At 41.9% G+C, this 70,370-nt stretch overlaps 4 protein-coding genes and 1 long non-coding RNA gene across 8 annotated transcripts; 3 read left to right on the top strand and 2 right to left on the bottom strand.

The window, feature by feature from the left end:
* Positions 1-2,558: 2,558 nt before the first annotated feature.
* Positions 2,559-3,843, bottom strand: FOXD1 (forkhead box D1). The gene has a single exon (XM_027883908.1). It carries the CDS (start codon positions 3,822-3,824, stop codon positions 2,559-2,561), a length of 1,266 nt encoding a protein of 421 aa, XP_027739709.1. The 5' UTR covers positions 3,825-3,843.
* An 11,761-nt stretch (positions 3,844-15,604) lies between these two features.
* BTF3 (basic transcription factor 3) lies at positions 15,605-23,040 on the top strand. 2 transcript variants are annotated; one of them, XM_027883340.1, is made up of 6 exons: positions 15,605-15,657; positions 15,998-16,066; positions 19,172-19,285; positions 19,483-19,684; positions 22,093-22,149; positions 22,681-23,040. In XM_027883340.1, exons 2-6 carry the CDS (start codon positions 15,998-16,000, stop codon positions 22,725-22,727), a joined length of 489 nt encoding a protein of 162 aa, XP_027739141.1. In that variant the 5' UTR covers positions 15,605-15,657; the 3' UTR covers positions 22,728-23,040. The 2 variants fall into 2 exon arrangements, with proteins under 2 accessions (XP_027739141.1, XP_027739149.1); XM_027883348.1 differs by lacking the exon at positions 15,605-15,657 and adding an exon at positions 15,689-15,706.
* A 7,908-nt stretch (positions 23,041-30,948) lies between these two features.
* Positions 30,949-37,011, top strand: LOC114057287. 3 transcript variants are annotated; one of them, XR_003571176.1, is made up of 3 exons: positions 30,949-31,053; positions 35,587-35,741; positions 36,516-37,011. It is a non-coding gene; the product is annotated as an uncharacterized LOC114057287 (long non-coding RNA). The 3 variants fall into 3 exon arrangements; XR_003571179.1 differs by having other exon boundaries at positions 30,987-31,130; positions 35,644-35,741; XR_003571178.1 differs by having other exon boundaries at positions 30,987-31,130.
* Positions 37,012-39,084: 2,073 nt separating this feature from the next.
* ANKRA2 (ankyrin repeat family A member 2) lies at positions 39,085-46,626 on the bottom strand. The gene is made up of 8 exons (XM_027883328.1): positions 46,238-46,626; positions 44,115-44,273; positions 42,678-42,743; positions 41,373-41,470; positions 41,098-41,223; positions 40,634-40,700; positions 40,458-40,538; positions 39,085-39,419 (listed from the first exon to the last, which is right to left on the bottom strand). Exons 1-8 carry the CDS (start codon positions 46,524-46,526, stop codon positions 39,364-39,366), a joined length of 942 nt encoding a protein of 313 aa, XP_027739129.1. The 5' UTR covers positions 46,527-46,626; the 3' UTR covers positions 39,085-39,363.
* Positions 46,627-47,518: 892 nt separating this feature from the next.
* UTP15 (UTP15 small subunit processome component) lies at positions 47,519-56,012 on the top strand. Its single transcript, XM_027883314.1, has 12 exons — positions 47,519-47,674; positions 48,023-48,115; positions 48,200-48,384; positions 49,553-49,731; positions 50,508-50,633; positions 51,252-51,387; positions 52,485-52,569; positions 53,619-53,768; positions 53,946-54,047; positions 54,242-54,375; positions 54,847-54,905; positions 55,398-56,012. Exons 1-12 carry the CDS (start codon positions 47,585-47,587, stop codon positions 55,619-55,621), a joined length of 1,563 nt encoding a protein of 520 aa, XP_027739115.1. The 5' UTR covers positions 47,519-47,584; the 3' UTR covers positions 55,622-56,012.
* The last annotated feature ends 14,358 nt before the right edge of the window (positions 56,013-70,370 follow it).

The raw sequence follows: 70,370 nt of genomic DNA, 5'->3' as shown, positions 1-70,370 counted from the left end.
CCTATCAGCTCCCAGGGAAAGGCCATGTCAGCACGGGATGCCGGCAATCGGCGAAAAGAGTGGAAGAAACAAGTGGCCAAGCAGTTTCCTTGCCATGTACCTCTGAGAAGACCTGAGGGACAGGCGGCGGGCAAGCTCGGACCTCGCCGCCCGCCGGGCCAGGCTCTGCGCAGAGGAGGTCACTGGGTTCCCCAGAGTCTGCTGAGGGGAAGCCAACAGAAACCAACACAGAGTGGGTCACCAGAACCTGCTCTTCCCATGTGAATGCTCGTGGAGAGCTCGAGGACTCGAAAAGCCAGAATCCAGACCAATGGCCGGCAGCGTCCCTCCTCGGGGAGCCTGGCACCGCCGCGCTCGTTTGCTACAGCTGCCTTCACCCCGGCAAAACCCTTCCCTGCTTGATTTTATCTGACTGTGCGAGGGGGGCCTCTGCCAAGCTCGGTACCCCGCGCTGGACCGGTCCTAGGCCCGGCGCATCCCCGTGGCCAGTCCCGGGGAAAGCGAGTTAATTGTTCTCTCGTGAAAAAAACACGCTATCACCGGTATGTACACGGTGCCTCTGGGGTATTTTCCCTTTAGTTTTAAAAATGAAAAGGGACTCTACTGCTTTGTCGCCTAAGGGACTCGGGACACCCAAAGGAGCCTTCCAGTTGCAGACTGCAAATGGAGCCCAGCAGAGATCTTACGTCCAGTCTTTCTGCTTTTAGAAAGCTACTAATTTAACACTGCATTGCTAGAAACAAAACAGGAAAGCATCACTTTTCTAAGAAAATACTTAAAACCAAGGCGACGAAGTATTTCGATGTGTAAATGCATGTATTTATCCCACCTTTCTCTCCTCACCTCAAAGAGCACTAAAAGGCATCCCTACCTTTTATAATTTTTTTTATTAAGAAAATTCACATAATTGATCCCCGAGTCTCCTAAATTGTTATAAATACAGTCGTACTTGAAAAGAGCCTCCCTGGTTGGAAAAACGTGTGTTCTTAGTCCACAACAAGTAACCACATGCCTACTGCTAAAATATGTGTTTCTCTTTTCCGTGCCCAAGTTCTGAATATTTGAGGCCAACTTTGTGATTAAAAAATTTTTAGTCCATAAAATAGATATCTATCAACCTTACGCTGTTAAAAACAAGTGTTTGGAATCAGAAAAACTGCTTTCATGGTTTGTTCCATATACTTATATATCCTTACTTCAACAGTGTATACACTTAGGCAACTCGTCACACAAGAATATTCCAAAGCTCATTTTATATTATATGTATTGAGAAGTAGAATCACAGGCCACTATTATCATCACAGAAACATAAGTCTCTAGGGCAAATCTGTCTTAAGTTCAGGACATGCCTCTTATTATTAGTATTTTCCTTTGGGTCTCTTGGAAACCAAACTGTGATGCAGTTGTGATTTAAAACACACCCAAAAGTATAAAAATAGTTTTAAACCGGTTTTTTAATCAATCCCCTGATAGGTGCCTTACAGAGAGACTTAGTTCTATTTATCCCCTCTTTCGTCCCTGATGTTTTTTGCAATCTTTTGTTAATTTTTGTTTTGTTTTGTTTTGTGTTGGGGTGGGGGTTTTGTTTGTGTTCTTTTTTTTTTTTTTTTTTTTTGGGGGGGGGGGGGTTTTTTTTTTTTTTTTTTTTTTTTTTTTTTTTTTGGGGGGAGGAGTGTCTATCATTATCTGCTAGGGTTAACAATGCACTGACTGCAAAGATCAGACTCTGATCTTCTTTGTGGTCAAATCCAGACATAATAAATTTCAAGCTATAATATTCTTTGACTATTGTACTATTAATCCCGAAGAAAAAATTATCAATGTCTCAGAGAAATGAGAAGTATTAAGGAGGGAAGGATCCAAAGCCAATTATTTAGCTGGACTCCTTTGGTCTTTGAGTTTGGTTTTGATTTTTTTTTTTTTCAAAATTAAATTTTTTATTTTTGAAAATGTGTAAAAATTTTACATTAAAATGGTACAATAATACTTGCCAGTAATTTTTAACAATATTCCTTGTAAAGAATACGCATAAAGTACAAAATAAAAAACTCCGTAAGTCTATTATAATACAAAACACAGGTTAAAATAAGAAATGATAATCTTGACTTTCTTCTGTGTAAACACGTTAATCTTTTCTTTTATAAAAGTACATGAGACAAGTGTACTAAAATGAAAAAGTATTGCTCTGATGTCCTCCCTCAAGCCTTTTTTTTTCCTGTACATTACTGTTTTCAAGCTCCTAGACCTGAGAATCTCTGAACTTTTACGGTTTAGAGATATTATTTATCTTTTTTTTTTTTTTTTTTTTTTTTTTTTTTTTTTTTTTAAAGGAGTAAGGAATAACTTTCCGATGTAGTTACCGCCTGCCCGTGCACTATCTAGATCTAGACCTGGCTTTGCACTCGTGCAGGTCCCGGGGGGTCCGCCGCTCGCGGCGGACGCCCTCCGAGCCCCGTCACAATATCCCCACGCAAAGACAGGCAGCCCCTGCGGGCGGCGTCCGAGCGGTAGAGAAAGGAGATACCCCAGATCCTACCTTCGGAAAGACTCTCAAACACTTAACAGTTAGAGATCCGTGCCGCGAAGCCGGGGACGGCGGGCAGGGCGGCGGCGGGGGGCAGGCCGCCCCCGGCGCTCCCCAGCGAGCGGGCCAGCCCCGGCGCCGCGGCAGACTGCGAGGCGCAGCTGCTGCCCGCGCCGGGGCCGGGCCCCCCCCCGATGATGCTCTCGATGGAGAAGGGCGAGCGGGCCAGCGCTGCGCCGCTGCCGGGCTTGGCGGAGTGCAGCGAGGCCTCCAGCGCCGGGCCCAGCGGGTGCGCGTAGCCGAAGGGCGTCCGTACCAGCTCCGCCGCCGGCAGCAAGGGGCCCGGCGGCGCGGCGGCGGGGGGCAGCGCCGCACCAGGGGCGCTGCCAGGGGCGGCGGGGGGCTGGCGGGGCGGCGGGGAGGGGTGGTGGAAGGCGAAGAGAGTGGAGTGGGGAAGGTAGGGCTGGAGCTGGAGACCGTAGCCGCAGCCGTAGGGTCCGTAGGTGCAGGGTGGCTGCTGCGGAGGCTGTGGCGGGGGCTGCGGGAGGAAGGCGGCGGGGTCCACGGCGCGCAGCAGAAGCTCGGGCGCCGGGAGCTGCTGCCGCTTGAAGCGCTTTCGGCGGCGCAAGAAGCTCCCGTTGTCGAACATGTCGGCAGATTCGGGGTCCAGCGTCCAGTAGTTGCCCTTGCCAGGATTGCCGGGCTCCCGGGGAATCTTGACGAAGCAGTCGTTTAGGGAGAGGTTGTGGCGGATGCTGTTCTGCCAGGCGGGGAACTTCTCTCGGTAGTAGGGGAAGCGCCCGCTGATGAACTCGCAGATCTCACTGAGCGTCAGCCTCTTCTTGGGGCTCTGCAGGATGGCCATGGTGATGAGGGCGATGTAGGAGTAGGGCGGCTTCACCAGGCTGTTCTTGCCGCCGCCACCCGCCCCGCCGCCGCTGCCGCCGCTGCCCGCCCCACCGCCGCTCGCCGTCGCCTTCTGGGGGCCACCCCGCGAGGGGGACCAAGAGCCGCCAGCACCGTCCCCGCCGCCCGCCTCGCCGCCGCCGCCGCCACCACCACCTCCGCCTCCGTCGCACACGGACGACCGCGGCAGCAGGGCGGCGTCGTGGAGGTCGCCCACATCCTCCTCGTCTTCTTCCTCCTCCTCCTCCTCCTCCTCCTCCTCGGCGTAGGAGCGGCGGCGACTGCGGGTCTGCGGCTCCTCGTCGTCCTCCTCGTCGTCCTCCTCGCCCACCACATCGATGTCGGTCTCCTCAGCCAGCGCCGACGCCTCGGACATCTCCGAGCTCAGGGTCATGGCGCGGCGGCGGGGGAGCGCATTGGTGGCGGCCGGCGCGGCGCGGCGGGCGGGCGGGCGTGCTCCCCGCCGCCGCCAGGCCTCCGCGCCGCTCCGCGGAGAGCCGCCCCGCCGCCGCCACTGGCAGGCGGGCCGCTCCGAGCTGCGGCGGCCCCCAGCGCCGCTGCCGCGTCTCGGGAGCGCTCCCGCCGTTCGCTCACAGGCAGCGGCTGGCTTGGGTTTTGTTTCGGGGTATTTTTCGCTGCTGTTTGGATTTCTCTGTCTGTCTGTCTCTCTTTTCCCTCCCCTCCCCCTTTTTGGGGATCCTTCTCGTTTTTTTTTTTTTTTTTCCGTTGGGGTCGGGGTTTGTGGGCGCAGGGGGGCTGTGCCGCCGCTCCTGGAAGTCAGTTCCCCCTTCTTTCTCCTCACCTCAGACCCCAGACATTAATGGATGCGGGGCAGGAGGGAGTGCGCCTAGTCCTGGGAGGAGGAGAGGGGAGGAGGCTGGCGAGGAGGGAGGGCGTAGGGGACGGCTTGCCGGGCCTTAGGAAAGACAGTGAAAAGGCTGGGGCTTAGTCCCAGAGAGGGCAGCCTTCCTCCCCGCCTTATAGCGGGGGGGCCATCACATGGCTCCCAGCGTCAAAGCGCTGCGGGGCGAGCGGCGCCGTTTCCCCCCACCAAGAGGAGCGCCTTGCGACCATCCTGGCCCCCCGTCCTCACCCACTCCAGGAGGGGCTCTGGGGGGCCGCGGGGCGACCGGGGCCATCTTTAGTGGAAAAGGGGGGAAATAAAGATAACACATGATCCCTGCGGGGAAAAAAAAAAAAAAAAAAAAGCGCGTAAGTTTGTCTCAAAGAGCTGAAGCATCTTCCCAAGAACCGTTCGGAGTGGTCTAGGAGCTTCGCGTCTTCCAAGGCTGCTTCCCGAGATGGGGTGTCGCTTCCCGTGGGAAGAAGGAGAAAAAAAAAAAAAAAACTCAGGCCGGAGAGGGAGGTGGTGAGTTAATAAACTTCTGTCCGCGGAATGGTTTAGAGACACCTCTCTCCCCTCCTCTCCCCCTTCCCCCATCCAGAGTTAAACTTATTTGAGAATGAAATAAAATATCTCTCCAAGTGGACCTCACAAGCTCTCAAAGAACAGCCTCCAAATCACACCGCTACTCTCAGTTTATTTGTAAGGCTATTGTTTTTAAAGGGAGAGAAGCAGCTTCCTCCATTATGGAAAACACTAACAGAGACATAGAGTTACCGCTTTAGTCTGCAAAGGAAAACAATTCGCCGGCCTTTAAAATGCGAATTTTGCTCAAAGTAGGAGCAACATCCCTGAGAAACCGACACAGAGGATTGCTAGCTAATTAAGTCGCACCATTCCTCGTTTCAGGTGTTCCATGAGACGACAGAAAAGCGGCCCTCCCGTTATGTGAGGGGAAAAAAACAACCAAAACCCCACCAAAGAACCCAAATAAAACAAAACCCCACAAACTTGGAGAGAAATGCAATTACTGTGATCTTCAAAAGCAGAGCTTTGAAAAATCCCATCGTTCCCAGGATGTTCTGGCCGGTTAAACCACAATGGGATTCGACTGGGATAAAAGTAGAGGAGCATTTCGTTCTTCTGCATAAATCATCCTGAGAAGGGTGGGCTGATGCATAGATTCTAACTGATCAAATATCACTTTTCAAACAAATTACACACTCCACTTCTTGAAATACGTTCTCGATATGTTGTCTTAACCCGAAACTACAAGCCACTCTGTTTCAAACCCATTTCCATGGATTTACAACATAATCCTTTCTACTATTTCCAAATAATCCTATTTACATTTTGTTCACTACTAAGACGCCTACAGGAGAACCACCAAATGTTACAAAACAGGAAAAAAAAAAAAAAAGTAAAAGGGAAAAAAAAAGTACCCCCAGACCTAATAATTTAATATTTTTTTTCTGTAGAAATATTGATGCCACTCGAGATTTACAGTTCATACAGTTCACAAAATGCTTCTTCGAATTAGTTTTGAGGTCTTAGGGCAAACTACTAAAAGAAAGGCAGATAGGATTTTTTCTCTTCAAGAGGTTACTCGTCTTGACGAAGAATTAGTGTTTTTCGGTTTTACTCCCCCCCCTCCCCCTTTTATTCTTCATCTTCTCCCAGAAATTTAAAAAAAAATCTTTAAAACAAAAACCAGCCTCTAGAGTATGAAAAACAGTGGAGTTTAAATATTACATGGGAAAGAACCGCTGTAGAGACAAACCAAAAGAACTGGGTCTGCCCTCGATCTGCTACTATCACTCACGCAGGATGCACGGGTGTTTCACTGAGCGAGTGACAGCAGTGGCTCTTCGGTAGCACCGGGGGCCCGGGGCCCCGGCTGGATGTGGCTCCTCCTCAATGTGGCCGACGGGGGTGGTCTCGGAGGGTGACGGTGGGTAACCCCCCCGGAAGACCTGGGCAGTATTCCCAAGCCCCCGCCTGTTGATGCAAGGTGTGTGGTGTGTGTGTGTGTGTGTGCGTGTGTGTGTGCGAGGGCTGCTCAAGGGATTCCTTTCTGGGGGTCAGTTGAACCAGCATCCAGTGCGGACAATTAAGATCTCGTGTTAGTACAGCTCCTGGTGGCGACTTGTCTCTGAGCATCTTCCAGTCGCTCCCGTCCCAACCCGGCAGGTGCCGTCTTACAAGGGCAAGAAAGAAAAGACAAACGAGCAGCGGCGGCAGAACCACGAGTGGCATTTCCCGTGGTAAGACCTCGCCGTCCCGTGGGCTTTGCCCTGCCCCCCACCTCGCGGCCGATCCCGCTCCGCGCCGCTCCGCGCTCCTCCGGCCCCGGCGCTTCTCTGCGCGGACGGGGGATGCCATCTACCGGCAAGGAGCGCCGGCTCTGGTATGGTGTGTGCCGGGCAGGGACGTGTGCCAAAAGGAGCCCGCAGGAAGGGCAGGGCCGGGCAGAAACCCCGCATTTAGGGACTGAATGGGACCCCGAGAATTCTAAGGAAAAGAAGCGTTTTGGAGGTGCCCTGAGAACACTCCCCTTCATGGAATGGCTGGAATGTCCATGACCACGTTCCCACCTCTGCCCCGGGGCTCTCTGTCCACACACCCAGCCTTGAAAGGACCACCCTTGGCCCAGGACCTCAGCGGTTGCCTTCCGTGGCTTCCTGCTGGTTGTGAATGATGTGACATAACATGCACTTAAAACCACAGTAGCACAGTAGCCAGACCAGGAGTATTCTGGTTCACATGGTATGTCCAGGGACACCGGGCAGAAGCCAGGCTGGGTGGACCTGCCATGACTTCCCCTTGATTTCTCCATTATTATGGGAGGCAGTATCCCTTGGGAGCTCCATAGCACCCCAGGCCACACATCTTTCTGCAGCTAGGGAGCCTATGTCCAAGAAGGGCACACAAGAGCCCATGCAGGGAAAAAGGAATAGATGACCCCACATACCTTCCCTGGTCATTTATTCAAAATCAAAGAGCACCCTGGGCACCATTTAGGGCATTTGCAAACAGCCACACTTGCACAGTGGCTGAGGTCCCTCAAGTTTTCTGGAACTGCCCCTGACCATGCAGAGGGATGCCAAAGGCTTCCTCATCACCATATGGGTCAGATGTCTCGTGGTGATGTGCACCCCTGGGTGTTGAGTGCTTGTCTAAGTGCAGCCAGTGGAAATCAAGGCAGAGCCTGGCATTACTGACATATGCTGGAGCTGAAGAGCCTTTCCTGGGCCTTCTCAGCCTTGAAAGTCTCCAACACCAAAGGCTGCAGTTCTCCACATCGAGATCCATGTCTTACCTGCAGGACCAGACTTCATGTTATTATATAAATAATAATTTATTGAATAATTTACATTTTCTATGTCGTGCCTTAGGCCAAAGATTGGACTGAATTCTGAGCTGCTTGTGCCACGGAAAGAATAAATCTCCAGTGATGACCTTGCAACAGGATGGTTTTGTCTGTGACAAGGACAATGGCAGTGACAGTTGTGGTTTTCTTTGCCCAGTATAACAGTGACTACCATTTTAGCTCCACTTTTTTATGGGTTTATCCTCCTCTTCCCTTGCCATAGAGCTTTGAGGAAGGTAACACTTTCTTTAAGGCTTCTGCAGAGGCTGGGATTAGAATGTCTGTGTGACCACAATGCATTGTGAGGGTTGGCAGCAGTCACCTGAAAAACAAAAGAAAAATCTGTGGCTTCCAGTCATGCCTACTACTGAAAAAGAGTTTGTCACCCTTGGAGATGACCCCCTACTCCTCTTTTCAAACATATTTTTCTTCTTGGTCAAGTTTGTTTGCTTGCTTGCTTGGTTGTTTGGTTGGTTTTTTTGTTTGAGTTTGGTTTTTGGTTTTTGTTTTCCCTCCTCAGATTCTTGTAGGTCAGTACATTTGCTCTGACAAGTGAAAATCACTTCTTTTAAGGTGCTTTGCGTTTTTAATTTCTGTAAAATGTGATTTTATGTTCTCACAACCCTTCTGAATTTAAGACAGCTTTTACCAGTTTAGACCAAGACTACTCTAGCAGCATAAGCTGACTTCAACATGAGCCAAGACCATATGTCTAGGGAAGAATATAGGAACAGAGCAAGTGTGTAAAATTGATTTGTACTGCCCCAAATCTAGTTTTCAGGTTTGGGGTTGTTTTTTAAGTCAGAGATAATATCTGAATTTAATAGCCTCCTATGGGAGTTTCTTCTGTGAATTTGTCCAGTCACCTTTTATGACTGGACATGAAATCACGTACTTTTACACAACTAAACATATTCTGTGGTAGAATGTTCCCCAGCTCTAACCATGTGTGGTATGAAGTGTCTCCTTTCATTTGCTTTAAGCAAGTCACCTGCTCATTTATTCTGATGTGCTCTCATTTTTTGTACTAGAAGAGAGAAGGAATAACTGTTGTAAAACACCTTCTCCCTGCTGTTCATGGCTTTGTACATTCTGTGACAATTTTTTTTTTCACTGGTTATCTCTTTTTCGGGCTGAGGGATTCTGCTTTGGAATCAATGGATTAGCACAGAAGTAATTCTGTACTCCTGACAATCCTCATAATTCTCTCTACCTTTTCTTGTTCAGCTCAGGCCTATTATTTTTGCAATAATCCTCCTGAACAGCATGAGATGCCTAAATTTGCTTTTCCTTTTTTTATTTCACTTCATTATTTCTACTCTTTTAAGCCAGTGCCTATGCCCAATGCTAATGGAAGGATATTAGATTTTTAAAACAAATCATGTTTGTTTAGGTTACCTTTGATTTCTTCACCGACTACTGAAAGTCTTTCAAATTTTTTCCACATAAGCCCTAAGTTCTTTGTTGTAGACAAAGTTGTTGTTGTTGCTGTAGCTTTAGCAAACTAAGAGGGAGAGTCCATAATTATTATCTCAAATATTTGAGATATTTTCCGTTTCATTTTGTAGAGATGGAAGTAAGCCCCAAAGGAGTACAAACCCATTCATAAATGCAGTGAATATTGGCAGGTATGGTCTTTTTTCACTTAGAAACCCTTGGGGATAAGCTATACTGTGAATGAAGATAGAGAAGATAATTTTCCCATCTAGAACTAAGTGGGTGGTTATCGCAGTTGAGGCGGGATAGTGACATGGTTTCAAGATACCAGCTCTTTATTACAACAGTGTAGCTACCTTTATACAGTTCTAGATGACACACATACACGCACCATTGGTTTACCACTAACATAACAACTCATGATTGGACATAGCCACACGTGTCCGAACACAATAGGTCAGCATTCCTGACAGGAAACCCATTTTGTGTTACAGTCCTTACTGATCGTGGCCGAACCTCTGCCAGGTGTAGATGTTCCATCTTCGGTATCTCAGCTTACAGAGAGCCCAGAACCAGCTGGGCTTCCCCACAGGTGGTGGGTTCTGCCAGGACTTGAGCAGAAATAACAGCTAGCTGCTGCAGAAGGAGGAAGGCCCTTGCCTTGTCCAGCCTTCCCGCCTCTGGCCACTTGTACTCACCACTTACCTCCTGTTGAGAACCAGCTGGACTAGAAACTCAAAGAAGTCAACTCCAGAATGAATCACAACTTTGCAGCTGCCAAGGCATTAGTCAAAGGTAGCACACTGACACCTGTACTTCTAAAGCGGACCAAATTTAGTCCTTATTCACCCTGGGGTAAATGTGCTATGCCTAGATGGAACTATGCGGATTTTGGGTTACGTCTCAACAATGTTTCTGATTTGTAAGTATTGATGGTTTAAAGACAATCCAAAGACCACTGTCTTAGCAGCAGTCAAAACATTTCTGTGATCATGGCTTAAAAGATCAAGTCCTCTTGAATCCCGTGTATAGGATACCTACAGGAATAAACTGTTTGTTTGACATCTGTGCATAAATTTAAGGTACCAGCCTTTTCACAGTGAGGAATACGCTGACTTCTGGGTCTTACCTATTTTCTAGCAAGATCTTTGTTATTGTCAAAGACTAACATGTAAGCCTTTCTTAGCAAATTTTTACCAATTCTATTAACATGAACTCCCAAGCATTCTGCAAAACCTGTCTGAGTCATGCACAGTAAAGGTAGGGGATTCTTGATATAGCACTTCCCTGACTGGTTTTCAGGCAGCCTCTGCGGGGTGTTACAAACAGAGAGAGGCATTCACAGGTCATGAAAGGCTTGTGATGTGGCTTGAAGCCCAGTTGTTTCGGTTGCTGAGTTTAAGAGCTACAGGCACGGTGAGAAAAAGACACTGCTGAGGAGCACTCTCTTGACACTGAATTCTACTACAGATCACTCCATACAACTCAGCAGCACATGGTACAACATATGAAATGAAAACAGCACTGGACTCGAGTTCAATCTTCCTGGGCTCCTATTCAATGTTTATATATTTAGTATCCATTAGAAAGTTATGATTCTGTCAGTGAATCTTAAGTCTAGATATCTGGAGATGGTTTCTTTTTAATTTGCTTCTCTCTGAATACTTTTGCTCCTCTACTCCATAATGCAGCTATTTTCCTCCATTAAATTACTGATATATACAGATATTTTCCCAAATAACTTAGTGCTTCTTCCCCCTTATGTCTTGTTGTTAAAAATAGTATTCTTCTGAACAAATGTTTCCCAATGAGATTTTGACTACCAGACACGGATAGTCTCTCACTGCCTGAAAACACATTTTTTATTTTTTTTGTCACTGGCAATCAGGACACTATCAGGACACTATCACTATAGCTTGATCACTTTCATTTATGACCTGTGATTAGATACTGTGATGGTTCGGATTTGGCTCCCTGCCAAATGCCCAACCCCCCAGTAGCAGCCCCTCTCTTCCCCCCTTTCTACTTCCCCCAGGGCAAAGGAAAAACCCGAAAATCGAGCTAGTTATATAAAAAATATATTTTATGTATATTACAGTTAAGATGCTATGTACACAGCAAATGGGAATCCAAACACCCCCCGAAGGGATAGGGAAAGGGGAAAAAGGGACAAAAGGAAACAAAAAGGGACACCGAATAGATACGCACAATCAAACCCAAGAACTAGTAAAATAGCTAGTAAAACAAATCTCACCACATCCCTTAGAAAGCAGGATTGGCAGACACTGCCAGCACTCTCCAAGCTTCCACGTGGCAGGCCAGCGGATGCTGCAGGCCTCAGCCTTAGATAAACGAGACCGATGCAGGGACCCACTGTTCCTGAACTTCGGCGGAAGAGAAGAAGAACGAAGGCCGCTTCTCCCCTCTTATTTATACCACGATTTACGTAAAAATCGTATGGAATACTGGGAACACTGCCCCTTCCTTGGTTACAAACTGGTAACCAGGGAAGGCCTAGATTAAAACCACCACAGACACTAACTTAACACTTCTCCTCAACAAACCCTGTTATTACTTATGCAATAGCCATGGCTTTCAGAAGAGCTTTACCACTGGCATTTTGATAGCAAATGTTGTCATTATTCTGCCTTTAAAATTCCACATAATTTAGGAGAAAGTTTCCCAAGTAACCAGTTTAGTTCTCCCACTCCTATGCTACTTTTCTGCAGTTAATGAGTTTTGCTTTAGCAATGTATATTCTTTGATAGGTTTGAGATCATAACTCTCATTCTTACAGAACTGAAAAGATGTTTACTGAGCTCAGGCTCCATTTCAGTGCTACAGCTTTTGGATCTGTTTAATTTCTCAGTAGAAGTTCTGCTACAACTAAATCCAGGTTTAGGTTTATGCTTTCCATTATGCAATTACACAAAAACAATTCAAGAAAACAAGACAATACTGTTTAGCATTCTAAAATAACTTTTTCTCTGATGCAAAGTTTGTTTTTTGAAGGTCTGCTGTTTGAGATCCACAAAATGTAACCAAATCTTGGAGCCCCTTGAACTGTCATTCTTGAGCTGCTTTAGTAGATTGATTATACAACTCAGTGATGTGGTTTTCAACATAATTTACCTTCAAAATCTCACATGAGGGAATATGAGATCATACCTCTAGATCAGTTAACCCAAGATGACAGCTGAAACAGCATTTTCTACAACATCTCTCTTGGAATAGTCTTCCTGTGACTCATTTTCACTTCAGTATTTCAGCCTATTAAATAATTTTGCATATTTGCAATTATCATTTAGCCTAGTAACTCTAAAATCTTTCTCGTACATTGATGGCAGACTGTGATAAAGCTGATTGAATTTTACTTTCAATACCTTGCAGTGATTCAGGTTAAGTTTGTTTTTTTGTTTTTGTTTTTGTTTTTTTTCATTGTGGTTCTCTTCCCTTCTACTGCAGGTACATTGCTACAGGCACATTGCCAGTTTCACACTGCAATAAATTTATAAGCTTTCTTTTTAGTTCATAACAAACTCTCTGTTCCCCAAACTAACCCCAAATACTCCCTTCTCTTGAATCTGTGTTTTGTTTTTTTTTTCTTTCTGAATTAGATACTGGGTTTGCTAGTTCAGATACAGTAATATGGGCTTCTCCTCCCATCTCTTCTGCTCAAACTGAGTCACTGCTCCAATTTTGCACATATGCTAGACCAAATTTTTAGAGGTGACCAACCATCCTTTACAGTTGTTTGATCATCCCCTAATTTTCATCTGTGATGTGTCTGCTGGGAGGCACAAGTTGCTCTTCAGCAGCACCTTTTGAATCATCACTTCCTTGAGATCTGTCACCACCAGATGGAGTAACTTCAGGGTTATCACAAATTTTCACTAATTACAAGTCTCAGTTTTAAGAAACCAAAATCTTTTGTACAAATTAACATTCAGCTCTGGAGCATTGAAAAGATAACATAAGAACAAATAAAATCTACAGACATATAAAAATCACTGCCTTGGCAAAGCCTTGGCTCTGAGGATTACTAACAAGGGAGACTTAACATTAATCAACAAAAAAGTATAAATTATTAACATAGTTTTACAGAAACAAGAACAGAGAAATAGTTTATTGAGGATATTTCAGAGAAGAACCAGTATAAAAGGCATTAAAATACAGGATGAGATCGCAAGGTCAGTAGTACTTCCTGATGACAGTGGGCACTTTGGTTTCAGATGCGATGGTGATTAGAGCAGGGTCACAGAGCAGCAGAGCTACTTCTCTGGCATCACTCTGTGAGCACATGTAGCACTGATGGGAATGCCAGGCTTCTTCCCCCATAAATCTACTCCTTCAGTCTATATGCAACAAAGGTCCAGACCCTGCAAAGATTGCATAGCTTTCTGTTGGAGCCAAACATGTGCATTTCTGATGACCATGAGATTAGTCCCATAAGACTCATGAGGGGGACCAAACTCGAACACATTGGCAAACCTGGGGAGGATTGAAGTTTTAGGCTGTGAATAACTGGTGTACTGAGGAACGGAACATAGGCTGGGAACAGGATTTACAGGATTCAAATGCAATAGTAACTGCTTGAGTAAGGGCCTGGGAGGTGTGTGTTTGGCTCTCAGAGTAGTATTTGGATAACATAAACAGTACCAGAAAAGAGCACACTAAGGCCTCAGTGATGGAAAACAAGGTTATAGGAGAATAGCTCTGAGAGGTCCAGCAGGGGCACGCAGAGGGTGTCCGGTGACCGGCAGCAAGCAGCCTGGTAACAAAACAGATAAGGCAAAGCCGGGGGGAAAACACCTGAGGTGGAAGGAACATGAAAGAGGACAAGGACTGACACGTAGGTATGGTGACAGAAAAAGCCTTGGCAGTTTGGTTGGACAGGGCAATCGGGGTGTCAGGGGGTTGGTTCACTTAAGAGGTCCCACTGTGGATCTTTGCAATGACCCACTGGAAGGAAGGAGGCAAAACTCTAGGGGCAGTGGGGAAAGCACAGACATGGGTTTGGGGAGGGGGCCTGCACTGCACAGGTGAGAAACACAACAATTACATGTTTTCTAGGAAGTAAAATATTAGTGAGGCCACATCTGGAGTACCATGTCCAGTTCTGGGCTCCTCAGTACAAGACAACAAACTACTGTGGAGGATTCAGATGTATAAAAAAATGATCACTGGAGCATCTCTCTTATGAGATACTGAGGGAGCTGGGCCTGTTTATCTAGTGAAGACTGGGACAGGATCTCATTAATGTGTATAAATATCTCATAGGTAGGTGCCTAAAGGATGATTCCAGACTCTTTTCAGTGGTGTTCAGCAACAGGATAAGGAGCAATGGCCATAAACTTAAACACAAGAAACTTCAACTTAACATGAGGGAGAACTTCTTTACAAGGCAGGGGGCAGAGTACTGGAACAGGCTGTCTGGGGAAGTCACGGAGCCTCCCTCTCCGGAGACATTAGAAGTCCACCTGGACATGCTCCTGTGCAATCTGCTCTAGATGACCTTGCCTTAGCAGGGGGGTTGGACTTCACAGGTCTTCTTCATAGGTCCCTTCCAACCCTAATGATTCTGTAATGCCAAACTGGGGCTGGTCACACCTGTGGCAGGGAACTTCTCTGGCGAGGCTGCAGGTGGCAGGGTAAGGTAAGAGAGCCATGAAGTACGTGAGGCGTGGCATGGCAAGGCATGGTGAGTGGTGGGTCCTGCCTTTGGCCACAATAACCCCATGCAGGCTGGGGCAGAGTGGCTGCAGTGGAAATGGATCCAGGAGTGATGGTGGACAGCTGACTGAACAAGAGCCAGCCGTGTGCCCAGGTGCCCAAGAAGGCCAATGGCACCTGGTTTGTATCAGAAATAGTGTGAGCAGCAAGACTAGGGAAGCGATTGTTTTCCTCTATACTTGGCACTGGAGAGGCCACAACTTAAGTACTGTGTTCAGTTCTGGGTCCCTATTACAGGAAAGATATGGAGGTGCTGCAGGACATTCAGAAAAGGGCAACAAAGCTGGTGAAAGGTCTGGAGCCACTCAGGGATGGCTGAGGGACCTGGGGGAACTCATCCTGGAAAAAAGGAGGCTCAGGAAAGACCCTATCGCTCTCTACAACTACCTGAAAGGAGGCTAAAGCAAGGTGGGAATCGGTAAGTAGCCGACAGGAGGAGAGGACACGGTCTGAAGCTGCACCGGGGGAGGTGGACATTAGCAGGAACGTGTTCACAGAAAGGGCGATTGGCCGTCGGAATGGGGTGCCCAGGGAGGTGGTGGAGTCCTCATCACTAGAAGCGTTTAGGAGAAGACTTGACGCGGCATAAAGTGCCGTGGCTTAGCTGACACGGTGCTGTTTGCCCACAGGCTGGACTCGGTGACCTTTCCCGCTCCCTCATCCTTGGCTCGCCTGCCCCGCCCCGCCGGGCGGAGGGCGCCCCCTGTCGGCACCGCCGGCTGCGCACGCGCGCCCCGGGGCACCGCTCCTTCCTTCCGGTCGCCATCTCGCTGCGGCCGCGTGTGGATCCCCGCGCCCTGCCCGCCGCTCCGGCCCCGCTCCGGCGCCGCCTCCCTCGCCGAGGTACGGTGAGGGCGGCCCGGAGGGGCGTGTGGTGCGGCCGGGACTGCGGGGCGGTGGGCGGCGGTACGGCGGCAGCGGCGGAGGTGGAGGTGGTGGGTAGAGGGAGGGAAGGCGGTTACGGGCTGGGCCTGAAGGGAGGCGAGGCGAGGCGAGGCTCGGCCGGGCCGGGCCGGGCCGGGCCGGGCCTGGCTGGGCGGCGCAGCCCGGGATCTGAGCCCGCTTCCGACCCCGTGGCGGGGCGTGTAGGTGTGCGGGCAGGGGTGGCCGGGGGGCCCCGGTGCCCGCTTGCCCCACCTGCGTTCCACAGCCGCCTGTGCCGGCGCTCTCGTTGCTTTCGCAGATGAAGGAGACTATCATGAACCAGGAGAAGCTGGCCAAGCTGCAGGCCCAAGTGCGCATCGGTGGCAAGGTAGGAGCGGTCGCCCCGCCCTTCCCTCGGGCTTGCGCGTCCTGCACCTACGCCGGGCCTGGCACGAGGCGTTCTGGAACTGGGGTGGGAGCAGACCTGAGCACGCCTAGCCTGGCTGGACTGTCCGTAGGGGTAGCGACGGTGTTGCAGGGCGCTCTGGAGTCACATCCCTAGGAGCTGGATGTAGTAGCTGAATCTCCAGCTATTTGGCTTTGGTTTTGTTATGTTACAGCAATTTAGTATCCGATATTAGGGCGCACGGGAATCTCATGCGGTTTAACAAGACCAAGTGCACGGTGCTGGACCTGGGTCGGGGCAAGCCCCTGTATCAGTACAAGCTGGGGGATGAACAGATGGAGAGCAGCCCTGCTGAGAAGGACTCAGAGGTACTGATGCATGAGAAGCTGGACATGACCCAGCAATGTGCACTCACAGCCCAGAAACCCAATTATGTCCTGGGCTGCATCAAAAGCAGTGTGGGCAGCAGGTCAAGAGAGGGGATTCTGCCCCTCTACTCTGCTCTCATGAGACCCCACCTGGAGCATTGGATCCAGCTCTGGGGTCCCTTTTGGAGTGAATTCAGAGGAACACTGAGTTGATCAGAGGGATGGAGCACCTCTCCTGTGGGAAAAGGCTGAGAGAACTGGGATTGTTTAGCCTGGAAAAGAGAAGGTGTCAGGGTGACCTCGTTTCAGTGTTTCAGTATTTGAAGGGAGTCTACAAGAAAGGTGGGGCAGGACTATTTACAAGAGCATGTAGTGACAGGACAAGGGGGAATGGGTTTAAATTGAAAGAGGGTAGGTCTAGATAAGATATTAGAAAAAAGCACTGTGGGGGTGGTGAGACACTGGAGACCCAGGTTTGCCCTGGGAAGTAGTGGATACCCTGTCTCTGGGGGTGCTCAAGGCCAGGTGGGATGGGGCTTTGAACAACGTAGTCTAGCTGAAGGTGTCCCTGCCCACAGCAGGGAGTTGGAACCAGATGATCTTTGTGGTCCAACCCAAACACTTTGTAGAGGGTTTTGTTACAGACTCGTCAGAAATATTAAGGTTGCTTAAAGCTGTTTTTCAGTCTTTCAGCACAAGTTGGAAATTCTGCACTTGTTACATGCCTGTAGTTGTAGACTAACAAGCTCAGAAGACCTTTTCATTTTGTTAAGACATCTGAATATGCGTACCTGTGTGTTTACTTATAATCTGAAAAGACAAAAAGTATATTTAGTATAGTCATAGGGCAGTATATATTTTAATTACAGAGTGAGTCTTAATTCAGGAATTTTTCAGTAATGTTTTTATATGTGGGAGCATACACAATGTTCTAGAATACAAATTACTCAACAGAACTCTTGCAAAGGAGTTTCCAGGAGCTTTCATTCCTGTGGTGTTTGGTTCTGTGGGTTTGTTTTTTTTTTTTTTTTTGGCTGATTGCTTGAGATTTAGACAGCCTTAAATCAGGATTAGTGAAGTAATTCGTTGCCTTGGTGATTTTGGATATTCTTTGTACGAGTTACTGGTTAATAAGAGTACTCCTGTATTATGTTGCTGATTCTGTGCATGTTAACCGGTGCATGTTTGTTGACTGTAGAGGCTTTTAATATTTGTCACATAAGAGCATGGCACGCATTCAGATTACAGCTCTCACAGCTCTCTGGTCAATATCAAAAAAAAAAAAAAAAAAAAAAGTCTTTTAGAGACATTAAGCAAAGCTTAGAATGATGGTGCTGTAATTTATTTTTAAAATTTGCCTGTGAATTATTTGGAATGCCTGAACTTGAGTTTTAATTTTATTTTTTTTTCATAGTTCGAAATGATTTCTGGGATTCTTCATGGCATTGTTGCCATGTAAGTTGAGATAGGTGTGGAAGAAGTACATGCTTCTACATAGTCCTTGAATGTTGTGAAATTTACTGAGATCTTTGGTCCAGAGAGACTTAGAAAATACCTTATCTGTCTCAATTTCTGGGTACACAAGGCACTACAATCAAGCCATTTCTGCTATTTTTAATTATTTCCAAATCACTCTAAATGCTTAACTAACAGTAGCAGGGAGTGTATATCAAGCTGTCTAGACAAAAATGTAAACTTCTGAGGTGTAGTCTTCCAAATATTGGTTTCATAGGAATTTGTCATTCACACTCCTTGTTGCTGGTAACTGAGTTACTTTAAAGTTGTTAGTGTCCAGCCAGTTTTCCAGCTTCTGGCAGTTAACTGAAAAGGTATTCCAGCTATTTGTATGGCTGGGCAGCAACACATTCTCTTACTGCTGTGTGTGGCAAATGAGCAGCTAGAGTAGGAGGACTTAAATTTATAGTTACAGTATGTAAAAAAGAGCTTAGTTTCACTTATTCCTAGATATATTTTATGTCATATTTTACTGAACCCTTATGATTTTACAAGGGAGTATAGAATGACATTTTCTGCTTTTTCATGGCTATAGTTGTCTCCTAATGTGGGACAGTTATTTCCCTGGAGAAATCTAGAGCTCTGGATCTGCAGGGAACTTAAACTTTTCTTGTTTGATTTCTACATAGGGTTGGTCTGGAACATTTTTGACAAATGAATTTATAAAATATTTTAGAAAAAGATGCATTCTTCAAATATGTAAGTCCGTCAAATGGGAGATGGCTATCTGGAATAAAAATTTAGTATTTTGAATTTCCTCATATTCATTTATTAATCACGTTTTCATAACTTTATGGCTTCTGACTACTACTAAAATTTGACTATAATTTAAGAAAGATGATCTAAGGAAAAAGTAGTAAGCTTTGGAAACTACCTAAAGCTGTTCATTCTTTAGTTTTGTGTCTGTGATAGCTTGGGTTAACAATGCGAAACCTGCAATTTCTCTTTTCTAAGATGTTGCAGAATACCATAAGGTTTGTGGAATAAATGCTTCTCACAGACTGTGCAAATATTGCCTTTTAGGAAGGGAAGGACTGCTGCAGTGCAGCTGGGGGGTGGGGTTGCATGCACTGTAACACAGAAACACAGCAGTCGAACTTTGTATGTTAAGTTGATTTGTTGATGTTGCAAAGTACTGACACAGCCCTGAGGATTAGAGTTTATGAAGAGCTACTTAAGTTTTTTTTTTTTCTTTTTTGCAAAGGGTACTGCCCGCAGAAAGAAGAAGGTTGTTCACAGAACAGCTACAGCAGATGACAAGAAACTTCAGTTTTCATTGAAGAAACTGGGAGTCAACAATATTTCTGGAATTGAAGAGGTAATTGATTTAAAGGAGAAAACATTGTATATGTAAATAGAAAAGGTATTAAAATTGATTTTCTGGTAAGTAACATAGCTCCCAAACTTGTCTCTAAAATACCAATAGGACTTCATGGAGCTTTAAGAACTTCAATTTCCTGTTAAATTGAAAGATCTTGCTAAACTGCTTCAAGTACTGGATTTTTTTTCTTGCAGGTAAACATGTTTACCAATCAAGGAACAGTCATTCACTTCAATAACCCAAAAGTTCAGGCATCTCTGGCTGCTAACACTTTCACTATCACTGGCCATGCTGAGACAAAGCAGCTGACAGAAATGCTTCCTAGCATCCTAAACCAGCTTGGAGCTGACAGTCTGACCAGCCTGAGAAGATTGGCAGAAGCCCTACCCAAGCAATGTAAGTTGAAACCTGAATGTGTTTCATGCTGGCAGCTGATGTGAGGCAGTGCACTCTTGCTGCCTGCTTATAAACGCTTATAAAGAAATGGAACTCCTTAGATCTTATTTATAGCTCAAATCCAATGACAAGTATAACTCAGTAAAGTCGTGTCACCTGTTGGCATGTCTTGCAGCTGGTCTAGCACTGGAAAGTTGTAGCCAGACTTGATATTGTAGTAGTTTCCTTCTTGATGTAGCTACCATATTTTGACATACCTTGTTCATTAAAGCTAGGTGGATGAATTACTTTTGAACAATTAGGTTTTCTAAAGGGACACTTTGAATGGAAGTATAAGTAATGGGGAAAGGGACTTAAAAAACGTCTTCGGTTGCTTTTCTGCCTCGCAGGTGTGGTGAAGGTATTTCTTGTGTGAGCTTTTTAATAGGTAGGAGGGAATTACACAGTATTTGTAAGGAAGCACATCATAATTTCAGTATGCATAGAACAGTGCAGGGAACAGGGCTGGCATGAGCATCAAACTAGGTACACCAGCTTCCTCTTCCATCCTTACATTAGTAAAACAACTGGAACATTTGTTCTTTCTAAAACTGTGTGGGAATAGTAGAGGGGGGACTTGAGTAAGTGGTGTTTGGAAAAGATGCTGCCACAACAGGATGAGAATTAGGAGTGAAAGACAGGCTTGTTGACACAGGGAACATTCCTTGTGTTGTGCATATACAGTCTTCCTACTTTCTGAAATACCTTAAGCCTATTCCTTTCAAGATATGGAACATCCTAAATATGGGAAAAATGGAAGAATATCATTGTGTTCAGTTTTTGGTGTTTCTGACTTGATTGTAATTTTTTTCTTACTCTATTGCCAATGAAAGAGCCTGTATTTCCATTCCTAAAGTTTATGATAGTACCCTCCTGTCAACTTCCCACTGTTTTTCCTTCTTCCTGCTAGAAGTAGTCTTCAGGATGTGGGGTAAAATGCTTCTTTCCCCATCCATGATTCTTGGGTCTCTTCTTCCTAATATCATCTGTGTGGCTTCCTTGTTATAGTAGTAGGTTTGAAAGAAAAAAGTACTTGAAAGATTGAAAATGATCCTTGAAGTTCTGTCTTATAACAAGGCGGTTATATTTTAAGATAAATTGTGTAGTTATAATAAGAGGAGGTTTTTTTGAAGTGATTGCTTTGTATGACTTAGTAAATAGCTGGTTTTTTTCAGTTAGGGTGGATGCCAGAGTATGCACAAAACTTTCTTTTCAGTATTGTCAGCTAGATTTGGAAGCCTAACATCAATGAGTGAGGCATTTGTGATGATTGCAGGTGCTAAAGTAAACATGGGGATGAGAGACAATGCAAGCAACTTAGGAGGACATAACATCATTTCCTTTTAAAATGTCCCATTTGACAGTAAGATGCACTTGAGATTTAAGAGCTTTCTGCTGTTAAAAAAGCAAATGAAGGTTAGTGGTGTCCCTATCCCAAGCCCTTTCAAACTAAAGTGTATGCATTCACTGGTTCTGATTCTCTAGAAATTATTGTACAGGTCTAGTATAAACCCATCTTACTCCTCATGCTTTTTTTGAAAACTGAGAAGGATGAATCAGAACAAAACTTAAGTGCTAGAGAGTATGAGACAGCTTACCCTTGGTAGTACAGCTAAGAATAGCAGTAAAAGTAGTGGCTCAGGCACCTGAGATATCTATTCTTAACATTACACTGCTGCAGTTCAGCAAATGCTTGTTGGTCTGCTGCCATGGGTATGGTTAACTTTCTATATCTTGTGAAAGACATTGGGAATGGTTAAAGAAATTACTGAGCAAACATGGGGAACAGAACACTTGCTCACCTCAACCACCTAAGAAGTGTATAAAATTGTGCATCCAGTCCCCTAATTCTCTGACTTTGCCAGGGAACAATAGTGTCTTTTAAATACCTCTCAGTCATGTGTGTCTGCTTGCAACTTCCCAACTGCACCTCAGTTTTCTTTTGAGTGTCTAGGATCATAAGATCATTTCTTTTCCTTTAAAATTTATCATAAATCTTGAGTAACATGCAATAGTCAATAAACCAACTTACTTTTAAGAGAAATTGGTATAATCAGTCTCTGCATTGTATTTGAAAATTATTACCATGAAGAGCACTCAGTATGGTTAGATACAAAATGGGGACTAGTAAACTGGTTTACCACACATCATCTGACTTCCCTGCTAGACTGTTTGAGCACTATCATTAACAAAGGGAGTGTGAACTTCCTAGGTTAGTTGAAAATTTTTGTTCAGCAGGGGAACTGGATAAAGCATTGTATCTTACCTCAGAATCTTACATAATGCTTTCAGAAAACACAAAGCAAAACAGCTAATCAAGATGCCTATGGTGAGTTTGAGTGACACTTTTGAACTTCTTGCTCTTGTAGCTGTGGATGGAAAAGCACCTCTTGCTACTGGTGAAGATGATGATGATGAAGTTCCAGGTAAGAACAAGCATGCAGTGGAGGAAAAGGAAGTGAATTATTCTGAGAGATTTCAGCATAAGCAGAGCATATAAGATCAGGCCGGGAGTGGTAAGAGTATTGGCTAGTCACTTGCTGCCACAGAATTTCTGCAGGCAGATGATCTCCTTGATTTCAGATACCATGAGAGACTTAGTAGTTTGAGCTAGCATTTTGATCCTGTGTAGAAGTAGTAACTATGGCTAAGATAATTATTTAATATTCCATAAGAAGGGCCTGAAGATAGTACCTTCTCAGTATGATTTTGCCCAGTTGTGAGTATAGTGAAGTTAAATGCTTTTAAAATTGTGCTAATAATGAATCATCCAAAACTTCTGTGGCTGAGCAAAGAGAATGAATCATGAAGCTCATTTGGTCTGTATTTTATAAGCTGAAAGTTTTTATGTTGTAAAAACTTGTGATGAAGTGGAACTTTGGAAAAAATCCAAACCCAAAATGTTTGGAAAAGGGAAAGTGGGTCAAACTTTAATTCTAACAATCTTCTTTTTCTAGATCTGGTTGAAAACTTTGATGAAGCTTCGAAGAATGAGGCAAACTGAACTAAGTTTTACTTTCTGAATAAAACTGAAACTTGAAAAAGCTACATAGAGCTGCTATTTTATATTGTGACTGCTTTGATCTAATTTCCTGATGAGATCTCAAGATCTATCATATTTGGAAACTCCTTGAATCTGCAGCTCCTTAGTTACTGCTTGTATACCATATTATTTCTGTGGCCCGAACAAACATATGCTTTGAAATAAGTCAGATTGCTAACAAATTTCTGCCTACACGCATTTTTTGAGTACCTTGTATACAAGCAAAACCCTATCTTTTAATGAACTTTGACATACAATAAAAATATTAAAAAAAGTTTCTGGTGTGGCTTTTTGTCAGAAAAGCAGAAAGAAAAATGGCTGTAAATATTTATCTTAAAAAGTTTTGCTTTTCTGCAGGGCATCTTCCTTTTGCTATGTTAAAAAGCTGGCCTCCCTAAAAAAAAGGCATTATAAAGCATTTTGTATTTAATCATTGATTCCCAGTGTGTGCGGGTCAGAGCTACATATGCTGTAAGTCACTTTGTAACCTACAGAATTTGAGAAATAAATTAGTATTCTAGCCACAGTTACTGGTGGCATAATATAACATAGAACATGCAAGTTGAGAAAGAAATTTACTTGGCCGTGAAGAACAGCAGCAAGCAATTGGCATCTCGGGGAACTTAGAGTGTTAAATTTTTATCTTCAGTATTTACTAGGTTTAATAGGTATTTAATAGTTTAGTAGGTATTTGCAGGACATAACTGTTAAATGGGTTAAACAATACATTCCCATTATTTTAATTTTACTTATCTGAAAATATCAGTTATGTGGGGGAATGAATTATAGGAAGGGGGAAAAGCCTTAATAAAATTGTTAATGGCTCTTTATTAAGTCTGTATATATCAGCTCCAGATCTATTAACTAACAATTTTGTTTGAATGTTTCAGTAATATGTTATTGCTTTTTTGTGTTACAGAGAAAAAAATAACTTGGTTTTAGGGCACAAGAAAGACTTTTCAAATTCCATTCTGACCATTGTATAGCTGGAGCTTCCAGGGGCAAGGGCTAAAACTTCATGTCTGTGAGTCACTGATGTTAATGATAGATCATATCACTTGCATAACAGAAGGTAAGCTAGGATGGAAGAGCACTCAGCTGCCAGCCGTCTTAACTTGTTTCTAGAACAAGTACTTTTGGAAGTCGAAATTCACCCTGACTTGTCCAGGATAAAATCCAGGTAAGACTTTGCTATAGCCATAACAAAGTTCTACTCGTGTTTGGGAAAAGGTGGGTCTGTGTCTAACTTGCCGAGCACGTTTTTCATGGTGTAAGTCATTACTGTTGGGAAACTGGAGGAACTTATTCAAGCCATAAAACTCTTGTGGTTTGAGGTAAGACACAGTCTGATGTGAGCATGACATGGCTGAAGTCAAGTGCAAGAACTTAAAGTAATGATATGAGTACACTTGTCTCAGTTTGCAAGTACTTTGGAGCTTGTTAGCCCATAAGGCAATCCATCTACGTCCTGAGGACCTCGCTGCCACCGTCCAAGCGTGCTTGGCCCCGGCAGATAAACCTCAGGATTAAAGGGTGGGCTCAGTTCCGCGCACACTGTGTCTCACCTAAAAAATCCAATGCGCAGGCTGGAAGGTGTAAAGACCTTCCCCGATTCTTCGTTTGCGAAGACTGGCCATTACATATTTCTACCATTGAATTAGTTAAAAGAGTATGTTCCTTGAATTGTGGAAGTACAGTAGAAAAACTACAGACTGTGTGAATTTGTGTTTTGAAATGAGGATGGTGAATGTAATTGCCCTCTAAAAGGTAACCAAATTCTACAGAGTAGTTTACCAGACTTCCTGTGACCTGTCAAATCAGTAAATGACATGCTGGGTTTTTCTTAGAAGTCAATAAATGTGTTACCTGTTTTGTGATTCAGATATATAAGTCCTCATAAATACTTAAAGCCACTGTAGCTGCTGTTAATGAAATACTTCATACTGGTTTCCTATGAAGTGACTTAAATGTCTTGCTTAGGTGTTCCAGACAGTTTTTTGCCACTAACAGACATACTTGGTGCTTAAAAAATAAGATTGTTACTAAAGCAGTGTCTTTGAAATGCAAAGAAAGGCTAATCTAGTGATAAACAGCTATGTGACATGTCTGGAAGTCTGTGTGCAAAAGTACACTCCCAACACTCTCAGTCAGGAAATACTGGCATATCTGCATTCCCAGACTCTTGACTGAGGACAAAGATATGAGCAAAATGTGTTCTTCATTATTGCAGATTCGAATTGGAAGTGTATAATAGTCTTCATGGCTAACTTAAATGCTCAGTCCTGGACTCAGTGCTGTGATGATTTCCTCTTGCTAAGGAGAGTTTGGTTATGCTCTTCTTAGTCTGTCATTAACTGCTGGAAACTGAGATTAGTTGTCACGATGTTTCTTATCAGGTTGAACTTCTATGTAACCATAATGTAATTATGTCATTATGGATTCACATCTGTAGTTTTACTCTGGCTTTGTATTTCCATTCCAAATATTTTGAACAATGGAGAAATGAAAACAGATGCCTGTGTTTCTGTTGAAACAAAGGTTTATTTGAGCTTGTTATTTTTTCTGTCACATGAAGTTCTGAAACAGCTTGATTCAATGTAGTAGTGGGTCCTAGAGATTTTTTTCATAGTGTTTGTGACAAGTTTTTGGAAATATTTTCAAAATAGTTAATCTGCTTCAATGGCTTTGCACTGGTTTATAATTAGTATATGCTGATACTAAAAAACCAAAACCCTCTTGGAAGATGGTGAAACTATGTATTTTATTAAGCTAGTGTGTTGCATATATAAAAATAAAAAGCTTCCTACTGTTGTTTTAAAATGACCTTGTTTTTAAAGCTCTTGAGGGCACCTTGTGTTATTACAGGTTGGTTTGTCACATTATTAAAGCCTTGTGAGTCTATGGTTGTGTCTCTTAGAAAATGTAACCAGTGAGAATTTCACATAATTAGTAGTGCAAGTTTACCGTAGTGACCAAGGAAGAACACTTGGTTTAAAATGTTCCCAGCTCAGTACCTCAAATGCCAGATCAGTACTTTTGTATCTGATTATATTGATTTGCTAGGGGTGTGAGGGAAGCTCAATGTAGTTGCCACCTTTGACATTTTTTGTGTTGATACTGTTTTGTGGGTGACACATCATGTAGACACTTTACTTTTCCTCAAGTGTTTTGCTGCATCTGCTGAAGTCTAAGTGTCATGTGATGGTACAGATAAAGTAATAACAATTCTTTTCTTGGAACAGAGTAGGTTGTATTTGTTATCAGAGGCAGTGGAAGAATATAAGGAGAAACGAGATGCAGTCAGAGCAGTGGCTAAGGAAAAGGTTTCTGTGGTGGGAGGCGAGTGGGAAAAGTTAGTATTTTTCAAGGATGGCAGAAGAAGTGATGAGAAGGCAGAGGAAGTGATGAGAAGCCAGAATATGGAAGCTTTTTGATCATCCTGTTTGTGAGAATGGATTCAAGTAAGTTAGGAAACTAGACAGTTAATATTCAGCACAGATAGGAAAGCCTATAGGGAAGTCCATGTTGATGATCACTAAATTACAGCCTTAAGTTACCAGCAAGATAGTGGTGTATGTAAAAAGGAGGGATTTCTAGGCTAGATTCTTTAAAATATTAAAAAATACTCAACATGTCTTGCCCTTACCTAATACATGCAATGTGGCTTCTGATTTTTCTAAGCTTTTCTTTGTTCCTTTTCAGATCTGTCATTTTAGCTGCATCCAGAAATTTGTGAGAACTGCTGAAAACACTTTTTACTGGATATGATAATTGAAAGATGCTGACTAATAACAGAGATTGAATTCTGGAAAGATGTGTGTTTTACGGAAAAGGGGCTGACAGTGCAGCTGAGCCAAGTTTACTAAGCTAAGGTGAACAGTCTATAGCATGAGATGATTAGTTTGACTGTGAGTTGAACTCAGTATCCATTAAAAATGGATAAAAAGTGGATATACATAAAAGCTCTGAGAATCAGATGTACAGCTTTCTGTGTATTGTAATTGACTTCAAGCTATGGTTCCGTGGTAACATACGGTCTCACATGCAGTCTCATAATGAAAGTTTTGACTGTTCTGTTAATATTCTGCCTTAAAGCATGGATTTTTGTTAGAATATTATTGAACAGAATAGAATGTTATTGAATAGAAGGAAGACAGCTTATGTGATACTGTTACTGTACTGTCTTGCTGTAATTTTTTTTTTTTTTTGCAATAAGGAGATTTAACAAATATAACTTATTGCCTTTATGTTGCACTGAAAGTATTCTGGGAATAAAAAAGGCAGAATTCTAGGTATCTTACTGCTATTCAGTTACTGGTTGAAGGTCAGTTTGATCTAGCAGTGCAGTGCTTTTGCACATTTCACACAGTCAGGGATTTGATGTGCACTGCAGGATACAGGCAGATAAATGTGGAAGTATCTGCTGCACTTGAAATCCTTATTCTGCATTTCTATTGAGCAGTGCTTGTTTGTTTCTGAGTACTGGAAAAATGTAGTTGTGGGTTGTATCCTACTCCAAATTTTTAGGACTACCTGAAGTTAAAAGTGCTTACATGCTCTATGTAAGCTGCACCTGAGTTAATAAGGTCTTTTGGGCTTATGCTGGAATCTCAGAAATTTCAGCCCACTTACAGCTGATTAGTCTTGCTTCACAACCAACATGTAAGTTGTGGCAAGTGTTTGCACCTCTGTGTTATAGCATCATTTTAAACTCAACAATAAGATTAAGCAAGGTTTGGAGTTGGAAGTATACTGAAAGGAGGAGCTCTGGGTTTAGGCCGCAAGTCCAGGAACTGTGGCTAGTCTTGCTATTCTTTTATTTCCAGCAACAGGCAATTACATAGGTAACCGAGTGTCACTTGACAGATCTCTCAACAGTAGCATTTTGTGGGCTTCTGTTTTGTGATGCAGTCCTAATAACTGTATAAGCAAGACTCCAGCCATCTTTAAGGGCCCAGCTGAGATGCAGGAGGGCTTCTTGCACTCTTAACTTGTGACTGTGCAGGACAAAGATAATATTAAGATCATTGTGGGGGCCAAAATCTATGCTAGATAGGTGACATTTGTGTTTCATCTGTGGTGTTAAATACTCAGTGTGACTGTGAGTCCCAGCAGAATGATGTTAAAATGCATGTGGTGATGAAGATCTTCCTTATCTCTTCAGTATTGTTGAATGTGGAGAACTAGCAGAAATTAAAAGTGGTAATGCCTCACTAGAGCCAAGTAGGTGACTAATATAGCAGTCAGCAGACTTGAGTGGGCAGGAACCATTTTTATAATACTTAATATGATCAACTACGTCTTAAGGACTTCTGCATTTGTGTTGGTTTCTAATGTTATTTGGCTTCACCTGTACAGGTCAGTCAACTCATTTGGTTGTGTTATAGCTGGGGAAGGAAGTTCATCTGCCCCCACCAGGCATTAGTCTCACCTAAACATATGGTGAGAGACAGCTACTGCCTCAAGGCTCCTGATGCTATAAAGGTAATGTGAACATGAGTGTTTGTAGGATTCAAATTTAAACTAAAAATGAGATACAGTGAAAAAATCAAACAGTTGTGTCAGCACAGTGGTAAACTTACTGATTTGAGGTGTCCATTAAAAGTTTTTGTTCCTGGTACAGTTGGTATCCAGAGAACCAGGGAGGAGTTAATTATGTAATAATTTATTTTCCTTCTGGCTGCTTTGCACCAGTTAAGTGTTAGGAATCAGGAGATGGTACATTTCTTTCTGGTTTAGGGAGGTTCCTAAACAGTGTGAAACCAGCATAGCCAGCTCATGCAGCTAGGGTTTGCCTTTACCTTGGGGACAGCATTTGGATGAACAATCCCCATGCAGATCTGCAGCATTTCATGCTCCAGTACTTACTACCCAGAGGTGGTGATCTTTTAAGATTTGTGTGTTTATGTGTGTGTAGTTCTTACTGTGTAGAAGCTAGAATAGCCTACAGGTCTCAGAATTCACTGACTCATCATCTTCCACCAGCATACAAAATTCAGACTTGCTTAGATGTGAACTTGTGCACGTATACACTGGTGTGTAGGCTGACCTCTGTCAGGAACTGTAGTCTAGATGGATTGTCATCTTGCTTTAGTGTGTCATTTCAGCCCTTGCGTTTGTAGAACAGACCCTTTACTCCCATTATATTTGTTCCTCATATTTTAGCATTGCCCTATTTTAATCATTTGTACCTTGAAAATTAGGTGAATATTTCAAAATGTGGAGTTGTTTTTATTTTCCACTTTTCAGTTATGTCCCACGTTGGGTGCGCTCTGGTTTCATGAGGAAATATAGTGTATTTGACAGACAAACTATCTCAGCAGGCTGTAAATGAAATTCCAAGGGAGATGCAAGCCTTAAAGGATGCACCAGTATATTTTTCATGTAGGCTGTGGACCTTCTTGAAACCTTTGCATTTTTATGTGAACAGAAAACCATAACACTTCCAAACAAAAGCACTTTTGGAGACAATGGCAGTGTTGTTACACCTGTGATCTTACCCTGTATTTGGGATAGATATGATACCACAAGTGCAGAGTAGATAAGCAAGCTGCTTTTGCAATGCATTTTCAGAAAGAACTGTGTGTTGAGTCTTATAGGTTGTAACATTTAAGACAGTCTAGATGTAACCTAATGGCTTACAAAGGCAAGGTGCTGGGATTTATAGGGTTTAGGCAGAACTTGCCCATATTTCCATTGTTCTAGAAGCCTGAGTAAGTTCTGGCACATCAAATTTCCCTGCAGATTGCATACCATTCAGTATTCTCTAGCTGACACCACCATACAAAGGTTGAGTCCAGCCTATGATAGGTCCTCCTAAAATGCTTGCAAGTGATCCATACTAGAATTTGTATGAAAATGATGCTGTCCTGTAAGCTCTATTTTTATTTATGAAACAGAAGTGCTGATGTGCTAGAAAATTTTGTAGGCTGTGAAAAGCATGTGATGGCTCTGTATTTGCTATGTTTTGATTTCAGTGCTAAAAAAAGAGCACATACAGTTGATTTGCATAATGAATCAAAACAGTATCTCCCACAATGCAGGTCAGGATTTTTTTTCAGAGGATTATTCAGGGATTACTTAGGTTTATTCTTGCAGTAAAAGGATGAGCTAGACAGTGCAGTCCACAGTGCAGCTGTAATCCACCTTGTTGCTGTGTCCAGTTTCCCTTTCTGGTGGGGTCTTCAACTTTCCCTGCTGATTTCTGTGTACATGGTTGGCCTCATCACTGCTCATCTGCTGAAGACTGACTGATGTGCTTTACAGTCCTGTATGCCTGGAGAGTTGCTAGCTTAATTTGGTGACAAATAACCCTCAACAGAAAGATCTATTCAGGCGTCATTCCTAGGACTAACCCCTAACAATATCTTTGATCTTGAAAGTTCCAAGTGACTGGATTCCTAATTCACCCAGATATACATTCATTGCCAGATGGAGCAGTGTACTTCCTGAAAGCATTATGTGCTGCACAGCAGGAGGTGCATGCAAGCGGAACTGCTATAACAATACTAATGATGATCATTCTAGTGATGGGCAGTGTCTGCACTCCAGTGATTTATACTGTCGTTGTTGAGGAAAAAAGTCTGGTCCACAGTGTTCAGGAAAAACTCTGCTGGAATGTCCCTAACAATCAGCTTACTAGTGAAAAATGCAGAAGGTATTTGAGTCTATCATCCCAGTAAATACAGTAATTTTTTTTTTCTATCCCATATTCTTTTCAGTTTCTTGAGAATACGGAGTTGCATCTGATTGGTGGTAGGGGTGGGCTAGAGCTGTGAATATGAACTGCTTAGGCAAAACAAGTTACCTAGAATTTGGATAAACTTTCATGTTTGCTCTGTTTCTAACATTTTTTGTTCCAAGTAGTGTTATAAAACAGTTGTGGAAAAGAAGTAATAGTTCTGGCTTTAGTTTACAGCTGTCTTTTCAGGCTGAGAACTAAGCAGCATCATCAGGGTTTAGAGAAGCAAGCTTCAAGATTGCTTAAAGATAGATTGTAGGACCAAGGCACAGTGAAGTTGCTTTGGAAATACTAAGTTCGTGCATGCCATAAGTAGAAGTTTGTCTCATGTTGTTTCTCAGCTGAGTAAGGTTCAGTGGCTGATTTTCATCTTGGAGTTGTGTAACATTATTTCTTTCTGCAGGAATACCATGGGGATACCATCTGCTCAATTCTTTTGGGGAAAAAAAGAGTGCCATGGGGCACTTCCCTTGTGACAATGGGACAGAGTTTATGTCTGGTACCACAGTGGGGAGCTGTGATCACCTTGCCTGGATCATGCAAAAGGTGAAGAGCAGAGGCCCTGTCTTCCATCACTTGGTTCCCTGCTGTGGGCACCTGCTCCCTGTGTGGCATAAGGAGGTGTAAGATCCTGATTTTCTTCTTTTTTTTTTTTTTTTTCTTTTTAATACCAAGGAAAAACCCACAGGAGGGCTGAAGGGAGATTAGGCTCTGCCCTGGGAAGGTCTGGCAGGAGGTTGCTGCTTTCTGTAACTGTCTCAGAAATACAAGTGGGGAATTCAAAGTACAAGACAGATGAACAAAGAAGGCAACAGAGTGGAACTAGTAACAGCCTCGGGGAAAACCAGAGCAGACAGGGAAGAGTGTTACAAAGTGCTCATCAAATTTACATGCAAATAGTAATGCTAACATTGTACATGATTAACCAGAATCCCCTGCAAAGTCAAACAGGAATGAATCAAACAAAGACTTTGTGCAGCTCTGAAGCATTTGGCTGTTACTGCTACATGAAACTGCTGGCAATCTGCTTTGTGAGCAGAGTTCATGGCATCTGTGATTACATGCTGCACATCGAATTTGGCAAAAATAATGTAATCAGGTAAAGCAGCTTGTTTACTAACACTCTGAAAGTATATTGTCATTCAAGTTCACATGTAAAAGATTAACGTTAATATAAGAAATTAGATTGGCCTGAGCTTTTGGTAAAATGTTTGAAGAGAATCATTTGGAATTAAGATTTTGACTGCAGAATTTTCAAACTCCTGGTCTTGTGGCAAGGAAACACTGCTGCCTTTAGACTCATTGGTGTGGTTCAAAGGTAAGTCCTAATGTCTCCTCACTGCCATCAGAGGTTACAGAAATACTTCACTAAAGCAAAATCAGCAGACTGACATTTCACAACACTTAACAATGCTGAATCAGAGGCTTTACAAATTTTACCTCTATAAACAAGAGTGAATACCGAGAAGTATTTACACCAGGAGAAACGATCAGTGTTGTGCATCCGAGAAACACGAAGTATGTGAAGTATGCTGTTAGTATTGCATAATCAACAGCTGTCTCTGCTCTTTTGACAGGGATTTTTTTCCTGTGAGTAAAGCTGCTTCTTTGCACAGATCTTTTTTCCCCCCTTCCCAGTTGCTAACTCTTCACTAAGTTTTCCTCAGGGTGTCTGAATCATAGCTTATGAAATAGTGCTGGCTGATCCCTGCAGGGCCCTCACAAGAGACACAGAAACCTTCCATTCCATATTAGCAGCATAAGGGTAAACTATACAAAAGGGCCCATCATGCAAGAAACACCTTCTGAAAGATTACTATTTTCATCTTTGTGTTCACTCTTGTGGGATGTGTGGTGATGACTACCTGACAATTGCTTGAAATTTTACAGCAAAACAGTGGAATAAATTTTACCTTTTGTTGTGTTAATCTAGAATTTCTCTATTCCAATGTCTTTGCATATAATTGAAAAAAGTAATTTCTAGGGTATGTTTTCAGGCAATAGTTAAGAAGTAGTTAGTTTTATTTCCTATATATTAACTCATTGCTGACTGAAATTCAAGACAAAATACAAAGCATATATTGAAGGTTTACTTAGAACAAGTGCTTTCCTGTAACACAAATAATTCAGAAAAAGGGAATTTTGTTCCTTATGCATGCTTTTGTAGGTTGTCTATATATGAGATGTCTTTAAGAAGAAATGGCTCAGGTTATGGTATTTGAAGAAAAGGCAATTTGCATTTTATTTGCATTGCTTTTCCACATACATGGAATTTCAGCATTTGTTTTTACAAAGGATATTAAATCTCAGTATTTTTAATATGCAACTTTATGGTAAGTGCCATTTCATGTTATTTTATTTTAAAATTACAAGACTATGTATTTTTCTGGATTTTGATTATGAAACATTTTTCCTCTTGCTTTCAAGGCATGCCAGATTTGCTGGTTTTTTTCATCTGATTTAATCATATGTGATACAGTAAAAGTGGTGTAAATGCTACCTAAGAATGCAGGTGTGAAAGCCTGGGAGACACATAATACTCAATGCAGCAGGGATTTCACCAACACCTGCAAGACCAGTTACATTTTCTTGCTTCATCTCTGTTAAAGTTTATTCCATGTCAGATTTCAGGTTCATGAAAGAAATGGATCTCTGGACTGGCTCTCACACAACCTTTCAGAGGTTAATTCTGACCTGATGTAAACTTTCCATGCGCCACAGATATATCAGTACAGAGTCAGAGAGAAATGTAGCCAGAAATGTAGGTTTGGATAATTTTTTCCACATTTTCCCCTATTATATATTCAGTCACTCTGTTATTTCAGAGTTGGCATTTTTAATTTATTATTTCTCTGGCTCTGACCCAGAGAACCTGGCTGGATTGTTCTCCAGCCTTCAGTATCTTTGGTCAGGATCACAGTGCATGTACTTTAAATAGTATTAATTTGAGTATGGAATGCTTTTCAAATACAAAAACAAGCATGGCAGAGACACTATAATAGGAATATAGTAATGTACTTGGGTTCAGTCATGTGTTGTGAACTCTAGGTGAGAGCAAACTGGAGATTGGGCTCACTACCCATGAACTGGGGAAGAACGCAGGGATTAGGGGTGTATGGATGTCAATAGATTCCCGGCCTCTAGTGGACACAATGGAGAAATGCTCATGGGAACGTGAATACTGCATAGGGAAACCCATGCAGTATTTTTGGGCAAAAGCTCCTGAAAAGTCTTTCTTTCAAAGGCTTATCTATTATTTGTGTAAAACTATCACATCCCCATCATTCACTGTAGCTTTAAATGCAGAGGTTCCAGAAAATCAGTTAACATTGCCTGATTTTTTACAACTAATTTCAAAATCCTAATTGCTGTTTTAACTAAACAGTTACAATGAGACATTCCTGAAACTGGAGGACAAGAGGCTGGAGAATGGCCTTGCAGAAAGAGATCTGAGGGTGTGGGCTGGGGGCAAGTTGAATCTGAGTCAGCAGTGCCCTGGCAGCCAAGAGGCCAACTGTGTCCTGGGGGGCATCAGGCAAAGCATCTCCAGGCCCGTCGAGGGAGGGGATTGTGCCGCTCTGCTCTGCACTGGGGCAGCCTCACCTTGGATATTGTGGGCAGTTTTGGGCACCACAATGTAAGAAAGATACTGAGCTCTTGTAGAGTGTCCAAAGGAGGGCAACAAAAACGGTGAAGGGCCTTGAGGGGAAGCCATATGAGGAGGGGCTGAGGTCACTTGGGCTGTTCAGCCTGGTGGAGACTGAGGTGACCTCGTGGCAGCCTACGGCTTCCTCATGAGGGGAAGTGGAGGGGCAGACACTGGTCTCTCTGGTGACCAGTCATAGGACATAAGGACATGAAATGAAACTGCATCAGTTAAAGTTTTGGGACATTCGGGAAAGGCTCTATGCTGAGAGGGTGGTTGATCACTGGAACAGGCTCCCCAGGAAAGTAGTCTCCAAGCCTGTCAAGTTAAGGGAGCATCTGGATCATGCTTAGTCATATGGTGGTAGTCATAGAATATCTCAAGTTGGAAGGGACCCATAAGGATCATCCTACAAGGAGCAGGGAGTGTGACTCAGTGATCCTTATGGGCCCCATAACCATATTCTATGAACCAAAGGACTACACTGTGGGTGAAGAAGGCTGGAATGCAGTAGGCTGTGGCTTCTCTTCCCATACAGCTGATGCCTGCTTTCAGCCACTGCATGAAAGATATTTAGGAGCTAAAAATTTCTGTACTTGCAATAAGGCTTTCTTATACCAAGAAAATTTCTACCCAGGATGCAAATGGTGGCTTCACTTTTCTGCCTTGGCCTCCAGCTCATACTGAAGTGTTATATGTCGGGCACAGCAGCACTCAGTGGTGGTGGACTTTTGTTCAGGCCACGATAGTTTATTGTCAGCCCCCACTCTCCACTGGACTTAACACACCAGCCATATGACTGTTAATTGGTGAGCGAGGCTTGTTGACCACCCCCTGGCTCTCCAGCTCATGAATCGTCTTGTGGATGGGGGTCACAGAGCCCTGGTTGGTGCAGGATGGGGGTCACAGAGCCCTGGTTGGTGCAGTATTGCTGATGGGGCACTGATGTGGTAGTGATCGGTACCTGTTGTTCTTCCACCCTCAGCAGTCCCACACCAGAAGGGTCCTCAGAGACACCAGGCAAGGTATTCAGCTGCCTAATTGTCTCCACAACAGCTATCTCAAAAGCCCAACAATGCCCTTTTGGGCCTAAGAAATAGCCTCTCCTGAAGTAATCTTTGCCAAAGATGCACAGGGCCTCTAGGTCAGTCACAATGAGGTGTTGCCATTCACTTCCAGTCAAGCTCACTTCAGTTTCCGATACAGTCAGCTGTTGGGATCCTACTGACACCTCAGAAATAGAGATGGATTCTGCTCCTGCATATCTTGATGGCGTCAGGGTACACTGTGTGCCAGTGTCAGCTAGAGTCTTATACCCTTGTGGGTCTAATGTGCCAGGCCACATAAATCCAACTGTCCCTTTTCAGTACCGGGCTGGAGGCATGGCCTCTAGCTCTGGTTTATAGTACTTGTTTCTCACTTCTTGTAAGTAGGAACTGCACGTTCTTTCAAGAGGACTGCAAGTAACATCAGTCCTTCAATTCTGTCAGAGGACTTGCCCACTGGAAACTGGAGCAGCATTTATGCTTGAAGAATTTCCTGTGGTGGTTGTTCTCTCAACCCACCTACCTGTTCTGCTAGGGCAGAGGTAAAGTAAACCCCCTTCCTCTTGTCCTCTCTGTGGTCATGCAGATAAAAACACAGGTTACCTCATGGCGTGTATCCCTCCTCTTTCAAGCAGGAGGGTGCTTGCTCCCAATAGCAGAAACTCTGATCCACACTGGTGGGACATGGGACATTTCCTCTCTAGCTTGCGCAAGTCTTTCAAATCTGTCCAGTCTTGGACAGTCTTTCCACAGCCGAGGTGCAGGTAGGTAGGGAGGAAAACAGATGATCATCATATTGCTGGAGTCAGTCACTGGAGCACTGTTTTCCTTCTTTCACTATATTATGGAAGACTTAAATGTTAATGCTTAATAACTCAAAACAGCCATTTGTGGAGGTGGCAGGGTGCTTTGCTGGGCCTGGGTTTGTAACCCCCTGCTGAGGGGGAGAGTTTTGGGTGTGTGGTGGTGAAACCTCTGATGCAGAGGGCATGAGCACCAGGGGATAATGATGACAAATCAGCCTCTGTTTAGCAAGAAATTGAGTTTTGAGCCAGATGAGGGAAGAGGCTGATCCCTCAAGGTGGGATGGTGCTTTTTATTATGCCAGTGTCCTCCCTTCCACAACCGGCTCAGTTGTAAAACTCTCGAGGGGAGATATTGGGGCATTCATATATAGGTGTCCATCCCTTCTGATGGGGCATAACTGGCTCAACTACACTGACATGAGGGACAACTGTCACGTCTTAGAAGGTGTCATAAACCATCAAAGATCCCCAAAGCACCCCCAGATTCATTGATGGAGCTTTCCACCACAGGACTGCACATGATCTACACTGCTGAATCAGTGTAAAGCTCCAGCCCTAGGGGACTTATGAGACATTCCTAAGTAAACCTAAATATATATTAACCCACTGAACTTTGTGTTTTGTGGGCTTTCTCCCACCCTTGATGGATCAAGACTGCAACCATCACTTTGACCAGCGGACACTGAAATAGCAACAATCAGGTCTCGTCGCTGGATCCACAGGTGGTGTTATCTTTCTGCTCTTATCATTCCTTTCTTTTCCTTTTATTTTCTTAAGTGATATTTTTATGCTTTTATATTGTTATATTACTTTAGATAATAATAACCAAAATGGCTCCATACCTGCTTTCCATTGCAACCAGATTGTTCTAAAATAAACCCTACACACACATATATACATACATATTTATAAACACTGGTCACTCAGTGTCTTTTTGCTCTAATCTGCCCAAAGGGATCTATTAACAAGAACTTGAATTACCCTTGTCCTCAGGGGTGGGTTGTAACAGACATGAATGCAAATGAGTTGGTGTATGACAATGGTGTGCTCCAATATAAACTTCCGCCACATGGATTGTGTACACCTCTGAATCTACAGGGGACTGCTCACTATTTGAACCTCTATAGATTACCACCAGCACAGCTGATTCTCTCAGGTACTGGATACCTTTCTCTATGGTCTTCCACCTGCTTCGATGCACTATTAGACCATTCTTGAGAAAATACCTTTCCCTCCTTGACAGGAGTTGCCTCTTCCAGTCCCCTTTTAATTCCCGTATCTCAGGACAGGAATCCCAATTTCTTGGCTTCACTACCATCTAATGTCATATTGTAGGCTGCAATATCCCAGCATTGCAGCAGACAGGTCACCAGGGGGTCACCCAACTGGTGACTGAAATATTTCTGCATACCTCACAGCTTACCCAGGGATAGGGATCAGATAGAAATCTCTAGCCCTGGCTCTTCCTCCTGTTGTGAGGTTCCTGCTTCCTCTTCATCCCTCACTAGACTTCATCTAGTCTTGGATTTCTTCTGTATAGGTGGGATTGCTATTGGCCCGAATTGTTCCTGAGGTTCAGCTGCAGTCTGAGTGGCCACAATGCCTGTTCTGCTTTCCTCCTCCTCCCCCTGAGGATGCCATCTGGTGACCATCAGTGTCTGATAAACAGTAGCCAGGGCCCAGCACACTGCATAACTTTGCACCTCTTTCAAGTTGCCACAACATTTTTCCTTCACATATTCTACCACTTTATCAGGGTTCTATAGTTGTTCAGGGGTGAACTTCCAAACCATTGGAGCAGAATAATCCTTCAAAAGGTGGCCGTTTTATCCTGCATTTCATGTCACTCATGACTTATTGACCCTCAGGGCAGATCTCTGAATGACCTTCCTAGAAATTCCTTTCTTGACTCTAAACATGGTGTGGACTGCACTGAGAAGACCTGGCAGACTTAGCAACTAAACCATGCCTTCCTTAATATCCAGAGGGAGTTCACAATTCTTAAAAGCTGTTGTAACAGGCCTGAAGGAGAAAAAGGGGGTTAAAAGCTGGGGAAAATCATCCTTCCCTGTTCTATCCCCAGACTGGGTACAGTTATTAATGGGCTCCCACAACTAGTGCCCAAGGTAAGGATAAGAGAGCAGCACTGAATATGCATCCCAAATAACCCTCACTGCCCTTGATGTTATCATGCCATAAACTGATATCCCACAGTACATCATCAAAGCAATCCTGATCCCTCTTCCTACTCTGAAAGGTATCATCATGAGGGGCACAAATGAGAATATATAGAGGGTTAGGCACCACAGCCACATGAAAAGACTAAGCAACATTGTGACCAGTGGCTCCACACCCACAACAACAGACGCTTAGATCCATTTTATTTCCAACCTGTTCTGGCCAGATCTGCTGTTATCTCAACCCTTTGTGCCCCACACTGGGTGCCAAATAAGGCTGTCCTGGTTTAGGAATGGTACTCCCAATTTAGTGCTCCTGATGAGACCCTCCAAACCATGCTGCTGCTCGCTCAGTCCCCCACTCCCTCTCCCCTCCCCCTGAGGCCAGAAGGAAAGGGGAATTGGAGGCACAAAAGGTAAAGATGACAGATTGAGAAAAAGAACAATTTACTGGAAACAGCAATGAGATACGAAAACGAACAGTAACAGCAACAATATTAATAACAAAAGTATACAAAGAGAGAGTGATTCACATGCAAAAATGCTCACTGCAGAGTTTGACCCAACTCCACTGCAGCCACACCACTCCAAGTGGAAGGAACCTCTTCTTTCTGAAAAAGACTCCCTCCCCCGCACCCCTGGTAATGACAAAATATCCCAGCCATGCCCCCTCCTGCCTATTGCAAAAATTAAACCTGTCCTGGCCAGAGCCAGGACAAATATGAACTGTGGATATCAAAAACTATCACACACAGTGCACATTTTAGTATTATTAACAATAAAGAAATCTGTCTTGTGGTGATATACGTCAATACCTAAACACATTTCTTCATGTGACTATCAGTGATGGGTCGAAGTAGGACACTTGGCACAGTGCCGCCCACTGCACTCAGTGTAAACACTTAGATGGTCAAAACTGGATTTTATTTACAAAGATTTTCATGCATGACAGTTTTTTTCTTCTAAAATTATATAAAATACATTTAAGAAAAGAATGACATTGCATATTTGCATGAACAACAAGGAAAGAAGAGGAAGAATACTAAATAGCTTAACTAAAATCAGCAAATAGTTGAACTGAGATAAAGTTACAAAACAACCAACCTTTGTCACCAATTACAGGGCCAAAAAGCAGTTCAAGTCTCCAAGCCAAGAACTGACACCCGAAGAAGAGCCAAGCTTTATTCCTTGATATTTTGAAGTAGCCTTAATAAATGAGACTCAATAACCTGTTGAACTAGATCAGAGAAAAAAGATGAGCTTAATCAGTGTTCCTTTTTTTTTTCATATTTTTAGGGTTGTATTGTTTTTTCTGCCAGATGCCTGCTTGTCCTGTACAATGATTTATTAAAAGCCAGATGGGAATAAATTCACTTTGTGAAGAGAATTTGCATCCCTTCAGAAAATAAAAGCCTTATATAATGCAACAACAATACATCCAGTAAGGCAGATGATGGGTTTTGGGGGTCCTCATCTGTTCTGTGGTTTGAATAGGTTGGTAGCATACAGAAAGCAAATTTTTAGCCTAAAAAGTAGGGGAAAAATTATTAGGAATTTCTTCTGTGGAACATTCTGAGATTAAGGTTTTGAAGCAGTCCTGCATCTAGACATCTGTGAAGTTACTGGCTCATTCATAAGCAGAGGGCTCTGCTTGGAGAAGCAGCACATGCAGTGCTGGGTGTATTTTTGGGTTCAGTTCATTTTTGTAATGGCAGACATTGCACACCTTTCAAAATGAAGGCAAGATGAGTTAAAAAAACAATGAGAGTCCCTTCTTTGCTTCTGTTTTCCATAACTAAGTGAGGTAGTATATTCACTACTGATCCTATTACTGTGTGCCTCCAAGACAAACTAGAGATAGAGCTAGTATGACAGGGGAAGAAGGTTTTTTCAAACTACATTTTTACACGCCTGTCAACCACAGTGAGTGGTTCAGGAAGGCTGCAAGCCTCTTACCATTGTCCAGTGACACACTGCTTTGTACAGGGATGGGGGAGCAGCTCGGCTCCCCATGTCTAAATCATGGCTGCATCAGCCCTAAACACCAATATTTGTTCCCACTGATGCAGATCTAGGCCAGTGACATTTTCTTACTTGGTACCTGGCTTTCTGAAAAAAGGATGGAAGCCCCTACCCATTTTGGCCTGATTAGTTTAGGTGTATTAAGACTTGTAGGACAGCTGCAAAACCTCTATCAGGTCATTAAAGCAGCTACATATACAAGGAGCTGTAAAAATTAAAATATTTTAGAAGAGTTTACATTTGCGATACTTACCACTCCGATAGCCCAAGGCTACAGCCAAATCCATGGAATTATAGCCAGCATCTGTTTCGATAGTTGGATCAGCACCACTTTCTATGTAAAACAGGAACAGAATCTTTTATTTCTGACAATGAGAACTGATAGTACATTATTACTGGCAATAATGACTGTTTGGACAGTCTGCTTACCAAGGAGAATTTTTACACATTTCACATGGTTCCCATGTACTGCATATAGTAAGGGTGTGCCTCCATTCTGCAAAAGCAGAGAAATGCCTTAAGACACTTAGTAATTAAGCAGTCTGCAATTCTAATTCCCTAAAACACCAATATGCTTCTATGTATCAGTAAGAGACTTCATACTATAATTTTATGAAAATGAGGTTGTTTTGGATCTTCACAACTTCCATCTTTTTTTGTCTGTTTTTTAAACTTTAAGCTCACACTTCTACAAGGAGCCAGCATTAATCTTGTTCTCCTTCTCCCAAGAAATCAGAACTAGTAGAACCAACTTCTCTTATCCTATGGAAGTTCTGAAACTCTCATATATTTCGGAAGAGGTAAAACAATTTTAAAATCCAAGCCAGTGTTATTTCCTGCTTCAGTTTTCTGACCAAAGCACCCTCTGACATAAATTTAAGCTAGAGTCTTACCCAGTCATACTCATTGACATCAACTCCACAGTCGAGCAGCATTTTGACAATATCTGTGTACCCTTTACTGCAGGCCAGTGAGAGAGCACTTTCTCGCCCTTTTCCCAGAATCTGAGGATCTGCACCCTGAAATAATAGTATCAATTTAAAAACAAGAAACAAGTTTGAGGTTTTACATAGAACTTAAATTTAAATCATTTAACTCTATAGCAACACTGACAAACTCAGGAAGGCAAAATGAGTAAATAAATTTAAAATTGTGTTTTTTTCCTTACATTCTGGAGGAGAAATTCCACTACTGCTATCTGCCCATGAGCTGCAGCCCACATCAGAGGGGTAAATCCTTCTTCATCCTTATGATTGATTAAATTTTCTGTTTAAAGAAAAATATATAACTTAGTAATCCCTTTCACTGATGCACTGTAAGAGCTGGTGAAATGTGTTGATGAATCCATGGTGAATACCATGTATTCACCAGGTACCAGTGTGGCCTAAAAGTCATTCTCATCTTAACTTCAAAAACAAAATTCTCTCCCAGTGGTGGTAGAAGTAAGTACCTTTGTCCCAGAAAGAAAAACACATCCAACTGACCAAACTAAGAGTTAAACTTTTCATTTAATACTTTAAAATTTAAGTTTTTAAACTTTATAAAGTATATTATACTGTAGGCAGTGGTTTTTTTCATACAGTGAGCCATACAATGTTATAAAGAATATGCCTATACAGCAATATAGATAGAACAACTCCATTCCCTTCAAAGTTCATGTAATCAATATCTATGAAAACAATTAAGGTCTACATCTAGTGCAGCTGCGGAAAAAAAAAAAAAAAGCTTTTTTTAACAATTGGCTGGCTGAAATAGTTCAGGTGGATTTTTTTAAAAAATATCTATACTTTAAAAAATTCCATGCGTATCACAGTAACAAAATAAACATTTTTAATCATTACCAACACTCCAGAATTGATCTGCTTTTCATATACATGGCTTATTACAAAGTAGATAGACTTAGTGACTCAATACTTGCTTTCCAGTAAACAGTTCAACAAGGATGCACTGAAAGCATGGCTGATTACTAGTAGTACAATAAGAATACACTATTAACTAAATAGTACAAAATTCAATATGTTATGTAAAGTTGAAATTTTTTTGTATACGTATTGTGGACAACAAAGACTGAAGACTGTCACACAACTCAGAATGTGTAGTACAATGATAGTGCAGGTGTGAGTCACGGCTTAAATTAGCAGCACTCAGGTCCTTATGCTGATTGATTGAATAGAATTGGAAAGCCATCATTGGAAGAAATGTGTTTTAAATTACAAAGAATATCTAAAAATAAAATTACTACTCCTGTTAATGCTAATGTTTTAATTTAAATGCGAATCATAGCACTAAGTGAATAATAGACTGATGTGGAACAGCGGTCCACATCTACAAAGCACAGATAAGTCAAATATCTTTCAATTTGTACCAGAACTGAGGACTTATTTTTTAATACAGCTTCAAGGAAAGGTCAAATAGAACAGCATGTAAATGGCCCAAAGGAGAAAGAAAGGCATTTAACCTCTTTCTGTCTTACCTTGTTCAATACGTGTGGCCAGATATAACATTTCTCCCTGAGCAGCCAGCTGATGGACTGATAAAGCTGCAGAAAAGGAAGCAAAAGCATGTTTTACACACACCAGTTTTCATTATACTTTAACTGGAGCAGAGTATAACACGGCCATTGGCTCGAGCAGTACAGAACTTGGATTTGAGAGGGTATATAGGTTTCACCTTATACTCTGAACTGAAATCACTCTCTTAAATACTAAAGTTTTCAAAGACTTCCACAGGTTTACATAATTTTTTAACCATTGCAGAAGTCATACTTGAAAGCAAAGATACATACTTCTCATGCTGACTTTTTACAAAGCGACATGATCTCTTCTCTACTACTTGCTCAGCAAACCAAGATCACATTAAGACCATTTATCAAATGAAATTAAACATATGTTGATAAATTAGGGATGTGTAATTTAAAAATTACACCTAAGACACTGCGTATCATCAGAAGAGCTCTCCTGCTATTCAAAAGAGAAAACCTCTAGTGTAACTCTCACTCGCTACAATGTGGAATAGATCTGACATTACAAAATTATATACAACCTGATGTACAGAGGGGAAGGAAGAAATTATGTTTTTTGTTTTTTTTTTTTAATTCCTTAATATAAGGTACCATGTCTTAAAAGCAGAATAATTCTTAAGAGATTATGAAGAAAAAATCTCCAATCCCACACTAAACGCAACTTGGAGCAGGCCTGAAAGATGCTCAGGAGGGAATATGTAATATATTATCCACACTACATAGTAATAAAATCAGCTAATGTTTACATCAGCTGTAAATGTTGACTGTCCTCAGTCACTACATGAAAGTTTCAGAAAGACATCACATTTATTCAGAGGCCTAAACTTCAGCTCCAGATTAATTCTTCCCAAGCAAGTGGCTTTTTGAAAAAAACCCCACTATAATTTATAGAGGAAATAATTTACAGATAAAGTAAATTAATGCAAATTAATTTATAAAGAAAATGGTTGAAAAATCAGAAAACCACCCACTATAAGTAACACTACTTTCTTGATTTTCAAGATCCATGACAATCGTGATATTTGCAGTTTTCTGTAGCACTTACCAATCACCTAATTTTAATAAATTTTACAAGATGCACAAATTCTGAAAATGTCTATGACGCACATTAACTTACAGCTTACAAAAAAATTAGAAAAATCTTTACCTGTATTATTTAAATCAGTAATTAGATTCTTTCTGGAAAATAAGCTTCAGTCATTAATTCAATACAAAAGGTGGATGACTTTTGTGGTTGGAACCATATGATATTAGACAAGACTAATTTCAGTGTTTTCTTCCTATGTCAAAGTTCATTGCAACACCAAAGGAAAAACGGGAAAAATCTGTCAAGCATTCAACGTACAGTTCACAAAATAATTATTAACAGTAAAGCAGAAGGATACTTACAGTTCACAAGCAGAGGTGTTGTAGAGACTTCGTTTCCCCTGTGTTTGTTAGTTAAAGTGGTTGATTGTTTTATTGGTGAGAAATGCTTAGTAGTTGATGGAGTATAAACATGTCTTACTTGGATACCAGGGGAAGGAGAAGTATGGCTGTTGCATTCAGCTACATTGAACAAAAAAACCAGACAGGATTTCAGTACTAGTAAGAGCATTAAAAGCAAGCTATAGATTCTAAGTCAAACTAGAAAGCAGCAGTATCACAAGACCTTGAAAATCCATGTTAAGAAAGCTTTTGACATGTGCTTTTCCCACTGTGTATTGTGAAAGTTGAATAAAGGGCTGCATTCATTTCTAGCATAAAACAGTGCTGCTACCACACACATTCAGTATGGCACAATGTCACCCAAAGACTCTAAATGAGGTAAGCCTATGTCTAGATTTTTCAACATGCCTGGCATGGATTTATCTGTAGGAGGGTTCCACTCAACCAGTCATATCCTTACAGACACTCTAATGCAATGACATGATGCACCTCTGGTCAGACATGCAGTCAGGTAACTGCTCAGATCATGCCTCTGCCTGCTCCCAACCAGTCCACTGCATGGGTGGAGATGACCTTCACTAACTTTCTTCACCAAGGCTTTTCCCAGTCCTGGGTAATATTTTAACAGCATTATGAATGCCTTATGAATATTTATCCACCAGGAAAAGAGACGCTCCACACTAACTTACATAAAATGCAACAGCAGGTCACCCCTTAGAATTCAGGAAGTCATTCAGTGGTAATGTGTTCCCTCATACTAACTTTCCTTTGTTTTCTCTTAGAAGCTAATGGCATTTTACCACAGAATATATTTATATATTGCCTTGGCTTCTGATTCTCAAAAGCTGCTTACGGTTTAGAGAAGTAGCTGAGAAGCCAAGTAATTTTAAAGAAGCTAACTGATTAAATACTGGAAAGACACTGAAGGATTAAACTCCCTATTGATTTTAAACCAGTGTGCAACAGTAATTAATACCTGGAAGGTAATTAACACACACGCTGAATTAACACCATAGAGAACTTTGTGATCATAAACCCAAGCGCAAATTCTGGGAAAGAACTAATTAAAAGAAGTAGAGCTTTACAGGATAAAAATTAAATTACATTTTGTTTGCCAATCAAATAGCTACAGCTGACTTCACTGAATTAAATGCCCTACCACAGATTTTGACCCGTGGTCCCTGGATCTGCAGGACTACTTCTAAGACAGCAATGTCTACTGCTGACAGATCTAAGTCTGCCTCTCAGACCTGTGGCTCTGCGGGTGAGCACTTAGGGCCTCCCAGTCAAAAAAGTCTGAAAACTGCAATGGCTGAACTGCAGCCCAGCAATACCAATCAGTGAAACCATCGAAATTCACAATAGGCATGTATTTGCATTTGTTTCAGAAAATGGATGACATTCAACCTCATGAGAAAACACACCATTAACAGTCTGAAATATGACATCAGTTAAGGGGAAATAAATGGAAGATCTAATTTTGTTCTGTATCAGTATCCCCAGCCATGAAAAACATGGATTAGTCATGATGAAGCTGCCCAGCAATGGCTGGATTAGCTGCAGGCATTCAGAATTGGAGCAGCTTTTGCTTTCAAGTAGCGTGAAGCTGAGCTGACAAGCCCTTTTCTACAACCACAGGCTCTGTACAGCCACAGTGATAAAACAGACAACCACAAGACCTACATTATTTTTTCCTCATACTAGTGAAAAGATAAAATATGCTGCTGAAAGCTAAAATTAAAATCATCGCATAGTGCTTTCAGAAGTGTTTTGTGAAGATCCATACTGTTGTAGTACATGCTACACAAATGTTTCCATGATCAGCATCAGCTCTTGTTAACTTGGACTTTTTGTGCCACTGCTTTTTCCAATGTAAAAGAAAAATTGAAATATGTTTTAAAAAATAATCTTGGTGAAAATTAATGTTACATCAATAATCCATTAATGATATAATAAATAGGGGAAGAAGTCTTAGAAAACTGATTAATACACATATAAGGTAGTGGCTTTTTTTTTTTAAGAAAACATAATAGCTTAACAGGATGACACAGTCCACAGATAACAATCTGTACCATAAATTCAACCTTTAAATAAGACAGACGCAACTTCAAGGTCAGAGTTGACTTGGTCTTGAATATTTTTACTGTCTTCCTCATTCAGAGACTTCACAAATCGCGAGCAGACATTCATATCAAATCTATTGGGCAAAATGAATTTCATCCCCATGGTGACACTCTGAGCTGGGCCTTCCTCTGTGCTGGAGTCTAGCTGATGCTCCACTTTAATGTCTGGCATGGGAGGCAGGTTGTAGCTCGTGGTACATTCTTCCACAATTAACTGGGCCCCAATATCTAAGTTTGTTGACGATGCCATGGCTTCAATCACATGAAAGTTTCATGCAAAATGTTTCTTCATGGTTTCCAGCTAAGTCCAATTCCATCTAGCCAGGTCCAGTGTTTTGAACACGCTGCAAATGAACAAACATAACACAGGTTAAGAACATTCTGGTGAAACAGTGAATAAAAATACACCAAATTTGGCTTCATTTAAGCTTGTGGCACTTAGTTTTGACAGTTAAAACATTGGTGAAATATCAATCTTATTGCTGTCACAAGCTAGTGACTGAATTCTCCACTGACATTTTATCACGTGGATGTTTAAACCAAATTCCATACTGAAGCCAGTAGGAATTTCATCTAAGTGATGCTTTAGAATATTCTACTGGTTTGAACAAAAACCCCCACACCACAACCAAGCAGGTTTATACCAAGCCAAGAACAAGCTCCAAAAAGATGATTTTATTTCCTAAAAACGTCAGACTTGAAGGAAAAGCTAAAGTGACTTTAATCCCCTTTGTACCTTTTTGCAACCTGCGTAAAATAAACGGCTTCTACCACATACGTAGGAAAAAAAAAAACAAATCCCTTTCACTTAGGCGGCAGACACCACGAGACAGCAGGAGCTTGCCCATAGGGCCGCGGGGAGCCTCCGCTTGGGCCGGGGTCCGCGGCGTCCCCGGGCACGCCTGGAGCCCTCCCCGCTGCCTGTGGAAGCGCGAAGCACTCACCACAGCCCCACAGATGGCCCCGCTCCCCCGGCCCCGCTCCCCTGTCCCAGCTCCCGCCGCCCCTCTGGCCTCACCTGAGCCCCGCTCCCTCAGCCCCGCGGGCGGGAAGTGACGCGCGATGACGCGTGACGCGATGACGCGCTGCCGGCGCGCCCGCGCTGCCTCTCCTCGCGGCGGGCGCGGGGCCGCCATCTCCCGCCATATCCCGCGGCGTGTCCCGGTCCCGTCGCGCCTCCTGAGCCTCTCCCGGACAGCCCCGCCGGACCCGACCCGCGGGCAGCGCCACTCGGCAGTGGCTGCCGTGGTCTGAGGAGGCGCGGTGGGAGGCTGGGCCGAGCCCAGAGGCCCCCGCGCCCGCAGCGCCATGGCCGCGTACAAGCCTGTGGTAGTGCAGGCGTGCCCCAAGCTCGGCGAGAAGATCACACAGGACACGCTGTACTGGCGAGGGTACAAGGTAGGAGGCGGCCCAACAGCAGCAGTTACTAGCCTGGAAATTTTGTTTACTGCTTTCCTGCAACTAATCGAAGTATTTTTTTAAATACGCGTAATTTTGTGTGTGTGTGTGTGTCCCATGAAAACACGTAGTGAATGAGTCAGTTGTAATGAGCGTTTTGGAAAAAAAAACTCTGACAGCCAGAGTCGAGCCTGGCAGAAGTGAAATTCCGTATCGTTGTTATTAAGAAACGATTTGGTTCTAAAGGCGTTTTGAACTCTCCGTAGGAAGAGTAGTTTTTATTTTTCAGTTTTCACGTTTGTTGGTGCGGTAATGTTTTTTTAATGATCTTTGCTACTGTTGTTTTAGACGCCCGTTCAGATAAAGGAGTTCGGTGCAGTAAATAAAATTGACTTCTCCCCAGTCCCGCCGTACAACTACGCTGTCACAGCCTCCTCGAGGGTAAGTGGCTTCTCTGAGGTTTTCATGGTCTTGTCCTTGTGTTGATATGATACAAGAAAATTTAACGCCTTGTTGTTTCTCCAGATACACATTTACGGCCGTTACTCCCAGGAGCCCATCAAAACGTTCTCCCGCTTCCGAGACTCTGCGTACGGTGCCACGTACAGGGATGATGGACAGCTGCTGGTGGCGGGCAGCGAGGACAGCAGCATCCGCCTCTTCGACGTCAGCGGGAGAGCACCACTGAGGCAGTTCGATGGGCACACCAAGTAAGGCAGTCTTGGCTTTCCCCTCCACAGCTTTCCCGGGCAACCCATGCTGCTGCCTCACCAGTACATAGTATTTATATGCCTGCTTCGTGTGTTGCTGAAAATCTGAGTTATACTGTTCCATGTTGCTTGAAACTGTCTCATGCAGATATTAACTGAGAAGTAGATTTTACAATTAAATTCAGACTTGGAGGGAGTTTTTTTTAAAAATTCTAAATATGCATTGAGTATAGAGAAGAGTAAATACGTTTCCTATATCCTGTAGGTGTCTGTTAATATGTTGTGTAGATACACTCTTACGACCTCCTGGCACTGATACGTACATTTTATTTGATGCTGGCAGGAAAAGAGTTCTAAAAAGGGTCTAAACAAAAACCATGAAGAAATATGCCAGGAAGAGAAGGGATCTCTTAAAAAAAACCCCTAACCAAAACATGAAAAGTTCATCATGATAGTGTGGGATGGGGAAAGATTTAGAAGTTCTGTGTATCAGTGAGAAGAAGACAATGCCTCAACATTGTCTGTTCAAGATTGCTGTGCTGTGGAAGACCAATGTGTATTTCATCTATGTAGAACAACAACCCCCCTTTCAGCAAGAAGCACCCAGGTTGATGTTGAGAGCGTTTCGGTTTGAGGTCTGTGTTTGTAGATCAGGTGTTATGTTTCACTGACAAGGTTAACTCTAGTAAGATTGTTGTGTTTTCCGTAAAAGTCGTTCTCTGTCGGGATGTTATGGTGATAATAAAGATTTAAATAGCAATTTTAAAGAATGAAAAGGTTGTCCAAACCAGTCGTACTTAAAACTTACTGTAATAAATTTTTCTTAAAATTCACTATTGTAAATGTTTTCTGAAGGACAGTGCTAGCACACAGACCTCTAAATAACAAGTGCAGAATTTAGAGCTTTCAAATGACATCTAGTAGATCTGTAAACGATTTAAGGCATACCATATTAGTGCTTAGGTAAGAATCTGTCAGCATGATCCTTTCCTGCCTGGAAATACAAAACCTAAAATATTTGAACCTCTGAAGTGAGACTTTGTAACTTCTGATGTAAAGAACCACTTTGCACTTTTAAGTTAAATTACTTTATTAAACTCTTCATACAGACTAACTTCTTGAAATATGTTGTATTTTAACTTTGACTATTGTGGACTTTGTTTTCTAGACCGGTTCATCTAGTGGGTTTCCTGTCTGATAAATACAGAATATTTTCTGGTGGTGATGATTATTCAACAAATTTGTGGGATATTCCAAGTGCCACAGAAATTGTCTCATATACTGAACATACTGACTACGTGAGATGCGGCTGTGCAAGTAAAGTGAATGCGGATGTCTTTATAACAGGTTTGATTTTATTCATTATTTATGCTTCTTATGGATTGAGTTGAAGAAAAATGCAGAAAGGAAGTTTTTCATACAGTAGGGTCCTGTTTGTTATATTTTAATAGTGGAAGATTAGTCTTCCTACACAATAGCTACTTTGTTGTTTCCTTTTTTTGCATGCTTTTAAAACTTGATGCTGACGTTTTGGGAAAACTCAGCATGAACTGAGTTTTAACATCTTTTGTTTTAGCCTGTTAGGGTTAACAGAACTATTGTAACTAGCTTTTGAAAGCTAAGAAAATACTGTGAATGAATCCTTTGACTCAGGTTGACTGAGGTGTTTTATCGGGTTTCCAGAGCAGAACAGTGGTTCTGGCTCCAAAATGAAAGGTTGGGTGAGGAGCTGTTTGAAACCAGTTCCTTTTGGTTTTCCTGGCAGTAGCTTTCTGTTAACCTGTGGTAAACTGCTTTGAAAAAACCTAATACTCCTTATATCCGGAGGCACAACAGTCTAGGTTTCATCAGGTTGCCTAATATTTATTGTTGTAAATACAGCTCATTAAGGGAAGTGAAATAAAATTAAAGCAAATTAGCCCTAGCTTCATCTTACTCCTTAAAAATAGAATTAGAAAATTTATGTTTCCTGAAGGCCATAAACTAACTAAGGTAAACCATGAGGAGTTTTTAAGGATATGGTTTAAAACATTACTATTAGCCAAGAGCTCCTTTAGGTTGTAGAACATTTTAGTTCCTGAAATAATTGAAATTTTGAAACTGAAGCTATTTATGGTTTGTAGGTTCCTATGATCACACTGTGAAACTGTTTGATGCACGAACAAAAAGTAGTGTCATGACAATAGAACATGGTCATCCTGTGGAGAGCGTGCTTCTGTTCCCTTCTGGTGGACTTCTAGTATCTGCAGGTAATTCAATAAACTGAAATAAATCAACTATCTTTTCTGTGGTCGTAATTTGAGAAATACTTCAGCTACTTATGTGTGGTGCTTCAATTTGGTAATGAAGTGGTGATGTAACAGCTAGATTTCTCAAATATCTTCTTTAGGAAGCTGCGTTTATCTGGAGGATGTGAATAGGCATCTTTTCTTTTTGTCTCTGTTTTGATATTCTTGTAGTAGACCCACCCAGAAAAAGACATTTTTAATGGCAAACTGCAGACTTTAATTAGCCCAGTATTAAAGTGAAGGAATCAACGTATTTAAGAAGTTTTGAAAAGATGGGACTCTGTCTTTTAATGTTGACAAGGTTTTAAAGTCTCTTCTTGCCATCACAAGTCCTGTGACCCAGTGGTTTACAGATTTTTGGTCTTTTTGGTAAGGAGTATGTTGAATCATTCATCTCCATTCAGAATGGCCTAAAAAGGAGCATGCTTGTAGTGTGTCTTTTCCCAGGAGATAGTCATAATGGAAGGGCATGGTGAGTAGGTACAGAAAACTGTGTTATTTATTATTCTGTGAAAACTTCTTTAGAGAAACATAAATGTGTACATATGTAAGACTGTTTTGTTTGCTTCCTTTTCACAGGAGGTCGATATGTCAAAGTTTGGGATGTACTAAAAGGTGGACAGTTACTGGTTTCACTTAAAAATCACCACAAAACTGTAACTTGTTTATGCTTGAACAGCTCTGGACAAAGGTTATTGTCAGGATCCCTGGACAGGTTAGTGCATTTTGTGGCTTTGTTGAGATTTAAATTCTTTAGAACTTTTTGTCCTTTGAAAGTAAAGAATTTGTGAACCTGTGGATGTATTTTGGGTTTTACTTGAGAACAGGTTTTGGAGCCAAGGTATGTAACTGATGTCTGTGCTTATTGCAGGAGAGTTGGTCTAGAGGACCTTTAAGAGGTTCTTTCCAGCTTGAACTGTACTATGATTCTATGATATACCTTAACCTTTTCTTCTTAATAACCTGAATGTCAGTAAGGATTGCATGTGCCATACAGGAATGCACACAGGCAACTTCTCAATAAGCATTTTGTGTTTTTTTTTAATTTCTGAACTGACCTTTGCAGTCTCTGTAAAGTAACTATTTTTTAATACAGTTTAAATAGCTGCAAGTGTATTAGTGTTCACTTTTTAAAAGCCTGAGTTTTCTGTCTCCTGCTGTTGCTTTTTGTACTCGAGATGACAGGTGAAAGATGACCTCCTGGCTTTTTTGTATGGTTGGTTTAAGTTGGTGTATACTGGTACTTGGTCTGTTGTCTCCAAGACATCAGAAATATGAAGTGGTCTGAAATGACAGTGGTCTGTTTCCCTCCTCTCTCCTGTACTTGCTAGGTTACCTCAGGCTTTATGATTACATAACACTACAATTCATCCTTGTTGTAAGATAATGTTTTATTTTCCCATTTTTTTAATATCTGATACTTTCAATGAAATCATTAAGGATGAGCTGGATACAATATCTATGGATTTACTTCCAGAAATTGTTAATAGATCTTACATTTAAAATAAAGAACAAATTTGAAATGATGCTGTTTCTTAATACGCATTTCTGAAGGCAAATAGTCACTACATCTGCCTTCAGTTTCTTCTCCTGTCCTTGCCCTATTTTCATCTTTTCTGGGGTAAGAGCAATCCTGTCGTGACTTGTTGATATTTTTTAACAGTAATAATTAAGAAGCTCGGTGGAAGTCTGAGGAATGTCAATACTCAGTTTCCTTAAGTGATCTATAGAAGTTGAGAGGGATGAAATTCCTGCAAAGTGACTATGATAAGGCACTACTAACAATACTTTTATCATTACTGTTCTGTATAGGCATGTGAAGATTTACAGTACTACATCCTACAAAGTAGTCCACAGCTTTAATTATGCAACATCCATCCTCAGTCTTGCGTTGTCGGTAAGTACAGTAGACATCTTTCTAGATAAGGTAATTATTGATACCTTTTAAGTCACTGAAGTAATTAATTTTGCTTTCATGGCTATTCGAGGTTTTTCAGAAGAGTGCTGTTGGATGCAAAGTGGGATGACTGATTATATTCCTGCTGACTGATAAATACATGAGAAATTAGCTCAGCAGAGTGATTTCTATGTGAACCTGGGCAAACTCGAAACCTTGCCTAGATTCCTTGACAAAGAGTTCCACATTTCTGATACTTGTTGTATGAAGAATTGCTTCTTATTGTTCCACTTGAATCATAGAATCATTGAATTAGCCAGGTTGGAAAGGACCTCTGAAATCATCAAGTCCAGCCCTTATTAGTTTCATTGGCTTCAGCTGATGCCCTTAAATGAGACATTGACCAGCTGATCTCCGTCATACCTGTCATAATTCTGTAGGCTATATTATATTATATTATATTATTTATTATTTCATAGTATGGTTTGGCTTGGAAGGCCAAAATCATCTTGTTCCATCCCTGCTGCCATGGGCAGGGACACATTGTAGTAGAAAAGGTTGCTCAGAGCCCCATCCAACTTGGCCTTGAACACTTCAAGGAAAGGAGCATCCTCAGCTTCTTTGAGTGAAACTTATACTTACTTTATTATGTAAGTGACCAGTGTTTTGAACAACTTTCATTTGTTTCTCAAAATCCTGCTGTTCCATGACAGCTTTGCTTTCTCCTAGGTGGTGGTCATGCCTGTTGTATGACGTGTAATAGCCAAAGGCAGTTGTCTGCCATTGAAAAAACACAAAACTCAAGCTTACAAAAGGATGTTAATGCATAGTTGAGCTTGATTCACTAGTTAGTCTGTAATATTGCTTATGAACAACATAACCTTGAAGTTGTCCCTGTTTTGAACAAAGTATTTGATCATGGGACCTCAAAGAGGTATCTATGATACTGTTATTTGAGCCTTATCACAAAGCGTAAAAATTTAAAAATCGCCATGATAGAGCACCAAATAAAACACTTGGGTCCTAGCTCTGTGTTTTCTTTGTTCTAGCCTGAAGATGAAACTATAGTTGTAGGCATGACCAACGGGGTGCTAAATGTTAAACACAGGAGACCTGAAGAAAGGAATGAAAAGTCTCAAAAGAAGAGACAACTAGGATATAGAACCTACGTGAAAGGAAGAACTTATATGCCAAAACAGGTATGAGGTGGTAAGAAAATGTGTTCTGAAGCCCTTGTCAAATTTTTTTTGAATGTGCTGGGTTGGAGAAAGGGAAGAGAGGAAGTACATAAAGACGTACAAGCTTGTTCATGGTAATACATCTAATCTACTATGTGTGTGTATTTGTCTAATTCTGAACTCATATTTGAATCCTAGGAAGACTTCTGTGTCAGTAAACCTGTAAAACGTGTTTTGAGGAAATACGACAAGCTGCTGAAGAGCTTTGAGTCTTCCAAGGCTCTTGATGCAGTCCTGGAGGTAAGGCATTGGTTTTTCTCATCAGAGTTGTATGCTGTCACCTGATGTGAATTTTTCCTGTATTTCAAACTAATTTTATCTTAGTGTATAACTAGAAAGAAATCAAACTTGGGTTTCATTTTGGTTTTGCTGATCTGATATGTGTTGTGCGTAAAGACACTGTTTTGGTGCTAAACTCTTTTATATGTGTCCAGCCACCCATCATGCTTCATACTCCTGAAGTTACAGTTGCAGTCATGCAGGAACTACATCGCAGAGGAACACTGAGGAGTGCGCTTGCAGGCCGAGATGAGAAGCAAGTTAATCTTCTCCTTACCTTTGTGGCAAGGTATTATTTTAACCTGAGTACCCTCTAACTATTTTGACACTTATTTTCTAATAACTAGTCACAGAGTTTCAACAGATCATGGGTAGAACATTGTTGCTCTTGAAATCTCACAAGCCTTTTGCATTCTGATAGCAAAATCTGGGATAGGTCTGAAACAGTTTACTTGTTAGCACAGAACAGTTTAGCTGATAGTATGAGATATTCTACTTCTTTGACAGACATTCAACCCTTGATCTATTATGTCTTCATGTACCTGAGGCTTTTTGCCAGTCCTCCAACCCCCACTGTCTTCCCAAAAGGAGGAGGTGAACACCACATACGGGATTTTTTTTTGACTTGCATTTCTGACTGCTGTTCTGTGCTATGTCTTCATGAAGAAAAAGTCTGTATGCCTGTGTGAGAAAGCTACTTGTTGATGGTAGGAATGCAGTGGATAAAAGAATAAAACTAGAATGTCTTCCAATTTTGCAGGCGTGTGATTGAGCCAAGATTTACTCCTGTGCTGGTGACTGTTGCAGATATGATCACTGGTAAGGACAACACAAAAAAGATTCTTAAAGTTAGCTACCTTGGAAATAAGGTTGAAAGTGCTACAGTTTTAAGAAAACAAACCTTTATGGGTTCGCTTATAAGTAGGAACTCAGTGTCAAGAGAATGATCCAAAAAGAGACATTGCCAGATAACTCTGACCACAGTCAGTATCTGATTTGCACTGGCTGCAGGAAGCTCCTTGTGGTCTCTAAGTATCTTTGATACTTCATGTTTCTATGCTTACATAGTACAAGTAACTTCTTCTGTGAGGTAAAAATAGTATTAGAGATCATAAAAACATGTTTTTATTAGTTTGACATACTGTTACATTGAGTACATATGACCACTGTATTTGGAACACTATTAAAGTTGTTTTGTTTGTCCACAGGGTTGGACTTGTGCCAGATTCCTTAAAAGCATCTCTAACTAACTAATGCAATTTTCACCTTTTTATACATATGTGGATTCTTAAGTGATGTTTTTCTTTACAGATATTTATCAGCCTGTGGTTGGGCAGTCAGCGATTGTTGATAAACAGTTCTTGAAACTTCAGGAAGCTATAGGAAAGGAGATTGATTATCAAGAGGAACTACTAGAAGTCTTGGGAATGATGGATACACTGTTTGCTACTTTTACTGAGAAAAGAGATGCATACCTAGAAGAGAACGAAAGGAGTGGTCTTACAGAGACCATTGAAACAAATAGGAATGACTGACAGCCATCACAGCAAATTGTCACAAAAATATTGTGGAGTTGGAATATATGATCTGTTCTCCTTGTAACTTCTTATAATAGTGACTGTCAAAATAAGCCTTTCTGTGTTGAAGATCTGTCTTCCAAACTGTGTTGCTGAATAGGCTTAATTACTAAAGACAGAGAAAGAAGGAAGTTTTCAAGATTTTTCTTGCAATATTTTTGAATGATTGAATTTTTTAAAGTTTTATTCTGAAGTTATGTAACTTTTTCAAGGTGTGTGTTGTTATTATTTGATTTTATTTACCAGAAAATAATTGAGATTTGTCTAATTTTAATGTGTCATTGTCCTTATTTAAGGTTAGTATCCTGTCTCACATCCTTGGAAATAGGAACAAAATGGCATATACATTGATAACACTTGACTACATTGAGTTTTCTCTCCCTGCTTCATCTCCATTTCAGACTTCCATGAATTCACAGGAAACCACAAAATGACTCAAGAAAAGTACTTGCTTATGTATATTGAAAAATATGAATTATATAGAAAGTAGATAATACTTCTAAAATGAAATTAATTCAAATTAAATAATGGTAATGAGGGAAATGCACAGCAGTGAGAAAATAATCAGTTAAATGTCAGAACTCAATTTTTGTGTAATTCTGTCACTTCCTGTCTACACCATTATCAGTATGTGTTTGAATGCTAGGGTAATGGATTATTTTAACATCCGGCAGTGCTGTATCACTATATACACATCGGAAACAGAGGTGTGCAAAGGCTGTTGAGTACATTTAGGATGACACTAGGCTCTTCCTAGAGCCTCCTTATTCTGTGAACCGGTATTGCTTGGAGTTGAAGGCACGCATTTCTCTTGGCAGTGTAGCATCCCACGGCTTGAAAACTACAAATCATGACATCAAATGTATTCTCAGTTCTTACTGACAATATTCATGTCTAAGGTATGTATCCACTGTAGTGTCTCAAAGTTTGGTGTGTGGCTAGCAGAAGCACAGGAAGAAGTTGGATTAAAATAGCTGGATAGTTGGATTAATTTGATCTTAATTGGAGAGAGAGAGAGAGATTTGATGGATTGACTGTTCAGTGGATGCGAAGTTGGCTAGATGGTTGCATCCAGAGGGTAGTGGTCAATGGCTCAGTGTCCAGATGGAGATGAAGGATAGATAAGTGGTGTCATTCAGGTGTCTGTACTAGGACCAGTATTGGGTGTGCCTTCATCAATTACATTGACAGTGAGATTGAGTGCACCCTCAGTGGGTTTGCAGATGACACAAAGCTGAGTGGTGCAGTTGACAGATGTGAAGGACAGGATTCCATGCAGAGGGTCCTGGACAGACTTGAGAAGTGGACCCATGTGAACCTCATGAAGTTCAACGAGGCCAAGTGCAAGGTCTTGCATCTGGGTCAGGGCAATCCTAAGCACAAGCTGGGAGCTTTGTGTCAAAAGACTTGGAAGTGTTGGTGGATGACAAGCTCAGTGTGACCCAAGCTTACATAGCCTGAGGTGTCGGATTTGCTTGCCTTCAGCCCCTGGCCTGGGTGCCCACTCTGCACATCATTAGCAAAGCACACTTGGTTGAGCCATGAGCACCAGTAGTGTCTTACAGTGCCTGGGCGGTCATTTGTATGTGGTTGAATGTTTGAGTCAGTAATCACTAGCAGTTAAGTCTCTTTAAAGAAGGAAAAACACACACAAACACAAAAGAAAAGAGAAAAGGTGGATACCAGACTCTCTGTAACCCAAGACAGGTGCTCAGTGCAGGAAGGATATGGACCTATTGAAGTGAGTCTGGAGGAGGGCCATGAAGATGATCAGAGGTTTGTAGCATTTCTTCTGTAAGGACAGGCTGAGAGACTTGGGGTTGTTCACCCTGGAGAAGAGAAGGCTCCAAGGAGACCTCATGGCCTTTCAGTACTTTAAAGGAGCTAATAAGAAAGATGAGGGCAAACTTCATCAGGGCCTGTTGTGATAGGAAAAGGTGTAATTTTTATAATCTAAAGAAGGGTAGATACAGACTAGACATAAAGTTTTTTTACAATGAGAGTGGTGAAACAACTGAAACAGGTTGCCCAGAGAGTTGGTAGTTTCTCCATCCCCGTAAACATTCAAGTAATTGCAAGAGGATTGGACTAGATGATCTTCAGAGGTCCCTTCCAACCCAAACTTCGATGATTCTCTGATCTTACAGGAATTTGATGTTATGATGTTTATCATTCATGATAGTCTTTCAAGTGAATTTGCCAAGGTAGACATGAAAACAGGTGTTAGATATTGTCTATACAAATTGGACATCTGATGAAAACATAGGGAAACAAATGCTATTTAAGATCTTGATGTCTAACAAGACGTAAAATGAAATTTGGAAGACTTACTTGACCAACCAGTTGTATAATGAATTCTACTGGATTTACTACCTCTGCATTGAAAGCTAGTATTTGTTCAGGTGACAAACTTGCCAAGCTTGTCTGATCTTTGTATCTCTGTTATTCTCTGTAACGAAAAGTAATAGTTTCTTTTTCCCATTTAATAAGATTTTTTTACATTATGCAAGCTTTTCTTCGGTACCAAGATAATCAAGTTATTGAGGAGCTTGAACAAGATACTGTTATTACCACTGTGGTGCCTGTTGCTCATGTTCTTATTTTATATAATACATAATAATTATGTAATGTAATATAAAACTTCAAATTCTGGCTTTTTTGACAGGTTGATGGTTGAATAAAATAGGAAAAAAAGTTCCAGTTTGCAGTGTGCTGATGCATGTTTAAAATGCTTTATGGCAGTGCTAAGCCTACATCTTTTTGTTCTACAAGTGAAAAAGTAATTTATTTATATGAAAATGTGGTTATTTTTCCAGCAGTCCATTACCTTATGCTCCAGAATCTAATATTTGAAAGTATTTAGATAGAATGTCATGAACTGAAATAGTTGAAATAGTTCATTGTGCATTAGATTGGAGTGTTGGGTGTCCTGTTTTGGGAAAGGATATTACTCTGCTTATATGGAAGAGTGAGCATTTACTGCACACAGCTTGTTCCTTTACTTGTAGGTCATTTGGGAATAACCAGGTTGATTTGTGTTTAAAATATAGTTAATAAATTACCTTGCCCCACATCAGACAGTTACCTACAAAAGCATGTCTGTTATTAATTATTTTAATATACTTTTCCTAGGAAGCATTTTTGCAGCTGTTTGTTGGAAAGAGGGAATACCTCCTTTTCACCGAATGTTGTGGTTCAGGAGCACAGCATGGAGGCTTCTCTAATGCACCCAGAATTAGACTGTGTTTCAAAAAGAACAGTAAACACTTCCCATTCCTGTGTTCAGGCACCTGAATTATGTGGGAGAAATGCAGAGATGAGCTGGTTGGTCACTTTGTTCATTTTATCAAGCCTTCAACTGAACATTCCTCGGGAAATGCATTGATCTCTCTTCCCTGGACTAATTCAGCTAATGAGTGAAACTTTTATTGCTAGATCACTTATATATTCTAACTTATTGAGGATAAATACATTTGTATTTCAACAGATTTGCATTATAGAAATACAAGAAGGTGGTTTCCTCGGGAACTGAGGCTTGTCAGTATCTTATAGTAATACTACATCCTGTTGGAAATTATATACATTAAATTACAACCTTTAGATAGTAATTTTTGTATCTTTTTCAGTTGTGAAAATTTGGAATTGAAATCCTGAGTCTAAAGCTTCTGCAGATGCACCTAGTCTTCTTTTCTAGGATAACATGCAGTTGGATAGCTTGTTATATTCAGTGGTGAGTGAATATGGCAACTGAAGTAAAGCAATCCTTATCTATGTTTCCAGTAAAGTATGCTGAGGCTGGATATAAAGGAAAGGTGCTCTAAGATGGTTGCAAGCCACCCTTAACCTGGCTGTACCCCATGAACCTGTATCTTTTCCTTCTGGTATATTTTAACTTTTCAAAGTCCTGACCACACCGTAACCAGCAGGTTATCTCTGCTGCTCGAAGTTCTGGACTTGTTCTGACAAGTGCAGCACAGGAAGTCCCTCTTTCTTTGTACTCTGCACAAATGTTTTTCTGTGTGATCAGCCACCCAGAGCAAAACAACAAAAAGTTTAAACTTTAGAGATGAATGCACACCTCTGTAAAGCCATGAATCTCTTGCTGAAACACTCAGGGTGGTAATGGGGTTCTACTGTCTTCTCTCTCTCCTCTAGGGAGGTATCTTTGTGGTCTGTGCTCTGTTACAACAGTCTAATATGCTTAATTTTAAAAATGCTGGTGAAACTATCATGCATTTAGCTGGTTCAAGGTAAGTAAATTAGCAGAGTTTAATTGTGTTAAGGACATCTGGTAAGAAGACAGTAACTAGAAGCTTGAAATTTTTTATTATGAAATGTGAGTCAGGTTGTGATCCTGTGCTATTAACTAGGGTCTTCCAGTGCATTTACCAGCTCGAATACAGCTTTTTTATTAGCTGAATAGGCAATATATAGGCCTTGGAATATCAGCTGTCAGATGGATTTTATTATCCTACATACAATTTTTTTAAACTATCAACACACTATTGTAATGTAATGGCCAGTCTTCGTGAACGAAGAACCGGGGAAGGTCTTTCCACCTTCCAGCCTGCACATTGGATTTTTTAGGTGAGACACAGTGTGCGTGGAACTGAGCCCACCTAAGGTTCATCTGCCGGGGCCAAGCGAGCTTGGACGGTGGCAGCGAGGTCCTCAGGACGTAGATGGATTGCCGCCTTACAGGGCTAACGAGCTCCATCTGCCCGGGGAGTGGCCCCGACCGGGAATCGAACCCAGGTCTCTGCGGTGACAGCGCAGCGCTTTTACCCTCTAGACCACCAGGGGCTCCCCAACACACTATTAATGTTCTTACTATTCTCATTGCAAGTGGTTTTCAGTTTAAAAGTCAGAAGCTGCAAGAATCCGTGCAGGTATGGGAAAAGAGTAAAGGATGGAAAAGTATGGCAATAGAGCTTTGATCTCAGATGACAGCATTGGAGGACTTGGATAACATTTTTAAGTATTGGCTTAGTCAGTTTTAAAGTGGTAGCATTGCTCAATAAACTAATACTCAGACCTTACTTAAATTCCGCTTCTGGGCTGAACAGACCCAGCATTCCTATGCTTTCTCTGGTTACCTTTAGTCTCTTGTGTTTCCCAGTATTTGGGCCAAGGAAGTACACACCTTTGTCATGTACCAGCCACTGTCTCACCGTAAAACACTAATTCTTTCATACATTGCTTACAGCACTTGGATAAACCTTTTTTCATCCCCATGACATTGTGCTAAAATGCTCCTGTTATGATGAAAGTATGCTGTCCATATACATGAATTCAATTACAGTGCACTAAGAGGGAGCTTGGGAAATCTCTACCCCCCCAATATGGTACTCACAACGCAACATCTTCAGTGCTTCACTGCCATTACCATTGAAACAGGCTGGCAGAAAAGGCTTAGGGAACCACATAAGATGATTTTAAGAACAGCTGAAGTTACGTGTTGCGTATGCTTGGCAGCCGAAAAGCCGAAATGCGGTGTGGTTTGTCTGGATCAACGCAATATGCCGCACGAAACACGCGTGGAGAGGCCGGGCAGCAGCCTGATCAGCCAGCGCCTTGCGTGGGCAGCTCCCAGCCGTCTACTGCGGACCGGAGCGGAGGGGAGGGCTCCGGCGGCCTTGCGGGAGTGCCGGGGCTGCCGCGGCCCCTGCCTCGCCGGCGGGCTCGCACCCCGCGCTCCTGCCAGGAGAGGGCAGCGCGCCCCTCCGAGAGGCGCCGGGGCTACGCCGCCCGGGGTCGGGACGCCGTCGGGGCCGCGCAGGGTTCTCCGCGGGGCTCCCGCCGTCCTTTCACTCTCCTTTCGCTCCCGGTGGGGAGCTCGGGCAGCTGCCCAGGGGTCTGCTCCTCAGGAGCCGTGCACCACCCTGCCATCGCCCGGGGCCGTCACAAAGCTCCGTTCCTTCGCCCCGCGGGCTGCCGAGGCCCGGGGGCGGTGCATTGGCGAGGCCGCCCCCCCGCCCTCTCGCAGGCGGCCCGTCAGCGCCGCCGCCTCCTCCCGCCGCGGCTGAGGCGGCCGAGCCGCTCCCGGAACGCTCGGTGAAGGTAAGGCGGCCTCTGCCTCGGGCGGAGCGGGGAGCCCGGCCTGCGGCACCTGCTACCCGGCAGCCCCGGGGTCTCTGCGCTGGTGAGGAACGCTGCCTCGTCCTGAGCCTTCGCCGAGGCGCGACGTCGAGCGCCGGGGAGCTGCGCCGATGTTCCCCAGCTGGGGCGGTGCGCAGTGCGCCCGGCCGGGCTCCGCCAGTGCCCCGGCACATCGTGTGCCTGGGCTGTCATTTGCCTTCCAAAGCCCCAAAACGGGGGAGAGGGATTCATGTGGTATGGGTTTTTTTGGTTGTTGTTGTTGTTTCTGGGTTTTTTGTTTGTTTGGTTGGTTTTTATTATTATTATTATTATTATTATTATATGTTACTTTTTTTTCTTAAGGCCATTATTTTACCATAAAAGCCGCTCATGGTTTTTTTTCCAAGTTCTTGCCCCAGTGTGGACAAGGTACTCACTTTTGATCATAAGTGTGCTTGTCTTTCTCAGAGCAAAAAAAGTTTTTAACGTATGTACTTTAACTTCTTCAACACTGGAAATGAAAACTTTTCTGACAGTAAAATAATAAGCAATTTTTTAAACAGTTCTTAGGTAGATTTTGTTGGGACACTGGTATGCAGAGCTTACAGATATGCCAGTTTTCAACCTGCACAGTGATTTTTCTATAGAAAAAAGGCTGTGAAATTCTACTTAATTTTTAAGAACTTTTTCCTGTCTCTGTATCTGGTCCTATACAAAAATGAAGATAGTTCTCCTCATAAGTCATTATAAGGCACACAAATGTGATTGAAAACCTAACAGATGTTTTCTTTTACAGAGGTAATAGCTCTTTACACACATTGTGAAAGTAGGATTTGAGTAAGAGGGATTTTTCCATGTAGGTAAAAAATTAATTGTTTTCTGTGAATTCAGTATGAAAAATTGACAGGACAAAATGGTGAAAATATTTTAGTACTAAAGTGCTTTTATTTTTTCAGAGTGGTGTTTGAATACCAACTGTAACTAAGAAAGTGTTTTGTAGATGTATCTTAATATGCTACCAGGAATCTCATTTGACTTGTAAATTAGATATTATGTCAACATTTTGTTCTGTGATATCATGGATTAATATTCCTTTTGCTTGATCTGAAACTACTGCTGTTATGCAGAAGTTCCCATTCTCTCCTCCCGAGATTAGTTCCTTTGTGGGGTTGTTTCAAAAGGGTATAGTGTGTAGTGGCTTGATGCTCTTTGGATCTGTATAATATGTTGAATGAGAGCGTGCACAAGGATATAGGAAGGATAGCTTATGACTAACGCAGTGACTCAGATTTGCCCAGATTTCGGCTTTGCCATCCAAAAAGCAGCTCTTTGCATGGGCACGTATCAGTCAGCACATGCATATCTTGATTTCCTGGTTATACATGGGGTAATCTCAGGTCGGGAATGTGTTCTGTGTACCTTCTACAAATAAGTATTTTAGTTTCCAAGGTGCTGCCTAGAAGAGGAAGCAGAATTTTTATCACAATGCATCTGTGCCCAGGTATTGAAGCTGCAAAAGTCTTTGCTTGTATGAGGAGTTTTTATATGTTTTGACTGGAGTGCTCCTTTTTATTTTTTCCTCTTCTGTATTAGCTTGAATATTACTACATCTGTAGCATCTTCTTACCACCTGTCTAGGAATGTTTGTGGAATTTTCCTAATGTTGTCTGTTGAAATTCTTCAAAAATTACAGAATTTTCAAAATTTTACAGATTTCTGTAGCAACTAGTTGAGCTCTGTGAGTTGGATCTTCCAGATCATTAAGACAAGCAGGTACCACCAAACTACAGTAATAGTTAGAAGAGGGCTATCAGGTGGAATAGTTGCCCTTCTCAATAGAAGCTGCTTCCTTGAATACAAAAATTATGTCTAATCATTTTTGGTATGAAAAATTTATTTCTAGCTCCTAATGGCTTTAGAGTTGTGGCACAGTCTCTAACTGTCCACGACAGTGGAATAGAGGTTATAAAAGGGTCATTAAACACACAGAATATCCCCTTACCCTGTTAGTTATAGGACTTTGGTGGATGACCAAGCCTGAATAATGATGAAGTGTCACAGATAGCACCGGAGCATGCATTTGAACGCATGTGTAGAACCAAACATTTCTGATCCACTTCTTTTCTACCTCGCCAGTAAACTGTACAACCGTGCTGCATGAACTCTGTAAAGGGTTTGCTTTTGTTCTGGTCCCATGGCTTCATAGGGCCCAAACCAGGGAGTACTAAATTCTAAAAGCCGATAAAACTTTCATATTTACACAGCTACTATCTCTGTCAAATTGGGTGTTGAAAGGGTAAGGGAGGTAAGACAGGTATCTGACAATATTATCAAAATTATTTTATTTTGTTTCAGTAACCTTACAAATACATTTGGGTGTTTTTTTGCCTTTCAGTAATGTGTAACCCACTTTCACATTTTTAAGGTTTCTAAAATCTAGAGCCCCATTTTATTTCTAGTTGAAATGAAAACACTACATTAAGAATATTTATTCAGGAATGCATAAAGAATGTATTTTGCCAGCCTCAGGAGCAGGGTTCTGTTGTAAGGCATTTTTTCCTAGAGTTGTTTCTGTGTTTTAAAACCCAAGCCTATTTTTAAAAGGTTAAAAAGTCTGATCCTTTCTTGGAGACTATTTAAATATTTTCCCTTCTAAGGAACACAAAATAGCTGTGCTTCTAACAAATTAAAAGAAATATGATAGCCATGAATTGGGTGATGTTGTTTTGGAGAAAGATTTAAGTTTCTTTTTTTCTCCAGTTGTTGAAAAGAGCAATGTTTTAAAAGGTGTTTAGCTGTATTTCTTCTGTTCACTTGCTTCAGGAGCAGTTAATGTCTGGTGAAGTAATCAACACTGGTGCAAGCTGCTTCATGATAAATTTATTAGGCAAAGGTTTATTTTACCTCTCAGTTTGAATACTGTCAGAAGGCAGTAACTGAAAGTGCTTGTGAAGCTTCTAGCTGAGGGTTTTGCTTTGTCCTCTCTCTAGATGTTCTGCGCTCTAGATGTTCAGGAAACCCAAGTGTAAAAATGATGTAAAAAGGTCATGTCAAAAACTTTGTAAAGCTTAAAACTTTAATGGTAGGAATGTGATATTTATTTTCCATGTATTTTCAGCTTGCTACTTTTTCTTTTAATTTATTTCTTCCAAGGTCTCTTAGTCAGATCCAGAGAAAGGATCTGCACTTAAAAGAACATTCTGTACCACATTTGTCCCGGAGGCTGTGCAGTGCAGTTCCTGTTTCTTGGGAAACTGTGAGTGAGCCTTCAGTGTACTAATCTAATGTAACTCAGATGGAATCTGTAAATTCAGAAACACAGTTAGGTTCTGTAGCTGTGTTTTTGTAGAGGAATCTGTGGGATGAGCATTATTAGTGGAACCTGGCTAGTCTGTGAGAACCACACTGAAATCTCACTTTTTTGAAGAGTATTAAGATCTAAGAGTTATCGAGTATTTACAGTAACTCATGTCCATCTTAGAGGCTCTCTTGTGGGTTGATGTAGCACCTACCTCCTACAGACTAATACATGGTTAAAAATAATGAAACAGTGATAATGGTGACTGTAACACAGTCAACAGGCAGAAGAGAGCTCAGTAGACCTCTGGATATGCATGTGCTGCTAGCTTTTGCAATGCACAAGACTTTTTTTAGGCAAAGATAATACATTATAAAGCATCACATGGGATGCTCTGGGTATTCCTGCCTGTCTCTCAGTTCCTGTTGTTTCAGGTCATCAGAAATAAAGATTTAATGTGCTTGTTTTGATGGTTGTTGTAAGACTATCTTCAGTGTTTTACAGAGATGAATTTCCATGTGACCATCACCAAAAAGAAATGTAATGAAAAAAAGGAAGAATTGAGTTCCAGGGCATCTGTGAAGCATCACTGGTGGTTTATTTACATAATATGACATTTTTGACACTCAGTGAGTTGATTTACAGTTTATGAAATAGCAGGTCTGTGGCACAGAGGTGTGGGATTATGGTGTGAAAGGAGAATATAATGAGCAGAGCGCGAACAAAGACCTCATGTTTTCTTGCTTTGTACCTGCTTTTGAGGCTTGCACAGACTGTGGTCTGGTGCTGCTTAATGAGCCATGGAGGCTCATTCTGGCAGCCACAGAGCCCTGAGTTAAGTGAAGTCTGTAGGGGTGACTGCTGAATCACAGAGCAGCATCGAAGCCAGAGTCCTGTCTTCACCTTCTCTATCTCTTTCTACCAACTAATATGCTTTATTTACAGGGAAGGGGAGAGAGTCAAGTTGCAAGTTGTGAGCTGGATTGTTGTTGGATCAAAAAGTGTTCTTCTGTGTTTAGGAAAAGGCTGATGATAGACAGTAGGTGCTAAGACAGCCAAATAGTAGTCGCAGTGTTGGCCGGAGGGTCACCTTGTCAAATGGTAGAAATGCTTTTGTGCTGAGATATTTATCTAATTTATTTGGTAGATACAGAGTAAAAATGTTTGATAACTCACATCTTAAAATGCAGTTAATCCAGTACCGGCTGTTTTTATTTTCCATTGGTTTATTTCTGTATTGTGGTCCTTCTAACATATCTTGATGATCAGGGACACCATGCTGTAAAACGCAAACATTTGTAATGTTGCAAAAATTGCATATATGACAGTCCCATAATTTACAACCAATAAATAAAATAGTGGGTGAGGAAAAGTGTGTGAGGGATTATTGAAATCTCTTGCATCTTTGATAAAATCTAAATTACATGTTACTGTTTGTCATAATAACTTGGGCTGGTCAGGGACTGGCAGTAGCATTTGCCATTAGGTTTTTGTAGATTAAAAAAATGTTTAGTTACATAAAATTATTTTCAAGATTTTTTGTTCATTTTTATATATTTACCTTTACTTGAATGAAATCGCTGCTGCAAGTCTCTTCAGTTTGCAGCACATCACAATAAAAGATTCCAATAAATTTACTGCTAAGCTGGATGCTGAAAGGGGTTTTTTATGTGTATAGATGAATCCTGCTACTGCTGCCATTGGTAACATGAGCAGTGCCTGAAACTGGACCTGTTTGTCCGTTAGATGCCCATCCTGCTGGTTTCTTTGTCAGAGGTGCAGGTGTGAGAGGAAGGGGTCAGGTGTTGGTTTGTGAAATTACGTGCACTCATGAGGCCGGAGCTGGACCTTCCCCTTGCTGTGTGGAGTAGGACTACTCAGCCCTGGAGAGCATTTGTCAATGTGGCACCTCGTGTGCATTGTTGATGCTGCTTTCTGTGGACCTGAGCAGCATTTTGCGGTACAGAGGAGGTGAATAGTGAGGTTTATGTGATGGTGTCTCCTTCAGTCCCTTGCTCTGAAATGGAGTTTGCACAAGAGCTGCACCATAGCCAGAGCTGAGTATTTCCTCCCTATGTGCATCCTCTTCCTGCCTCTCGCAGCCACTTCCAGGAGGCAGGCTGAGTTACTGTAAGCCCCAGTTGGAGGAAAGATATGAGCCATTCATGGAAATTTTTTTTCTAAACAACAAGGACTCCTGGAAGTGTGAGAAAAGCAGAAAAGGCCACTCAGTGCTGTATGTTGACATATTTTGGTTCTTCTGCAGGAAGCAATGAGTACCATTAGGTACCCCTTTGTATCCAGGAAACACCATTATAAGCTGGTTTATCAGGGCTTTAAATGCAGAAAGTACTGATTGTGTTTCAATATGGTTCTTGTCAGGGCTGTATAAATAACACGTGCTTCTGATGAGCTAAATCTTCAGGTTATTTATCCTCTCAGGATTCATGTTGATCCAGGCACTTTCTATTTACAATTGCACAAGCTCCCAGGGGACCCACAGTGTGACACAAGCAAAGAGTGAAGGGAACAGAAGCCAGGATGGCACCATCTCTCCAGTAAGTTGTGTTTGTATTATCCAACACAAAAAATCACTGGTGATGCAGTGATTATCCTCCAAAGGAAGAGCTAAATTATGTTCTCTTGTGCACATTGTTGTAGAATAGGTAGACTAGACTGATTCCTGCCTTTTTCATCCTTGCAGAGGAGGAAGATGTCATATGACAGAAGTAACTAGCAGTACTTCTCATTCTCTTTGCATGGGCATAATGATTTGGTTGTGCTCATATTTTCTTGCAGTGGAGATGGTGGAGTTTAGTTTGGATGTGTTCCATTAAAGATTGAGAACCACTGTAGGTGAAGGGATTTTATACAGTAGAATAGAGCAATGGCATCAGAGAGCTGACTGACATGTCTTTTTTCAGCCAACCATGAAGAGATGCCCTGTGAGTAGCAGTAATTGTGATGTCTGGGTTAGATATTAATGTGCTTCACCTGTTCTGTAAAGTGACACTTGTGAAAAGCTCTACCTTAAACTATTCCTTGTGGAACTAATGTTACTGTTTCTTAACTTACCTCTAACCCTGATTTCTTCTGTACAAACAAGTCTGTGCTTCCTGTGCTGCTGCTTTTAAGGTTGCGTTCAGGATGGTGCTGCTAGAAATTGCTAGAAACTGCTTTGTCTGTTGGAACGAGATGCCTTGGAGTCAGCTGCAGGATACTTCCTCCCTCAACAGAAAATACGAAACCCTTCTGTCTCAATCTGACTGCTGACTAGGATGGCTGGATTAGTGTTTACCTCGACACTCTTTTTGTACTATATGAAAGGTTTGGGGTTTTATTGGCTGAACAATTTGTAACCAGTGTAAAGGATTTTGCCTTCCTTTCTAAAACTGTGAGAATGTATGTCCTTGTGAATGTAGATGAATGATTGGGCACCAAGAGATGAGGATTAACAAATTCATGGTTTAAAAGGAGTGTATACTGAGATGGTGGGTGGGTCATTGTAGGCAGGGAAATTCTCAAATCCTATTTGACTCGTAGAAGGCTGTACCTGTGCATTAACAAGCAGCGAGCGGGACAACTGCATTGTTCTTGGAAACTTCATCTGTAAAAACAAGGTCATATCTGAGCTGAGACAGCCTTCTCTTAAGACAGACTTTGTTCAATGGCCTGTTTTAGCAAGTAGAAGACTTGTGCGTAGCTGATGAGCTCAGACCTTGCTGCTGTAAAGATGAGGAGATTTTTCTGGAATGCTCTTCTTATTTGAAAGGAATACTACTTTTAGACTATGGATTTACAGAATGTAGTGAATCAGAAGTATAATAGTAGAAATCAGAGTTGCTATGATGACTGTAATTATATTAATTCAAGTGATGACTTGTATCAGTTGCTTGCTGTTTAGGGTGGTTAAGGCAACCTGCCTTGGGAATAACTTCTATGAAGTTGCTAGAAAACTAAAGCCAGACACTTAGGATATTGGTGTGGAGTAAAAGTTGCTACAATGTGTCTTGAGGTCAAATATAATTTTTTGCCTCCAGAATTAAGAAATGAAATTCCCACTACTTCATTTGGTGCAGCTATGAGTCTCAGGCTCAGCATGATCCATTTTGTTTACTGTGTCTATTACGTGAAATGCACACAGCATATTAACTAAGACCAGCCACCCCTCCTCCAACCTTAACATAGGCATTACACCAGTGTTTTCTCATTCTAGAGACATTTGGTGCAACTGGGTAGCTGATAAGCCTAAAATCCTTTTTCCCCTAAATCTGAAAGATGTTGACCTAATTTGCGGACATGAATCACGTATAATGATAGCAGTACCTCTTGATGGGTGTGTAATAATTCCACCGGTTTATTGTTTGTAGATGCTGTGACACTGGAATTAAGCAGTGCTGAAGCACCGCTTTATGTAAGTCCTACAACACGAGGCTTCTGCCTGGAGAGTTGGTTTCTTTTGGGTAACAGCTCATTCAAAAGCAGGGTGAATGAAACCAAAAACCATTCTTTGTTTTCCTGAGACTGGAGGCTGTTGGCTGTTGCTGTCTGATGCAGGAATGTCTGGAGGTGGTAGTTTTCAATACTGTGACTCAGCTCTCTGAAGGAAGTTTCAAATTTTTTCCCCTTTGTGATCATTATTTTCTTTTCCTTCAGTAGTCTTGATGTCTATGGATTTTTATGATTTTTAGCTTTTTGTAGATTTTAGAAGTAGCTGTAGTTATCTCACCCTTTAGCACAGTAGTTGACACATTACCCAACCCTATTACCCCATTTCATATCTAACTTTCTAAAGTTTAGACTTCCCTCAAGGTAGTCCTTCTTTCTGTTAAAGAACATTTGCACTCTGTCTTGAACAAGATACCCCACAGACAAAGCATCCCTCAAAACCCAGAACCTTGGAGGAGCTCCAAGGACTGGACGTGCTGTGACGAAGAGGAAGATGAGAGAGTGCCAGAGCCCCCTGCCTCAATTCCCAGAGAGGTGTGCCAGGGGGAGAATCAGGGGGTGGGTGGATAGATCTGGGATTAGATGAACAAATACCTTAAATCATGGAACCCCCTGGACAGGGAGCACATGTTTGTACTCCCATGGTGGTTGAAGGCCTTCTATTAAAACCACTCTCTTATCTTTATAATAATTTCCTGGTGAGTAATTTTTTGGCTCCTGGCTGATCCTTTAAGGCAACATTCTCATTTGCGGTTTTCAAAAACAGAGCCTGTGTAGAGACACCTCTCTCTTTCCCACAGCTTATGGCCGGTTTTTCTCTATAAAATCCCAAATTACCGTTCTCCCTGCTTCCTCAAAGCAGGACCTTGTGTGTTATGTAAA

The sequence above is a fragment of the Empidonax traillii genome, unplaced genomic scaffold, assembly GCF_003031625.1.
Source record: "Empidonax traillii isolate 1590-97213 ecotype Southwest subspecies unplaced genomic scaffold, ASM303162v1 scaffold8:size5222938, whole genome shotgun sequence".
NCBI classification, from domain to species: Eukaryota; Metazoa; Chordata; class Aves; order Passeriformes; family Tyrannidae; genus Empidonax; species Empidonax traillii.
The sequence above is the reverse complement of the archived record's forward strand: the minus strand, read 5'-3'. Positions and strand labels throughout refer to the sequence as shown.

Bases quoted from the DNA above. Each gene is read 5' to 3' on its own strand.
- ANKRA2 (XM_027883328.1), bottom strand. From the start codon at position 46,526: ATGGCATCGTCAACAAACTTAGATATTGGGGCCCAGTTAATTGTGGAA. The intron at 44,274-46,237 runs GTTGAATTTATG...TGTTCAATGTAG, and splicing joins TGCGTCTGTCTTATTTAAAG to CTGAATGCAACAGCCATACT. The intron at 41,471-42,677 runs GTAAGACAGAAA...TTCTTTAAACAG, and splicing joins GGCCACACGTATTGAACAAG to AAAATTTAATCAATCATAAG.
- BTF3 (XM_027883340.1), top strand. From the start codon at position 15,998: ATGAAGGAGACTATCATGAACCAGGAGAAGCTGGCCAAGCTGCAGGCC. The intron at 16,067-19,171 runs GTAGGAGCGGTC...TTTTTTGCAAAG, and splicing joins AAGTGCGCATCGGTGGCAAG to GGTACTGCCCGCAGAAAGAA. The intron at 22,150-22,680 runs GTAAGAACAAGC...TTCTTTTTCTAG, and splicing joins TGATGATGATGAAGTTCCAG to ATCTGGTTGAAAACTTTGAT.
- FOXD1 (XM_027883908.1), bottom strand. From the start codon at position 3,824: ATGACCCTGAGCTCGGAGATGTCCGAGGCGTCGGCGCTGGCTGAGGAG.
- UTP15 (XM_027883314.1), top strand. From the start codon at position 47,585: ATGGCCGCGTACAAGCCTGTGGTAGTGCAGGCGTGCCCCAAGCTCGGC. The intron at 51,388-52,484 runs GTTAGTGCATTT...TGTTCTGTATAG, and splicing joins TTGTCAGGATCCCTGGACAG to GCATGTGAAGATTTACAGTA. The intron at 54,048-54,241 runs GTAAGGCATTGG...ATATGTGTCCAG, and splicing joins CTCTTGATGCAGTCCTGGAG to CCACCCATCATGCTTCATAC.